Source organism: Homalodisca vitripennis, chromosome 4 (genome assembly GCF_021130785.1).
Source record: "Homalodisca vitripennis isolate AUS2020 chromosome 4, UT_GWSS_2.1, whole genome shotgun sequence".
In the NCBI taxonomy this organism is placed as follows: Eukaryota; Metazoa; Arthropoda; class Insecta; order Hemiptera; family Cicadellidae; genus Homalodisca; species Homalodisca vitripennis.
In genome coordinates, this window is record NC_060210.1 from 52770098 (window position 1) to 52842186 (window position 72089).

General features: G+C 34.5%; 4 protein-coding genes across 4 annotated transcripts; 3 read left to right on the plus strand and 1 right to left on the minus strand.

The window, feature by feature from the left end:
* The first annotated feature begins 8012 nt into the window (after positions 1-8012).
* LOC124359320 (protein takeout-like) lies at positions 8013-38207 on the plus strand. Its single transcript, XM_046811974.1, has 6 exons — positions 8013-8162; positions 12025-12120; positions 16671-16818; positions 28789-28922; positions 36437-36589; positions 37545-38207. Exons 1-6 carry the CDS (start codon positions 8063-8065, stop codon positions 37697-37699), a joined length of 786 nt encoding a protein of 261 aa, XP_046667930.1. The 5' UTR covers positions 8013-8062; the 3' UTR covers positions 37700-38207.
* A 466-nt stretch (positions 38208-38673) lies between these two features.
* Positions 38674-51229, minus strand: LOC124359322. Its single transcript, XM_046811976.1, has 3 exons — positions 50959-51229; positions 41387-41559; positions 38674-39766 (listed from the first exon to the last, which is right to left on the minus strand). The coding sequence occupies exons 1-3, from the start codon at positions 51058-51060 to the stop codon at positions 39304-39306; spliced, it is 738 nt and encodes a 245-aa protein (XP_046667932.1). The 5' UTR covers positions 51061-51229; the 3' UTR covers positions 38674-39303.
* Positions 51230-53626: 2397 nt separating this feature from the next.
* LOC124361020 lies at positions 53627-54217 on the plus strand. Its single transcript, XM_046815056.1, has one exon. The coding sequence runs from the start codon at positions 53627-53629 to the stop codon at positions 54215-54217; it is 591 nt and encodes a 196-aa protein (XP_046671012.1).
* Positions 54218-54423: 206 nt separating this feature from the next.
* On the plus strand, positions 54424-59142 carry LOC124361021. Its single transcript, XM_046815057.1, has 2 exons — positions 54424-54924; positions 59041-59142. Exons 1-2 carry the CDS (start codon positions 54424-54426, stop codon positions 59140-59142), a joined length of 603 nt encoding a protein of 200 aa, XP_046671013.1.
* The last annotated feature ends 12947 nt before the right edge of the window (positions 59143-72089 follow it).

Sequence of the window (72089 nt, forward strand, 5' to 3'; positions counted from 1 at the left end):
ATGACAGAAAAACTTCGAATATTGCGTCCATTTTTCACTGATGAGGGATACAATTTAGATTAAACACATAAATATTGATATAATTCTTGTAATTAGCCAAGGAAATGGAATGATACATCGAACAGGACTTGGAAAGTAAGAGTATATACTGTACTTAACCAGGTTTACAGATGTTCTTCTTTAGAGAAACGAATACCAATGGTAGAATATAAGCATCGAAAATAGGCTAAATTTCGTTTTAGGGAATCAAACTGATCTTATATAATCATTAGTAAATCGTAACAGTTTGAAAAGTCTATATCTTTGTATTTTGGTCCACGTAGGTCTGGCCTCACGTATATCGGCTTATATTAAAACCTAGGCAACCAGACGGGGTAAGTATAAGATGGATCTGCATTTCACCTTTTTAAATGTTATATTATTGTCAAGACTCAAAATAATTCTACATAACAACTGGTGGCAAATTATTTGCTTATGATATTCTTTCGATCGCAGTTTTCTCTTGACCACTAACATTGAGGACTATGTACCATATATACGTAATATATGTATACTTTTATTTTAAAAACATCATCGGACTCCATCGTATTGTATCAGGAGTACTCTCTCTAAGAAAACTATGATTTCAACTCTGCTGTTCCTCACATTAGTCTAAAATAGTTCAAGTGTTACTGAAATTATTGGATCTAATTAATCAAATACATGGCATGTTGCTGAGAAATTTCGGGCAAAGCCTCTGGTAATTGCTAGTCTTTATATAAATGATGACGGCAAATAAACTCGCATTTAACCAATTGCCTATAAGAGGATTCAATTATTTTCATGTTTATAGTGTACTCTCTTGTCATAAAATAAATTTATCATCGACTATCTAAATTTCGCAGTAGAACACTTAAACTATTATATAAAAAGTTTTCCGTTGATCCTATTTGAAATCACTGCTTTAGAGTGATAGAAAGAAACATTTGACTGAAATTTTGTCGACGTTGCCAAAAAAAGCTTTATTTGGCTAATTTAGTGAGAGTTTATTATATGAAACAGTCGAAAACAAGCTCAAAGAGTGCAGAGAAAAGCACTTCTTCCAATGTTCGAAACTTAACCCAAGAATTTTAGGGATGACTTCGAAAATGTTATGAATCATTACCGGATGACCTCCATTTAGAGGCTAAGTATATCACCTTTCCAAGCAATGAGATAAGAGTGTCAAGTTGTGGGGGATTCTTTCGTCCCGATGTTTAGATATGTACATTAGATATGCTACAGAACAATTCGATTTTGAAGCTTTGGTTCCACATGTCCTCGTTTTTGGAGGTAAATTACAGACCGTATTTAAGCACTTATAATAATACATGGACATGGAATATTCTATCTACTATTCTTCCTATAAATGATCTCAGGAGTGGTAGAGAACAGTTCACTTTTTTGTTCTAGATCCAAATTACCTCTATTTTAAAGGCCATCTAATGTCCAGGAGCATAAGATATTTTGAAGTACAAAGGTGGTATTTGTATCCAAGATGTAACCTATTTATAGATATTAAGGAACGTTTAGCAGTTTCAGGTTGGGTCAGAGTAGACTAACCACCGTTAGGAGCCTATGTATATTCCATCATTGAATAGTGAGATAAGATAGGCTACAGAGATTTTGGTTTCTCCCGAAGTTCGTCACTCATACCAACTATACTAATGATAATTTCATTATATGGTGTTTACGAGATAAACCTTGGTTGCATTGTATTCCATTCTGTAGTAGCAGGATAAGAGATTTATTAAACGAGTATAATGGATAAACACGCCAGCATTTCCACTGGATAATAGCAAGAGAATATCAATATAAATTTTCCTTGTTACTTCTCAGTTGGAAATAAATATCCTTTTTGCAATCAAGCATTCTATGGTGGGGGGAGGGGTGGTTACAATAATGTCAGACTAAGTCTTGGTTACATATTTTCACCTGTCATGACTCTGTTCTGCCACAGCCATTTTGAGGCGATCATCAAGATTCGCGTTCATAACCGTGATATGGCAGTGGTGTGGAGGCATGGGCAAGGCAAGAAACGTTGGGTATCATGGTTGTCTCCTTACTATATAGTAATAGTTGTCAGTAGGAGCATGTGAAGTTGCAATGAATGAATTACTACAACTCAATATTCCGCGAAAATAAATTTTGTGCGTATGGTGTTTCACATTTTAATATCTTCCATATGACTGAATAGAAACTGAAACTTATAGGCAAATAATGCAAAACCTTCTCAGGTTCGTGAAAAAAATATATAGTATGAAACTCCCTCTTCTACTGTAGCTAAAAACAACGGACAGCTAAATCTCTGTCCAATATGAATAAGTTTAAAACGAAGAATAATTTGTCCATGTTGAAATTCAGAATAACAGCTCTAATGACTAATCGGAAACAACATGGAATGGGTAGCGCGCGGGGCGGGCGCAGATACCATCTTCACATTATTTTAGTGCTGGAACGTCAGGAGGCGGTGTGCCTGTGGCCTAAAACATTAATAAAGTAGCAAATACTTTAGGAGGATTCTTCACAATTTACAAATGCTGAAGTATTTAAGACTAGATATGTCAATTATATTACGTTGAGAAGTCTCAGCCATTTGGGACTTCACCAAACGGGCATTGTACGTTTAATTTTTGGTTTTAAAATGTGAGACCTTGGTTTTAACAACAGCTTCGAAAGGGGAGGTCTTTGATTGTCTGTCTGATAATATATTAAGTTTTATTTTCTATGGGTTTTGTATTTCCTGAAGCTTCGAGATGGGATGAAGTGCAGGACTGGGGTTTTCTATGATATTTCTCAGCTTAGTTCGATAATATGTTGGATATCAACTACTTAACTTCTGGGGCAGCGCGAGATAGACAAGAAAACTAATGGTGTTTATGCCATTTCGCTAAAGGACGTTTTGAATTATAAAGGTCTTAACTGTTCGGGAATGGTTTGTGTAATGACCGTAATCAGGAAAACTGGATGATTAGTGTTTGAAGACAATCCCTTAGTCAGTTCTGGAGCTTTAATACTGTTAATACAGATATGATGATTCTACAAGTAAACGTGAATTACCACTATGATGCTGGTAAGTATATATTTACTAACACATTTTAAATTAATTTAAAAACTACATAAATAAACATTTGGTAATTTTCTAACTTTGGTATACATTTATAAATTTGTTACTGTGGGTTTCAAACGTTTTATAGGCATTTCAACTATACAATCTCAGTAATATGTTGGAATGAAATTTAATGGATTGAAAGAACGAAATTTAAAAGTACTATTGTAAAAGTACTTTAACCTTGTATACGAGGTAAATTACAAATCTCGTAGAATTATATTTATGAATACACTAGCTGACGTACGAATAATTTTTTTCAATAGTTGAATTTTGAAATTAATTGTATAATCTGATTGGACGTGGAGGTCGTTTTATGTGTCAGTTTAAGTTTACTTATACAGGTATTTAAACTATTTGAGGAAGTTACAAATTTGATGAAGGAGTGATGATGTTTACTATTCAGTACCTGAATGACTGTGGTTTAAGGACAAAATCCGTCGATATATTGTATCATTGACAGATACTTGCTCCCTCTAGCATTTTGGTTTGTCACAAACATGGCTGTCATCTTACCATGTCTGCTTCTTTTATCCAAAATAATTCCATTGTTTACTTAGCTGTCAATGCCATGATGCAATGTCAACTTTCTAGCGGAGGGTCTTTATCCTACCTCAAAATATGTATTTTATTTCATGAGTTCTGATGTGGAAGTCTTCCTCGTGTCTGAATTAAGGTTAGCATGTATATGAAGACAAAATGTTTGGTTTCCTTTTTAGTTCATTCTAATGTGAAAGGTCAAGGAATATACAGTTTTTGAGATATGTAGGCAAAGAATCAGTTTGCCAATTATTTATTCTGATTGGGAATTCTACACTATTCATCTGGTGATTGTTTAGGAGGACACACAGCCAGCTTTTCTCATAACTCGATGATATACTTATTATTTCTTCTTCACTCGGTACTGTAGTTTAACTCGACAATGATTAATTCAATAAAGTATATATAATTTGTATAATATACACTTCTCTAATACTTACATTAAAAGGGTTATTTCTAATGTTGTAGAACTTAACCGCATAAAACACATTGAAAGTGTACAGAACAGTTTCATGAGGTTGCACTCGTCTTCGACTCCCTCCACTCCATCAGAGGCAGCAACACGCTGACCTGGTGATACATTTAAGCTCGTCAATGGCCTTCTCGACTGTCCTGGTCTACTGTATGGCATTGACTTCTGCTCTGCGCGGGGAACCAGTACAGAACTGTATTCCTACCGACCAACTACACTTACAACGATCGTCTTCCTAGACTGTTAAGACGCGGAATCGACGCAACTGTAAATTTCGATTCTTATAATGAATCAGTTATCTATTTGAAGAGGGAAATTGGTAGTCTTTAGGAAAGTGAGAAAACGCACGTTAAGGGGCGCACCGACAGAGGGGGAGACGAACGGACCTGTCCCCCCAAGAGCAATTTATTTAAAAATAATTTATCGCCTGATTGTCTATTTTCGACTAAAAATAACATTCATGTTTGAACTATTAGTTCAATAATATGTTGGATATCAACTAGGCTACTTAACTTCTGGGGCAGCGCGAGATAGACAAGAAAACTAATGGTGTTTATGTCATTTCGAAGAACGTTTTGAATTATAAAGGTCTTAACTGTTCGGGAATGGTTTGTGTAATGACCGTAATCATGAAAACAGGATGGTTAGTGTTTGAAGACAACCCCTTAGTCAGTTTTGGAGCTTTAATACTGTTAATACAGATATGATGATTCTACAAGTAAAAGTGAATTACCACTATGATGTTGGTAGATATATTGACTAACACATTTTAAACAACCGTCACCTAACAACTTCAAAAGTCAGGTTAGTTTTATCTACTTCTTATGGCTCTACCGTTACCCGGTATTTCAATAATTACGTACAAAATGTACTCGTACTCAGTACATACGTTACAGAGTACTCTTAAATGGTATACTAGTTACGTGTGCCAGTCACTGTTACTGCTAAACGAGTTCGAGTAATTTGTACCAGGAACGGCGTTAAAGTGTCTGTATCGTAAACATACCTGAAACAATAACCTGTTCAGGGTACTTCCGGTTTTAGGCAACTTGTACTCTCGGGATAGACGACTATCCAGTACGAAATATCTGTTACAGTAGTCCCGACGTGGTCAGTTGTCACAGTAGTGACTGAGGTTCCGAGTAGTTGCGTACTGTATTAGTTTGTTGTCATTCGTTGCCACTACGAGGCAACATCGCTCTAAGCAGTCTGGCTATTTACGCGTTGAAAACGAGACGTTGCCGATTACAGTAAATGAACTAAACCTGCTCAATTTAATCTGTGTTAAAAACTAAACGTTTTAAATAGTGGTTTACAAAATTACACGCACAAGATATTGACTAAGAGCTTTATAACGAGACCAATGCTGAATTTTGTGGGCCATCCAAGTCTGGTCAAGAATCAGAGTTAAAATGGTAATTTATTGACAGCTTTATTTCCACACTATTCTACAATTACATACTCAAATACGGTACACTTGTATCTATCTTGTATAAAAATGTTGTATTAATCGGATCACAATTTTTCAAGTACCTAATGATTTCTTGGTTCTTCTCAAAGTTGCAATTTGGCTGAAAAGTACCAAAACAGGTATTTTTCGTCGTTATCGATATAAAACCAGGAAGTTATTGCAAGTTATATAGAAATTCTAAATATAGAAATACAGAAATAAACAGCTGAATGTAAATATAACTTCCGTTATTGTAGCTCTCTGTTAGTTTATCAAATTTTGAACTCGGAATTTATAATTTTGATCCGAGATTTGACATAAAGATTTAGCTTTGGTCTTGATTTGTGAGTTAAACTTATCTATTTTGTTCAATATTTTGTTAATGTTATGATTGAATTTTGTTTTAGTAAGATACATTTCTGGATTCTGGATACTGGATTTGTTGAAGATTTTAATTATCCCAGTATAATCTTCCTGGTAATTGGTGGTTGAGTGCTTTTACTGTGATCTTTATACACTTTCAAAGTAAACATTTAGGGTCTAATATTTCAAAAAGCTTCCAGATCCCCTCCCCTACTCCGGAGGGTTTTCCATACTCCCGATTCTCCGATGTTCCAGACGCCTCACAGAAAGATAAATTTATTACACAATGATAATACAATTTACAATTATGTTTGTCGTGTTATCTGTTATTGGTTCATATTTATGCTTTTTTGCTGCTGTTAATGTTTGTTACTATTACTACTTGTCATTGTTAAGGTTTGTAATATGTTATACTGCTACTTATGATTTTGTTGTGTAGTTAGTATTCACAATGTAGTTATTTTCGTCTTGCTGATATTTCTTGAAAGGTTAATACTTACGTGTTATACAACGCTTTATTTATATTTGTATAAGTTATTTTGTTACTAGTCGGTTGATGTTATTGTTATGAATTATTTATCTGTTCAAATGAGGTTTTATAATGTTTGTAATCATGTGACTACTTGTTGTGTAACATCAAGTTTTTGTGTAATTTGGTGTAATAAAGGCAAACATTATGTTATATACTATTACGAAAGAAATATAAATATTAATATCATGGAATATTATAAACGATAGGAAACATGTTTGCAATTGTAATTTCAGTTACTGACTCATGCACTTTGTTTCCAGTCAAACTAGTTAATTTTAATCTGAGTATAATCTACAGTATCAGAGTAAATTGTGATCCAGATACAAACCACTAAATTTAGCCAGAGGATTGGAATCTAACAAAAAGGGATGGATCTGTTCTTAAAAGTTTGTTAGAATAGATGGTGATTCAGTTTTTGGGAGTGCAATAAGTAGTTCTTCTTCTTAAATATAATAAATTATGAAGGCCGCTAGTTTATTGTAAAATATAAAATAATAAATTATTAATTTATAATCAAATAATTTGTAGATATGACTTTCTACAAATTAAAGTAGGATATAGAGATTTTATTTCAGTATTTAAAAACTTTTATCAAAATTAAAGTAAATAAAGAATTGTGTTATCATAGCCTCTGGTGCTACACGACTTGAGGCTTGTGTGCATTTGAAAACTTGTCTAATTATGTTTTAAGTGCTAAACAGAGGGAAAGTTTAATTGAATAGTTCCCATTATTTTAACTGAGACCTGCAAATAACGATCATTTTAAGTACTTGAAAGATAATATTTAAATAATTTTTAAAATACTTAAGCCAATAACGATAACTAAAAAATTCTTAAACCTCTCTGAGAAGTGTAATTTTCAATCAGCAGGTGATAAAACAAAACTGCCAATAATAAACGTTCGGCAACATTGGTAAGTTGAAGGAGGCGGGACTTTATCGTGATTGCATTTTTCATGCGTCGAATCTTAATTAATGTTTGGTTTAGTAACTGTGTTCCGCTACGGCCTAAATTTTCTTATCTAGACGTTTCATGAGTTGGAAGTGACTCCAATGTCTCTCCAATGTAGACTGAACTACAACTACATGGAATTTCATTGGCTTCCGCCTTACACACTTCCAGGACTCTTGTCCTTCACTTGTCTCAAACAGTTCAGTTTTTGAGCTGGCTTCAATACAGTTTTGATGTTGTGGCTTCTTAATATCAAACCTATTTTATATGTCTTTCATGAATGTTAGGCAGTTAGGCTAGTTTTTGACATTCTTCGATGTTGGCTGTGACACCTGCTGCTAAGCCTAAAAATCTAGAAAAAAACTATTTTTTTAAACAACAGTGATTCTTTATGATTACAGATTCGTGGCCTGACAGTATTACCATCGTGTAGCCAGATTGGTGAAGCCATATTGTGCACCATCGCTTTCCTTAATGACAGTAAGTGACGTGTTAAGATTCCAGCAGCCGATTGATGGACGAGCCAAACGTCCATCAGCGGCTGAGTTGAAGGACGTCAAGAGCCGCTCGCTTATAATGCTGTCGAGTCTAGCGGCGCGCGCCTGTAGTCAAGCGTTAGTCTGCGCAATGTCCCTGGTGCCTGCACTCTTCATCCTCTTCGCCCTAGCTTCAACGGCGTCCGGGCAGTCTGCCAAAGTCAAGATCAAGATACCCAATCTTCCTCTACGTAAGTATTCGTTAAGATTTACCCTCCAGAGATTCCTTGAAAAAATAAGGAATGTGACTCTCTTTAGAAGATATATACTTCTCGGAGTAAGTTCGTCAATTCTATAATAATCTCTTGATAAACCTTAGTATTATACTGCAAATCCTATTTTATTTTGGACTGCATTGGTTTTGGAAGTTTCGCTACACTATATATCTCAAACATTGCACATATTTGATAATTAAGTTTAATATCTTTTTGTTTAAACTTTAATGTTTCTTTCAGATTTTCCAACTTTTAAAGAACCAGTTACAATTAGGACCTAGTTTCAAAAGTTAAAAACAACTACGGTCTGTATAAAAACCAGCGTAAATTGTATTTTATTTTCAATAATTGATACTGACTTCAATATGAAGAGGAATTATTTTATAATCTGATTTTAAAATTTAAAACATGTATGGACACTAAAATTAAACGTCCTTGTCTACCCTCACTAATACTGACTTTGACATTGACTATTGATATATTGAGATTATCAGTATACCAGAATCTTGTATCCATTTAGAATACCTTTAGGGGGAAATAGTTTTATAAATGTTAAGATTTTTAATAACATAACCATTGGCTTGTATTTATGGAAAATCCAGTTGCATAGGTAGGGCTTTCAAAAAGGGAAAGGTGTTATGGGACTTTGTACATATGGATAATAGAAGACTCTCATGTATTAGTTAGGTTTTCGATTACTTGTAAGATACATCCATATGTATTCTTAGATTGGGGGGGGCGGGGTGTTGTAATGCTATAACAGGATCTCTTGAGAGCTATATTTTATGTCTCCCTTAGTTGTGTCGCTGGAAAAAATAAGTAAAAATGTTTTAATTTCAGTCATTGTTATATTTTAACTTTATTTAGAAGTGGAATTTCTGATTTATCCTTTCAAAGATGCCAAAATCTTATTTTAATAAATATTACAGATTTATAATTTTTTTAAAAACTTAACAATTATTGTATTTAACTTGTTTTAATTAATAATCAAACACATAGTAAACAGTTTAAAAATACCCTAATTCAGACAGTTCACTGACTGAAAAAACCACATTTCGGTCTAGTAGCTGCATGCAAGGTAATCAAGGTGTCACGGACCGAATGTTAATCGCATCCAATAAACAAAACCGGACCTAAAGTTGTACCTTGCGGCGCGGCGCCTGCGCCTGTCCTGTGTCCGACCATGACCCGTTGCTACTCGTCTTGCTCCACAAAGCGCTGGTGTCTCACTCATCATCGGAAATGGTACTGAACAAAGTTTTCAATGGCAGCACATTTTACGCAAGTTATCGTAGATTGCTTATACCTACAGCAATTGCAACGTTGTGTACGTTGCAAAAATACCTATTTCGTAGATTATGGGCATTTTGACAGATTTAAATATATATTTTGCAAAAATCAGAAGACTGAGGCTAATTTGAGAATCCAACCGAAACGAAGCAAATTTGGATTTTTCGCGTGATTGTGTACCAGACACTGATTGAAATTATCAGATAATAAATTAAAATCCTTCAAATCTTGTGTGATTACTCTAGATAAAGTATGTTCACAAAGCCTTTACAATTTATTAGCCGTTCCACAACCGGAAAGACTGATCTCCGGCTTGCCCTTATCACCATATTAATAATTTACACGACCAACATTATTTAACTCTCGATAGATGATTTGAAAAGTAAACAGAGTTTTGGAAATTTGACATCGTTATGTTTCAGAAGTATAAAGCACTACGTTTTAAGGAGTGAAATAGTTTAGACGGATTTTAGATGAAATTTGTGTAAATATATTCTGGTAAATTACACCCGTGTATTGGCTTAATCTTGCAGGTCATACAGTATCTGGGTCCGACATAAGTCAAATATGTATGCTTAGTATAACAAATATAACATTCCTGTAATTGTAAACCTCCTCTGGTACACATGTACACTATAATAGTCACTTTGTCTGACAGGGGCTGGCAGATGTCAAATATGTATGCTTGGTTTGTCTAACTACGCCCTACTCAAGCAGATGGCATCATTGTACAAAGACTAAGATGAGCTGAAACTACTAGTTTATACTCGGTCTATAGTTATAGTTTACAGATAATGGATTATGGAAGGAGAAATACTCTCCAATTAAGGAATATTATTTTGCTTACTTACTGAAACTCCGTGATTAGTACATATCCTATTTTCCCGTGGGATCGCATTTACTTTCGAGGTGAAGTCAAGCCGGAACACTGATATAGCACCAATAAAAATGGTTTTGTATCTTTGTTTTTTGTCAAAGTGAATAATTTGGCCAAGCAATAGTAACATTGAAGTAATATATGTACATACCTGTCGAGACAGAATATATCTATTCATTCACAACTTGATTATAAAGAAACCAACTTAAAACGTTTGCTAATAATTGAATTCTGGGTGTGTTTATTGATTTATTAGAAAGGAAAGGTTATCATGATACAGAATATTTATTTAATATTTCAATTACTGAAACCAAACACTTAAAACAAGTAATTAGAATATTTGATCAAATCAGCAGCTTTTCAAATACATACACATCACAGCAGATAGTCTGCATACATCGCTAAGAAAGCAATAACGAGAACTGGAATTCGGGGCTTGTGTAAAAGTTAATGGGCCTCAAAATAACACTTTAAATCCTGGATATTCCTGTTTATTAGCTGCAAAGAAAGAAGAGTTAATTTTGAGGGAACATGTTCACTCAGTCATTCGTAAATCAATTATTTTATCATGTTTATTAAGCGAGTGTAATGGATAAAAACGTCAGCGTCTCCACTGGATAGTACTAAGAGTGTATCGACATAACTTTTCCTTGTTACTTATCGAGAGGATTGGTAGCTATAAATACGTTGTGTTGCTGTCAAACATTTTAAAGGGGTGGGGTGGAGTGGGGGTTACAGCAAAGCTAGATCTTGTAATCTTGCTTACATTTAACCTGACCAGCCACAGCCACTTTGAGACGATCGCCATAGAGAAGATTCGCGTTGGTGACGTTTGACCGTGATATGGCAGTGGTGCGGAGGCATGGTCAAGTCAGGGAAACGATATACGATATACTCGAATGGTTCTTTTTGTTTACTTCCTGCGTGTTATATACGAGGAACACTCGAAGTTACAATGAATAAATTATTACATCCAAGTATTCAGCGAGAATAAATACTGTGCAAATGGGGTTAATTTTAATATTCACCATATGAATGAGTAGAAGAAACTGTAATTCGTAGGAAATTACCGCACAACCTCCTCAGGGTCGTCTTGAAGTCTTAAATAATGTATGAAACTCCCAATTTACGCTATCTAAAATCAACGTACAATTACGTCCTTCCATTGTAAATAATTAAAACCATGAATATTTTGTTTATGTTTACAACTCAAAATAGCAGTTCTAATGAATAATCGGAACGAACATGGCGTGGTCAGGGCGCAGGTTGCCATCCTCACATTGTCTCACTTCTGTAACATGACAGGGGTGACATCCGGCATGCTATCTAAATCCTTGATAAACAAGCAAATACTTTATGAACATTCTTCACAATTTAAAAGTATTTACGACTAGATAGGCTAATTATATTACGTTGAGAAGCAACCATTTGGCACTGAAAAACGTTTCAGATCGTTTCGTACTTTATCAATGCTTAATATAAAGTAGTAACATTTCTAACGTACATTATGCGTTTTTATTTTGGTTTTAAGATCTTATGCTTTTAATAATAGCTTAAAAGGGTTTTCGATTGTCTGTTTGATACAATACACATAGCAGATGGAACTTGAACATTTGGACAGTTTTAAGAGTAATCCATAAGTAAACTTAATTAGATCTTTCGGTGTTACAGCCTCCTACATCGGGCAGGGCTGCAAGTACAATGATCCAAACCTTAACGAGTGTGTCGTGAGGAAAGGTGCGCCTGCCGTTAAGAAACTCACTAATGGTAAGTCTTATAAATCCAAATATATTAGTAAAAAATATAGCTAATTTATTATTCCCATTACGTATTTCTGTTTATTGTCTAACCTTAAGGCACCGTTTAGGCATTTCTAGAAGCAGCTATAATTTAAGCAAGAGACAATCGAATGCTAGAGCTCAGTATTAATTTAAAGCTATTATCCGGAGAAAGATCTTGAAAGGTCATTAAATGCAGAAGCATTGATCACTGAAAACAGCCCTAACTCTTGGATTAACATTTAGTATTAGTCTTAATGTACTCTATTGCATGAATTTAAAGAACACGATGAGTAACAATTTCCACATTTCGGCGAGATTTCATTTACGCAACATCTCCAGCCAATGCAGAGGCTAATTTTGATTGGAATTGGTTTATCCACAACGAATGTTGATACCCAAAACCAGTACTTTGTATAGATTGTAACACCTCAGTACAAGCTCTAGGTCTACTTCAGCCTTTTCCGGATGTGTACAGAATCCACTATTTGTTATAAATGGGTATAATAGGCTATGTTTAGTTTTCCAGGCAAATCTTAGAACCATACAGAATACTGTTAGATTTAACCTGAATGAAAGCACAATGCACAAATAAACCCGTGCGATTTACAATGAATAGACACAAGAAATCATCTAAAACAAGAATATTCCATCGTGTATTTCGGGTTAATTGTTGGTGAAAGAAGATTTTTGTTACAAATAACAACATATTTGGAAGATGACTGAATCCTGAATCCGGATAGGTTCTGAAAGGAAATTAGGATATTTTGATTTCTGTAATGGTTGTGTGTTACAGAATAGAACACTACATTACTTAATCTGGCATCTGTTCTCTTTTAAAACTCAAAACCTCAAAAATAAAAAAATATTTGATTTTATTTAAGTCCAACTTTTTTCTGTTGTGAACTTGGACTTTGGCTAAATCATCGCCATGTGTTTTTTTATTTTTTCATTCATTTTGTAATGTGTAAAATTATTTATTAGTTTTTAATCCTTGAAGGAAAGGACAGATTCCAGTTCTTGAAATTTAGTATTTGTTTGTAACATAAAACGAAATCAAATATTCAAAATCTCGTAACACCAGTATTAGTATTTCTGCTATATACACCTCCCTGATTGAAATATACTTTTGTTAAGATATTCTCAAGGTGATATAATTATATGGTACGGAAAAGAATGGTTACATTTTCAACAATCTAGTATACATCTGGGGAAAAAGTATAGGTTAGTTTAGTTAAGTTTAGTACATAGAATAGACAAAACAACTTTCCCCGACAAAATTTGAACAGATCTATAATACAGTGACTACTTACATTTTAAAATCAACTTTGATTAGACAAATTTTTTATTAATACTTATTTTTGTTATGTTAGTTACAAAATATACGAGTATTTATTGTAATTGATAGTAATTGATTAGTTCTTGTACGTGACGGTCCATGTCAATAGATTAAAATTTAATTTACGACTGCTATTCTTTCTTATATTCCTCATTGTAAAAGTTTTAAAACAGTATAGTTTATCTTCTACATAATAAACGAAAATGCAAAAACATGTCGAATAAAAACATGCTCAGTAATAATTTACTGTAAGACCAATTACGAATGACTTTCTCTATCAGAGTCAAGGGTTCTATTAATATGCAAGGAAAGATTATATGATATAAATGGCAAAGTAATGTGTTCATATAAAATGCAGAATTACCACAAGACCTTCTACCTCAGGGTCGGCGCTGCACATGCAACTTAGCCTTCAACGATTCAGCAATAAATAACATCGCATGTGCACGGAGGATATCATGGATAAAATGGTTACATAAATTGTTTCATATAGTAGGCTTTCATAGTATTTTGCGAGTTAACATTTTAAGTTTTCGTTAAAGGTTAACGTGGAACTTATACTTTGTGTAGTGTTTCATTTTAAAGTTAGTTTCAAAATACCAACTAAACACCAAATAAAGCATTTCATTTTTTGATCGATAACATTTTACTGACGTTTGTTTGAAAATGTTGTTGAGAGGCGATACAATTTGTTAAAAAGTATAACGTATAAATTGTTCAGCTTTTCTTCAAAAACAATAATATTAACGTGAGTACGCTCTTTGTTTATATTTACACATTTGTATGGCTTCACTTTCATTAATGAACATTCTTATATTTTAAACTACCAATGTAATTGAACGCAATTTTACTTTTCTTTATATTAACTTTCCAAACGTAACCACATTTAAAATTTTCCATTTACTTCTCAAAATAGGTCTCTGAATAGATTAAGAGTTACTTAAGGTATAAAAATTAGATTAGTCCTCATCGAAGCACAAACTGAGAATTTATAAGCAGCATCGAATATTTTCTTGTCTTCCTCGTTCAACGGGTTTCATATGATTCTTGCAATACGTCCCACGTTTGTATCTCCATAAACATGGGGTGTTATGTACATAAATCCTCACTCTGTTATCGGGTGTCTGTTGTGATTGCCTCTGGTTTACGGAATCGAAGTAGCGTACTCAGATAACAATGTATCAGATAAAACTGGTGGTGACAGCGCTAGAGCTTACTTTTATTTTGGGCTAAGTTCATAATTTTTTCTTTTTTTCCTAGCCATTAAAATCAAGGAGACCAAAATGAACAGTTACTATATTCATCCTGAATTTATATCCTCGATGTACCATATGATTCTGAGAATTTACAGTTATACAGCCTCTATTATATATATTCTTTTTTTAGATTAATTCAATCCTGGGGAAGGTCATAAGTTAATTCACTTTATTGTCTGTTGCACCTGCTTTGAAATACCAGTAGCTGGTGCTTGTTGTTCTTGTCCATTCTTTTCCGTCTTTATGTTTGGTGAAGCAACCATTAATTGAAATCACCCAATTGGTTTATTTGTCTTTCATCAGCTCGATTATGGTCTTTGAAGGATTTTAGAGTGCCCGACGTCCCCTTTCTGGCTTCTCCATCCCTGTATTGGCGTTTAAAATATTGCAGCGTTTATTAAAATGATTATTTTGATCCTTACGGTAGCTTACGGTTCCAAATGGGCTGACAAGTAAAATGCCCTTATCCTTATATAATGTTAATGATAGATTTAATTATATTTTTGGCCCTATTCAATGTACAATCAGTGCATATTTTTTAATAAAGAATTTATGAATATGATATGAATGGTTGAAAACATTGATTTGAAGTAACCCTACTTGAAAAAGAATGAGTGGGCTTATGTCACCTTACAGTTCAACAAATAGTTTTGAAGTCAGAGAGTTCAAATATCCTCAACAACTTCTGGAAGGACTTTAATTCCTGTTTGGAATTGCAAGTCGTGTTTATGTTCAATTCATTAAATTTAAACCACATTCCTTGCAACAAGATTATATACTAATTACACTGGAAATATGATATTAGATGTATAGTTATGTGGCCATGTATTGGAGATAGCTTCACATGGAATACAAAGTTTTACACAACACGAAATGGTTACACTGAGGGCACGATAGTGTGTAAAACATGATATCAGCGACTTCATTTGATGCTGCCAAATGAATAACAGTCCAATTGTGATGAGGACTTTAAAATCCAATATTTGCAAATTAGACAACAATCCGTGTGTCGTTAATACTCTGGGGTCTCACTAACTCAGAAATTGCCTGAGTATTGTGAAGATTGATGTTTCAGGCTGTCTTTTTTTTGCTACGATGCCAAAGCTAAAATTTGTTTTATCGTCATGCTCAAGAAGTTGCATGTAATAAGGTCATCTCAGGCACAGTTTTAACAAGGTTTGGGTCTAATTTCTCGTGGTTACTTGAATAGACCATAAAAATGGTTTTCTTAAGCAGCGACACAAAGTTCTTCAAGAGGAATGCTGCGGAAGCTGTACAAGTTAAGGTAGTTCATACATGTATCCTGCATTAGGGAGTTTGTTTCAGTTAATGGTGATTGCAAAGTAGTGAAATCTCTGATTAGAAATGTCAGCACTAACACTTTTTCAAGATGGCACTGAGAAATCTGTAGGTATGCTCAATGATGGATCCTACCTAGGAAATGGTGAGCTAAAAACAAATGGCCTAATTTGTTTTTGATACTATAGCAGTTCCTCTCAATTATTGGCTGGAAGTTTTTAAAGATAATAATTATATTTAGCATAATTTATATGTAGACACGCATACTGCCCTCAGCTGCCGATCGCTTTCTTTGTTTGTAGGAAGATAATTAAGGTCATCTATGAGAGGCTCTACTTTATGTCAGTAAAACACATAAATTAAAATTGATTTCCAACTTGCCTTCAAGAATTTCATTCAAAACTGTGTGTTTCGGGGTTTTAGAAGAGATGTAGAACCTAATTTGAATCATCTGTAAACATTTTATGTTAAACTTCAATAATTATAAATAGAGCACTAGAAGTGAGGTAATTTAAATGAAACAAATTGTAGGATTCAAATACCATATATAGAAGTAAAGATTTGGGTGACTCAAGTTAACGGAAACATTAATTTATCTTAATTCATCAGCCGTAAAGCTTTAAATTTCACAAGTGATTTTTGCAGGGGACCCCAAGTACCGCATCCCTCGCTTAGACCCCCTGGTGATAGAGACCTTGAGGGTGAACCAAGGGACTCGTCAGGTTGGACTATCGCTCGAGTGTCGCAACTGTTCCATGTATGGGCTACAGAACATCAACTTTGTCAGAGCAAAGTGAGTACCATCCGTCGTTTGGCAAGGGTCGTATTTACTTCAACTCATCAATTAGTATACAGAAACTTACAAATTTTAATGAAACTCTGGAGAATATGAGGCATACATTAGCCACATTCTGCTTGAAAATATGCTGTAAGTGAGCAATATTACATTTAATTTTTAACATCTACTTTTTATAATAACTACTAACTTCCAATGTTTTTGGTAGTTGTAAAATAAGAAAAAAAAAATTTATACTGTTATATATATATATATATATATATATATATATATATATATATACTTTAAATACATGTATTTTTGACTTTGTTTATTATGTACTAACATGTATCTTAATTAAGTAGAATGTACGAGAAATTTGTATATGACATGAAATATATTTTGGAATATTATTTATTTATACAGCCAATTTTGAATTAGGACATAATAAATGTAATGAGTAAGTTTAATTTGAAATATTTAAATTAAGATAAAGACAAATCAAAAATTTGTATATCCAGACTAATGAATAGAAGTAGCCTTCTTTCATAATTCTATGAAATAATATAGTAAAAATATTTGTCTCTAATTTTCTCATAAATTGGTGACACCTACTATAACCCAAAAGTTTGAAAGAGGATGCACGTGGTTTGAAATTTTATTGTCCAGACCAGAAAGGTCTTTGAATAAGCAAATGGATTGAGACTTAGAACTCAAATACTGCTAGTATGTCTAGTGGGCCTGTGTATGGTAGGATATCTACTATGGGGTCATAAAGACAGTCTGTGGTGAACAAGACCTAAGTTTTGTGGATACTGGATACAGGTCAAAATTAAATTACTACAACAATCCAACATTTCAGAGAAAGAAAAGAGAAGACAATTATTTGTAATATTAGATAAATTGATACTTAAGGGACATGAAGCTCAGGGGCAGTTACTCAGAGAAGTGATTGGGACGATGTAACTATTTTGATTATCCAGCAAAGTAAAGCTGAGAAACACAAATGAAACTAACCAGTCAGTAAGATGGGGAAGGGGGAGTACCATATACCACTGAGTGGTCTGGGCAACTGTACCATGTTAAAAATATATGATGACAATATGTGTTTCACCTTGAATGTTTACACAAGGCACAAACTCAGTGTAAGTGACCATAAATACTGTTCAACTTCCAACCAATTTGGCATGGTTTTGTCCATCCATCACCATACTTGCTGAAGTAAAATCTAGTCCAACCAACTGAAATCTAAGCTTTTAGCTAACACCACACTGAAAAACTGCTTACACAATTATATTCTAGAAATATTTTTACCACATTGTAGCAAGCAATCTTCAGTCTACAGATGATGTTAAATCCTAATTAGTCCAACCCGTTTGCCATGATTCAGATCAACCATCATCATAGACTATGTGCAGTCCAACCTAGTCAAACATCAAACCGAAGGTCCATCCAGTTCACTGTGATCCAGACCAGCCATAATCATACACTATGTACAGCCAAACCTAGTCAAACATCAAACCGAAGGTCCATCCAGTTCACTGTGATCCAGACCAGCCATAATCATACACTATGTACAGCCAAACCTAGTCAAACATCAAACCGAAGGTCCATCCAGTTCACTGTGATCCAGACCAGCCATAAACATACACTATGTGCAGCAAAACCTAGTCAAACATCAAACCGAAGGTTCATCCACTTCACTGTGGTCCAGACCAGCCATAAACATAAACTATGTGCAGCAAAACATCAAACCGAAGGTCCATCCATTTCACTGTAGTCCATGCCAGTCAATCATACACTAACTGCAGTCAAAACAAGTCTTATATCAAAGCAATTTGTGTAAACTATCGCACAATGTTGGAAAGTATGTAACTCTTATGTGGGATCCCTATAGTTGTTAAACTTAACTAAAAGAAATGAATAAGCCATTTCCAATTAATAGCATCAACCAAGCACATTTTAAATTTAAACCTAATAATTCATTCTTAGAGCATTTACTTTACAATTATATTCATCAAAGAATTTTATCAATTATTTGTTTGACTAATAGCTCTAATAGTATTCGTATAGGGAAAATAAACTTTATAAACGTTTAATTTGACTCTGTATATCATGAGATGCTCTCGTATAACTTATTAGTAAGATATTCAAGATTTTAATATAAGTTAAAAAGACATAAATTTATTGTAATGTTGAAACTATGTACTGTACACTAGCCTACTGTAACCCAAACAATCATAAATACCCTTGTTTACTCATCACATATGTTTACAAATGGTCAGTTGAATAAAATAATTACTGAGAGTACAGTGGCTAAACAGAAAATCTACAAATAGACTGATTAGGCAGTCTCTGACCAGTTTTTGTGCTTTAGCTATAAGGTGGCCATGGCCAACCTCTCACAAATGCAGTATGCTGTAATTTTCCTTCTTTCCACAGATAATATGCGTTTCAAACTACCAAACTCTCCTCTGAAAATAGAACTTCAAGTATAATCTATAAAATAATTTATTTTTGAGATTGGATGTATTTTCAACTATGTAAACTAATGAGCAATTATAAAGCTAAAACATAGGTGGATTGTAAACTTGTCATTTCTATAGAGTCGTACATTAGCCCTCGATCTGGCCATCTAGAATTCTTGTGCTGACAGTTTTATTTTGGCTGGTTTTCAAAGGTTTCCTTAACCCTGCAACTGGCTTTAAGCGATTATCGACGCATTAACTACATTTTCAAAATGGCACTAAGCTATTTTCGACGCATTAACTATGTCGTAATATGATCTCTCACAGCAAGTCTATTTTTACTTTGTTTGAAGTAAAACATACGTAAATCTAAATATAAAGATTCTTTCATATTATACCATACAACGCTCTATAGTTAGGTTAAATCTTTCATTATAAAATTCTAAACTTGGATGTTCACATTTCCGATTGCCATTTGCTTGCGTAATTTCCGAACACGCTAAAATTACCGTATGTTTGTAAAAATTCCCTATCGTGAGTTTACGTTCTACACGATCGTAAGTGTCGTCATTAAAAACAGTGTATTCTTGGCTTTCAGAAACATCTTTTCAATAGCCAGTAGGAAAATTAACGTTTATAAAATAAGCGTTTGAAAAGCTCGTGTTTTGTAAAATCCCAAAATGCCTAATGCGTCGAAAATAGCTTCATTAAATTTTGTTATTTTTGTTACTTTATCGTTGTCTGGAAATAGTGAAAATCATATCAAAACAAAGAAGAAGAATTGCTCTAAGCAACAGTATAATAGACAACGAAGACTATGAACTAGTATTTTATTTTTGTTCTGTTGCGCAATCACCGACTCAGCCAGTAGAGAAGAACAACGCATCGCATGGTTGCCATGTTGATTTCTTTGTTGTTATTACGCCATTGCCGGTATTAGTGTATTGCTTGCTATTTATTAGGATATTTTAGACATTTCGTTATTTAGTGTGTATAAATATAAAAGTTTGTTTATTGTTTTTTTTTTTTTTTAATTAGTGAAGTGAAAAATGTAGAGGTTAGGTTAAGTTTTAGGGAATAGGTTGGATTTTTGTGAAACTGAAAATAAGCCTATGTTCACGTAGGTTCAGTGTTTTATAATTTTGTAGACAATTTAATTTTAATTAAAATTAAATTTTGATTTAAATTTATGCAAAGGTATTTATTATAAAAGTGAAAAAAGTTTTTTTTTTTACTTTTTCTGAAGGTATTAGAGTTTTATTTCTATGACCATCGCTTGTTTTATTTTTTTTAACAAAAAAATAATAAAAATAAAAACACATTGTTGTACATTTTTGTAAACTTCAATAAACGTACTATCTTTATAAATAATATTTGGATGAAAAGAAAATTGTTAGCTAAAAAAGTTAGGCATTTATTTCACAATTTTGACTTTTGTAAAAATTAAAAAAAAAGTTTGTTGCCATATAAAAATATCTTATACAATGTAAACTTCTATAAATGTCATATTTTTCTCTTCTAAATATATTTATCTCTTAGGAAAAAATATTTGTTCATCCAATAGATTCAAAAATGTCAAAATGGTATACATAATAGTGCTATACAAACTTTTTTCAGATTCTGTAGTTTTTATAGATATATTGTTCAAAATTACCAATAAACTTCTTTTACCTAAATATTTTTTTTGAAATTTGTAATTGAGGTATATAAGCAAACTTTTGTATATTTTAGAATTATTCTAAAAACTTTCATATTACCTGAGAGGGTGCTATACATTTTGAGAAAAATTTATTCTTTACTAATATTTTTACGTTAATCTGTAAAAAAATAAAAATACATTAAATGATTCAACCTTTAATATTTTTTTGGGAAACTGCATTTATTTCTAAAGACATTGATGTTTTTAAAATGTTTTTATCTTAAAAAATAGATGAGCAGTGATTAAAATACAAAACCCTTACAAAATCACTAAAAAGTGCCTGCCATTTTGGGAAAAATGATGGCCAGTTCCAGGGTTAAACTGCATTGAGTATTGAGATATACTGTTTTTAGCTAAAAGCATACACTATGTTTTGTGTGTTTTTTACAGCATGAAATGAACAAATTGACTGTGTTATAGAAGAAACTAATATTTTCTAACAGAAAGAAAAAATAACAGCATATATTTATTGTTACAGCATTTGGTTGTAAACTTGCAGCTAATGTGTTCCCTGACGTCAATCGTATTACAGAGTTTTTGATTTTATATATATATTTATATATAAACAAATAGGAGTTTCAAAATAAGGAAGTTTTATATGAAATTTGTACAAATGGGTAATGGAAAAATCCCAGAAAACCCCATAATATAAAATATAAATTAAATGGTTAGTAAAAGTTTTGATTGCTATATTGTAGATGAATTTTTTTTAAACATTTTGGTTATATTTTAACACGTTGACTGCCACCAAGGAATATATTTTTGCTGTATCTGTAGGCCAAGGACTAATTTTATGAACTTCCTCTGTGCGCCATGAGGACCACCGGTGGCTCTCAACAGGTGTACTGAACTACGCCGTGAGGACCACCGGTGGCTCTCAGGTTATACATTTTTTAAACTTTTTTCACAGTATCTGTAAACACATTCCAGCAATTATATTTATACTAACTGATAGCTTATTAAATGAAGATAAAAAAGGTCATATGGTTATTGGATACTGTTTTTACAACTCAAAATAAATAGGCTGAAAAATTGGGTTTGTTTATTGTGGTTTACACTATAATAGGAATAGACTAAGTAAAACCCAGTTGTACAAGAACTTGTTTTATAACATGAGTAAAAGTTAAAAATTATAAAACCTCTATAGCCTTGAAAAATTAGATTATAATTAAAATAATTGAATGTAATAAGTACATCATGTTTGTATTCAGAACTTTAGATTACACACTAATATTACATGAATGGGCTTTTATGGGTTGCATTGAAACAGTTCAAACAAATAAATACATTGCACATGACACATTTTGTGGTTACTCTCTTGCACTGTTTCTGGGCATGTTCACGACCATAAGACTTTGAGAGAGTTTTGTAGCAGTTGCCGCATCTCCGACGTACTGAGCGTTTAGGACCCTGGATTTCGATAAGCTTATGTTTGGGAGTTCTTGCAGCTTGAGGTTCATCTTCCTCTCCCTCTTTGGTTTCAATAAGAGAATCTGCGATTTCCTGTCTGAACTGGGTGATTTGCATTTTCTTTTCATTCACAATGTTGTACAGAAAAAGTGAGTTCACCACTGCTGTGTTTAGAAGTAGTTCAAACAGTACTTTCTTATACCATTTTACGCAGCGTCGCAGAGGTCTAGAATATGAAGCCATTTGATCAAACAAATCTATGAAAGATTTGGCCTTGTTGTAGTCAACCACACATCTTGGTTTTATTTTGATTCCTCGCCTTTGAGGAATCTCATTACATTCATCAGTATGCTGTGTCGTTATCATCATTACTTCTCTCTTATCTTTCCATTTTATCATGACGACATTGCTATTGCTTTGTTTCCCCACAACATAACCCTTGTTTAGCTTTGCATTTGCAATGCATGCTGGGATTCCTCTTCTGTTTTTATGAAGTGTTCCAACTAAATGAGTGGAACGCTCTTTCAAGGTATGGGCTAGAGCTATGCTGCTGTACCAATTGTCAACATACAGTGTTCGACCAGCATCAAGTAACGGGGAAATCAACTGCATCACAATGGCCTGAGCAAGACCAACTCTCCTTCCTTCGGATTTACCTGTGTACACCTTAACATTCCAGGTGTAACCCTTTTCAGTGCATAGCTTAAAGATCTTAATGCCATAGCGGCTGGCCTTGTTAGGGATGTATTGTCTAAATCCCACCCTGCCACGAAAGGGAATCAAACTCTCGTCAATACAGAGTTGCTGCTAGGGAGTCAGAGCAGATTTAAATTTTTCATTCAGGGAGTCAAGTATATTTTGTATAGTTTGTTTGTTTCATCTGCATTTGTATTATCGCTGAAATGAAGCATTCTAAGTAACAGTTCAAATTTGTTTCTAGGCATTACTTTGCACATTTCATTTTTGTATATGTTTTTTGTGCTCCAATACAAATTTAAACTTGGCATTTGAACTAACCCCATCCATATTATGAGACCAAAAAATTGCTTAATTTCCTTTTCGTCTGTTGGAAGCCAGGATTTGAGCTGAGACTTATCAGAAGGTACACCAGATTCAATTGTCTGCTGTGCATATAGGTTTGTTTACAGTGCAATTTCTGTAAAAAAAGAGTTGTCAACAAAGACTTGGTTGTAGACTTCAAATGGGGAAGCACCCTCAATTTTGTCCCTTATTTCTTGTGAGATAAGAGGTAATGCATTGAACTCGAATGATGATAAGTTGTTTTGGTTAGTATTTCCCCAGGTCAAGGCTAAGTAATTTGGTTCAATGTTTTGGTTTACCTGTTGGATTCCATTGTCAGGCTGTGGGTGTGGGTTGGGCTGCTGCTGAATAAGTTGGTTGTGGACGAGCTGCCTTTGGTCCAAGGTATTCATATCGTTATCACTGTCTTCACTACTATCCTCTGAAGGAAGATATTCAGGGTCCATATCTGAATCATGACCTCCAAACAATTCACTTGATTCACTACCATTGTCGTCAAATTCACTATTATCCTCCTCTTCAACACCCACTGGCTCTGTACCTGTACTCGCAGGTTCCTCTAATATTCTGTTCACAAAATCCCCTAAATCCTCGTCATCATGTCTCAATCGACCCGCACTCATTTTTGTAACAGCACTAAAACTCAAGATTATGATCTAGACAAAACGAATAGAACACGAATTAGCTGGAAACTAGATATAGAGACTTGGCTGTGCCATGAGAGCCACCGGTGGTCCACACAATAAAACAAAACAACAGGGTGACGAGAATTGGCGGGAAATTACATATCCAAACTAAAACAGCTGATTAAATTAAAAAAAAACCACTCAGATGGAAGCAGAAAAAGATTTGCCCAGGCCAAGAGGTGGTCCTCAGCTACAACTTTTAATACAATTGGCCTAGGACCGAATCTTGTTGATTATAATAGTCAGGAGACCGTATTTGATCACATGGGATGTATAACCAATGATAGTTCAGTTATGACGTTCCTGGCCCAAATGCCATTGGCCTCAGATGTAAAACCAGTGAGAGCCACCGGTGGCTCTCATGGCGTCACGTATAGAACATAGTGAGAGCCACCGGTGGTCCTCATGGCAGTCAACGTGTTAAGGGCCCTCTATAAGACTTCTCCCAGGGAGGATATGATTGAAGTCCCTCCTGGCTATAGAGACTTACACAGTTGCATTGTTACTTTAATATAATTCTTTATTTGTTTTCGTAATTTTGTAGTGTTCAAAATAGTATAAGATATATTTATAAATCCATACTAATACATAAAACTATTTGTTTGAATTTTACTAACTTGGTGGTGTAAAGGAAGTACATATTGCTTACATTAAAACGCAGTAGAGTTACCATGCTGGTTTGAACGGGATAAAATTGCTAGTATTGACTTCCCGGACTACGCTAATAAGAAATTTAAAATGAACAACTGGAGCTATTGTTTGGTGTTTTAGGGCTCATCCATGAGTGCTTTTGAATTACTATGATGGTACAAATTAGAATATCTTACCATACTGCTATAGTTAGGCCTAGTGAATCCCAAGGTTATTGTTATCAAGGTCCATAATAATTACATGCCATCACTTCAATCTTAACCTTCAACGAATACATAGCATAATGCTGGTTGTTCCTAATTTCTCGTTATAAATTCCAGGATATTTTTCCTTACGTTCATATTAGCATAAATTATAAGACAGCCAATGAACCAACTAATCCATTATTTCCCTGTTTGTCTATTCACAGTTTTCATATAACTATTAATACTTCAAAATACAATACAGGAACACTAATATTAAACAAAAAGATTGATTTCTGAAATAGTAAATGGTCCAAGACTCGAAAGCTAGCATGGATGGTTAAAGTACTTTTATGTGGTCATAACTCTATCCTCAACATTATGCTAGATTTCTGTCTCACAAAACGGAAAGATGCCCTTGATTAAGCTTTAGCAACACAAATTGTTCTATATTCTTCTTCCCCAGTCTCAACTTCCATAAAAATAATTGTAGACTTTGCTGGAAAACATCTTGTTCTCACTTCCTCAGCATCAAAGTGACACTTAAAACCTTTTTTTTTAATGTGAACAGTGAGTCTCGTACTTATTCATCTTGATCAGTTATTATGAATTGTAGAGTAAACCACAAAGTTTGAATCCAAGACCAGTGGGAAATCATAAAATGCATTTCATACATCAACACAGACCACTGCAGTATCAATTATGGATTTAATAATCTTTGGTATTATTTTTACGTCCTGCAGTTTCTTGTTTCTCTTATTTCTGACAAAAGCTTTTGGCTTTGAGGCTTGAAGATAGCAAATACCTTATTATTTCACCAGGTATACCTACATTTCATCCATCAAAGCTCTGGGTGATGTCAATTAACAGCCATTATAATGTTACGCACTGCTGCTGTGCCACTAAACACAGATAATGTGTGCCAGATGAATTATTGATCCAACGTCATGCTACATTGCTTTGATAGAGAAAAGTACTCTAAATGACATTAGCAGGCCCGTGTGCATGGGGGGGTTTTGGGGGTTCAAACCCCCCCCTTGAAGATTGGGATATATCATATTGTTTCCATATATCAGTTTAATTGTGCTCTATTACGCCGTTAGTTTACGTGCATGCGCGCGCAAATATTTCCAATCGTTTCATTGCACGCGCTTTCCGCCTGATTTGTGTTATATACCGTTTAAAAATTTAAATAAAAAAAATTCTATACTTTTTATTTCATAAAATAAGTATAGAACCCCCCCCCTAAATAAAATTCTGCGCACGGCCCTGGACATTAGTATAAATCTTTAGCATTTGCTAGTGACTATTCATTCACAATAAATCTTCATAACTGATTGGGAGGAATACAAAACTCATAAACTGGACACCTGACACATCCTGGAACGTTAAAAAAATATTGTGTTCATCATCATGTTGAACCAGAGTTTTCATTATATATATCTTATTGAGTTTGTCTACCCTTTGAATAACCCAATTCATAATGAATGATAAACCAATTATTTGTCTCCAGTGCTAAAATTCTAGCATTGTAATATGTTTATTTTTTATGTAAAAGACACACAATGATGTAAAAAGCTACTTAAGATCCTGAACAGTTACTCTATAATAATAAAGTAAAAGGAAACAGTTGCAGCAATTCCAACTACTAGCAAATAACAGTTACTGTATAGCCATTATTTTACAGGCAAATTGTCATCTGATAGAAACTAATGGCCAAATAGGAACTATGATTTATTTACAAAACATAGATATCTAACTTTTAATAAGATGTGTAGATATAAAATAAAAACAGACATCACTTCATATCACAATTTAGTTTGAGGATTTATTTGGGCGACTGAAAATGAAAAAATACTGAGATTTAATTATATTATCAACAGAAATACATTTAAACAACAGAATAGTACATATAATAATTCCAGTGAAATGAAAACCAGTGATTGCACAGTCCGAGTTGTACTTCAGGATCAAAGTTAGAGATGAACAGTTTTAAATTCTATATGTGTCCAAGGTATATTGTTTAATCACAATACTGTTGACGTTGTACTGTATAAACTCTCCTCATTAACTTTCCTACAGTGACACACAGAATAAGGCTTTCAATGAATTATTTCTTTTTTAAAGGTGATAGTACACAAATACTGTTCATTTTGGGTGATGATTACAGTCTAATGTATGCATTGTTAGATATATTTTTCTATAAACAGAATCTCTCTGTATAACATACTATTCAGATGTACGCTGGAATTGAACACTTATCATTAACATAGATCCATATGCTTAGAAAAACATCAATTCTCCAATCACATATTCATGAAGAGAAAGATTGCTTAGCAGTAACAGTGCAGTGAGCCAACAACACATACAAAGCACAACAGGCTTATAATGTCTGATGACTCCATTGATCTTTAAACCCTAGATAGCTCTCTCTTGATCCTTTAACTGTTTTATCTTGTGGAACATTAGAAGGATATTTTACAGACATGAAACATACCGTCTTGATAAAAAGGTTAAAGGGAAGCTACCATAATTTGAACTAATTATAATTTACCCGTTTCAAAACTTACAAATCCTCATAGTCTGCTACAGTCATATCAAACATTGCAAAATAATATATATATATATATATATATATATATATATATATATATATATATATATATATATATAAGGTTTTAGGAGCTAGAAAACTACTAAACAATATGAATTGAATTGTGATGACAACTAATATAATCAGTTTGAAGGTTTACATACTCGTAGGAATATTTTTGAATCATATTATCCTGACTGTTTTGCATCCATAAAAAAATATAGTAAAATCTATTCCTGTGCCATATTACTCTCCTTAACCTCAATCATTGCACAATCCATTTGATTGCATTCTCATGTGTAGATAAGTAATATAGTGACTACTAATCCAACAAACATTGCAATATGAGTACGCCTTGTGAAATGTAGAAATATATATTATAATCTCAAATTTAAACTGTATTTTGGAAATTTTTGTTTGGTCTATGACAACAATTGAGAGTGCCAATGGTCGAGCGGTCTAAGATGTTGAACTTTAGGTCTGATTTAGATATAGCACAGGTATAAACTCTATCTGTAACCAGTGCACTTTTTATCAGTACCATCAACCTTGTACTGTATTGACTCTCCCCCTAATTCTGTTTGATAAGATTCTCGCAAAGGCCAGTGGCCCATGAGGATGGACAGAATAAGGCTTAAGAAAGGGATCAGCATCTCCTTTTATTACAAAAAATCATTAAAACTACTTTCACAGTACATCCCTTTTGAGTAAAAGTTTCTGTATTTTTAGGTAGGCTGTATAAATATTAAAACAATAACTCTATTAATTTTAACTTATAACGCAGAAGTAAAGTGTAAAGTGATGTTAGATTGTAATGATTCAATAATGGTAATAGACAAAATTAGAATTGTTAATAATGCTGGTTTATTGTTACAAATAGACACTTAACCAGAGGGAGGTGAAATGAAGTGACATGATGTCTGTGATACTTTAATAATAATTCAAAGGAAATATTCCAAATTTGAAAACACATTCAGCAATCTCACAACATTCTGTGTAAATAACATTAGATATACAGCGCCAATGTACATTTCCTACATTTAATGGTATAAACCATTGTAAACAATCCTGTATAATAAAGTCTGCCATTATTTATGTCTCTGCAAGATATATAAAATGAAGATTGGCTGCTGGCAATGCTTTTATGATCCTCAGCTTGAGCATACTGACATATTTGTGATGAAGGAAAAATTAGCCAATTACAGGATACAAGGTAAAAAAATATAGGTACTAGTAAAGTATGTATTTGTGTTTTCAGTGTGCAGCTCGACAAGAGCCACTGTGAGTGGTACTTCACTCTGGATAAGCTGGAGATTAGGGGCAAGTACAACGTGAGCGGACAGGTGCTGATTCTACCCATCACAGGCCAGGGGGACGCAAACATCACTGCCAGTCAGTATTCATTCACCTTGTCACTGTAACGTTGCAATACTGTATATTCCAGTTTGACGGAAGCGTTTCATAAAAAGCTATTAATCGTAATGCACTATTCTGAGTTAGTTGTGTTGAGGAATGAATTGACTCTAGAATTGTCTGTCTCTTGAGTACTTACAGTATATATTTCATAAATAAGTTTAATAGTAACAAACCATTTTATAAAATTAATAGCTTTACATGCTATGATTATGATAGTTTTAGCTAAATATTCTTGCACTAAATTAATTCAAGGAATACCTCCTACTATTAAAGCTGCCGTTTATAACAAATTTATTTTACAGAGATGAATTTATACACAATATATAAAAACGTACTAAATCAAATAGTTCTTACAGCTCAGTTGGAAGAGGTATGTACATTTTGTACATTATCAGGAGATTTACATGTACTCAATATCTCAAAAACCGTTCCAAGCTACACAAATATTTATTTATTATTAAATGTTTAGTAAATTTTATATGTGTTCCAGAACAACATATTTTGCTTTTCTCTCCAAGTTCACAAATTAAATATAATACTTACAGTTTAAATGGCCTCCATATTGAAACGAAATGAGGTATCAACCTGCCAACGAAGTTAGCAAAAATATTTAAAAGGTAAAATTTGTACCAACTTTGAACTTGTTTCAGCAGTTTTTGGTGCTAAAAAGTTCTTTTGGGATTTACAATATCTCAAAAACCGTTCAAGATACCAAAAAATCTGTTAATTACCCAATATTTAATAAACGTTATAAGCATTTCAGAACACATTTTGTTTTTCTCTAGGTTCATAAATAACGTAATTGTAAATTAAAAAAAGTTTAAACACTTACCATATTGAAACCACAAGGACAGTTATCGTTTGCATAGGCCATGTTATATAGCACATATATATATATATATATATATACAGGGTGAGTCAGAAATATGGTAAAATATTTTCAGACGTGATTGTAGAGCTAAAAATAAGAAAAAAATGTTATATAAAGGTAGGTCCGGAAACGCTCCATTAGTGAGTAATAGCTGGCGAAAGATTTTGCTTTCTTTTCAGTGCACCAGGTGAAATTAAGTGATTCTGAAATGTTTTGTTCTTACTTTTTAACTCAAATAAGGTGAATTTTTAAGGAAAATCATCTGAAAAATCAAATAAAACCACTCTAGAGGTTGCAGTGTGAACAGTTTTTGAGAAAAAGTATGAAATTTGCAAGAAATTAATAAAAAAATACGGTTTTAAATGTTTGATGTACAATAACATTGTTAAATGACCAATAAACAAATTGTTTTTCCTAATACAGATTGTAGAGAATTTAATTCTGAAAACAACCATAATAATCAAAGTTAACTAAATGTGTAAAAAAGTTATGAAATTGATTCCTCATGTATTACACTGCATAGCAAACTTTTGCTGTTTTATAATAACGAATGAGTATCTGATTGGTAACAGCTGGTAATAATTAATCATTTAAACAACAGCTGTTTAAACATTTTTAAATAATAAATAATCAGCTGGGCATTTATTATTAGATAACATATGTCACCTCATTGTTGAACAAAACAACAAACTGTAAAGATACTGTGTGTTTCTGTTAAGTATTTTAACCAGTTATCTTCATCCATTTTATTAGCGATTTTGTGTTGTGCGTTTCATTTATTAAAAATGGAAGGTAATATTCATGTGTATTCAAACTCTGAATTAGCAGACATGCATTTAATGTATGGTTTGGGACGCTGCAATAGTAATGCAGCAAGACGTCTGTATCAAGAGAACTTTCCTAACCGTAGGTGTCCAAGCGCAAAATTTTTTGCCACTACAGTAGAACCCTCGTTAATTCGACACTCGATAGTTCGACAGTCCGTAATCATTCGACACCAGCCGTGACCAACATAACGTGACAGCAGGGACAAGTGGTGTCCTTGACGGGCCCGCCATTGTTGCCGTGAACGCGCGCGCCACTGCCCTTTGTATAGCGCATCCTCCTCCCCCTCCCCCTCTGACTCACCCGCTATTCTTAGTCGTCAACTCAGTTCGCTCGTGACGCTGCGGGAGTTAAGACGCGTTTTTGTTCCTTTCGTGATACGTTACTGTTTTAACGATCGTTAGACATACGTAGTTGGTGTTACTGAACTGCTTTGTAATTTGTTTGTTTTTTAAAATGTCAGATAAAAAACGTAAAAGGTGCTTTGTTACGATGGAAATGAAATTAGATGCTCTAAAAAGGATTGACAAAGGTGAAAGTGTACAGAAAGTGGCGAGTGATTTGAACGTTGGTCGGTCAACAGTGATTGGATGGAGGAAGTCTAGAAATGAAATTGAGTCTTGGTGTGTGAAAAGAGTGTGTTCAGAATCGTTAGACAAGAGGAGGAGTATGAAGAGGTCTGAGTATGAACAAGTAAGTGAAGCTCTTTTCCAGTGGTTTAGGATTCAGAGGGAGAAAGGGACACCGATCTCAGGACCGATTTTACAGGAAAAGGCCTTGAAATTTTATCAAAACTTTAAAGAAGAGGGAGAGCCTGAATTCAACAGCAAGCTCTGGATGGCTGGACAGATGGAAAGAGAGGTATGGTATTAAACAATTGAGCATTTGTGGAGAAAAACTGTCAGCAAATCTCGATAGTTCACATGATTTTAAAATGAAATTTCAAGCTTTGATTGAAGAATTAGGCCTTAGTGGAGAGCAAATCTATAACTGATTGAAAAGAAACTGGTCTGAATTTTAGAATGCTCCCAACAAAAAGTTTGGCTCTCAAACAAGAGAAAGCTGCAGCAGGATATAAAAAAAGTAAGGACAGAGTTACTGTGTTTGGCTTGCAGTAACGCAACAGAACTCATAAATTAAAATTGGCTCTGATAGGAAAGGCCAGGAAACCTAGAGCCTTCAAAAATATTAAAATGAATGGTGACCATTTTGACCTCCCCGTTTTTTACAGACACCAATCAAATGCTTGGATGTCAGAGAGCATTTTTAACGAATGGTTTCACAAACAGTTTTGTGCCCGAAATTAAGAAGCATCTAAAGTCCCAGAACCTTCCAAATGAAAGCACTCTTGATCCTCGACAACGCAACAACGCACCCGGCTGTAGATGTCATTCAAGACGGAGAAATTAAAAGCTATGTTCTTGCCCCCTAACGTAACCTCCCTTTGCCAGCCTATGGACCAAGGAGTTTTTGGTAACGCTTAAGAAGTTGTATAGGAAGAAACTCCTTTCATGTCTCCATTCAAGCCCTAGATGAAGGAGTCGAATTAGTGGATAAGTTAAAAAAAATTGATATGCTGGATGTTGTTGGCTGGATTTCCCAGGCATGGGATGAAACTCAATCCCCTAACGCTCGTGCGTTCTTGGAGGAAGCTCTTGGACCACCAGGGAAATGAGTTCAACGAAGAAATTAAAGATGACGAGCTAGCCACTTTAATGGAAAAAAATCCCAGGTTGTGAAGAAGCTTCACCTACAGATGTTTTCGAGTGGATGGAACAAGATGAAGAAAGCGGACCAATTTCAGAGGAAGAAATAGTTGATGCTTTAAAATCAAGAGAGGATAGTGATGAAGAGTCAGAAGACGACGAAGATACCACTCAAAAATCAAAACTGACACACAGCGAAGGTGTAAAATTCTTCGAGGGAGCGATCCAGTATTTACAGGAACAAGGGACGACTGGAATGGACATTTTGTTTCTTCGACGATTACGTGACGAGGCGGCTCGGCGAAGAAACCAAAGTGAAAAACAATTAAAAATCACAAAAACTATTTTGCGTTGTAAAAAGTAAAACATGATGTAACCATGTTACAAGTTATAGTTGTCCCATATTAATTTATTTTTGTATATACATTTTGTTTTTTTTATCTAGCCTATATTATGAATTGAGTTTGTTTATTTTTTACATTTATTCATTTAATCATTAACTATTTTAAGAGGAAGAAGTACAGCACTGTAAAACAATGTAAGTTGATACATTTTGTTTCATCAGTTTAATATTTGTTTAGTTGTACATTGTTAATTAAATTACAGTCCATCTTAACATAAACTCGCCTTTTTAATATTCCTTGTGTTAAAAATCTATATACTCCCTATAGTTCGACATCTTGATAGTTCGACACCCCGTTAGTCCACAAAGTGTCGAACTATCGAGGTTCTACTGTAATTCATCAACGCCTATCTGAAACAGGTTCATTGAAGTCTTCGGAGCATAGCAATGCAGGCATTGCCCGATCATGTAGGACTGTTGAATTAGAAGGTTTGGTTCTTAATGAAATTTCAGATTATCCTGAAAAGAGCACTAGAGAATTGCCACTACAGTTCAATGTCAGCCAATCTAGTATTCAGAGAATACTACACGAGTACCAGTTACACCCATACCATTTCCAGCATGTCCAAACTCTTTTGCCACAAGACTTCGCTCCCCGTGTTTCTTTTTGTCGATGGCTTCTGGGAAAATGTGCTGATCCAAACTTTTTAAATACAATTTTGTTTACCGATGAGGCTCACTTTACAAGAACAGCTATCATTAACTTCCATAACAACCACACTTGGGCAGACAGAAATCCTCATGCTATCAAACCTAATCGCCCACAACATCAGTTTTCAGTAAATGTTTGGGCTGGAATCTTAGCAGATCATTTAGTCGTATTCGTGCTTCCTCCCAGGCTTAATGGCGTGGTGTACTTGAACTTTTTAAGAGACGAGCTACCTAACCTACTTGATGATGTACCTCTGCATTTGCGCCAAAACATGTGGTTTATGCATGACGGGGCACCTGCGCACTACTCTCTGGCTGTTCGTGGACACCTAAATGAGAGTTTCACAAATCAATGGATAGGCCGAGGTGGACCAGTTTCATGGCCAGCAAGATCAGCGGACTTAAATCCTTTGGACTTTTACCTTTGGGGACATTTAAAAACATTAGTTTACTCTTCCCCAATAGATACCATTGAAGAACTCCGATTAAAAATTTCTAATGGAATAGAAACCATTAAGCAGACACCTGGAGTTTTTGAACGGGTCCGAAACTCGATGAGAAGACGCCTGAACGCGTGCATTTTGAACAACGGAGGTCACTTTGAGCATCATCTTTAATCTTCCGGTGAGACTTAAAGCGATTGTAGATATGTTTATTGTATTTAAAAATAAAATGTTAACTAAAAATATGTTTGTTTTTCATCAGCTGTTACCAATCAGATACTCATTCGTTATTATAAAACAGCAAAAGTTTGCTGTGTAGTGTAATACGTGAGGAGTCAATTTCATAACTTTTTTACACATTTAGTTAACTTTGATTATTATAATTGTTTTCAGAATTAAATTCTCTACAATCTTAATTAGGAAAAACAATTTGTTTATTGGTCATTTAACAATGTTATTGTACATCAAACATTTAAAACCGTATTTTTTTTATTAATTTCTTGCAAATTTCATACTTTTTCTCAAAAACTGTTCACACTACAACCTCTAGAGTGGTTTTATTTGATTTTTCAGATGATTTTCCTTATAAATTCACCTTATTTGAGTTAAAAAGTAAGAACAAAACATTTCAGAATCACTTAATTTCACCTGGTGCACTGAAAACAAAGCAAAATCTTTCGCCAGCTATTACTCACTAATGGAGCGTTTCCGGACCTACCTTTATATAACATTTTTTTCTTATTTTTAGCTCTACAATCACGTCTTAAAATATTTTACCATATTTCTGACTCACCCTGTATATTTAAGTTATATATGCTTCTATAACAAATATATTTAAAAAAAGTAAGTAACTCAATTACCCTCTTATAATTTTTATTTCTGACATGTGTTTCAGCAATCATGCCAAATAGTACTATGACCATAGCATGAATACCAAAACACGTGTCAGAAATAAAGATTATGAAAGAGTACTGGGCTACTTATTTTTAAATATATATATATTCCATTTTAAAACTATATGTATAACATTTATGATGGCAGTAAATTTCCAAATTTACAGTTGCTATTGTGTTTCATTATAAATACATTTAAACATGTCATATCTGGTGAATTGATATACAAAATCTTTTTTGTAACAAGGAGTACCACATGGTCAAGCTCACATTGGCCGGTGCCATTAGAAAGAGAGGGGGGAGGGTTTCCTTTACAACACTTGGACCGTTTTAAGAAATAATTACCTTGGTAAAACTGTGACATCAGTGTTGATGTCCTAATGAGTATTACAGCATGTTGGGATGGTTAATTTTCCAGTAAGATAAGATTTGAGCTTTAATATTAAAAAATATTTGTATATATAACATTTATAATTGTTTTATTTAACTTAAGCAACTACAAAAACGTCAAGTATCAAATGCATTAGTTTAGTTTAAAAATATATTGAAAATTTGTGTGTAATAAATTTATAAAATTTCATTTGAAACAGTTCCAGTGCAGTGTTCAAGGTTTTCATAATCACACAGTGCCCTCAAAAAGTAAACATTTAACATACATTTGGGTGTATTTACATTCTTCATATCACCCATATCTGGCTTACCCGGTTTTTGCATTAGGCAGAGACAATAGTAAAACACTCAATTAGAAAGTAAATAGAAACAAAATAGGATTTCGAACATTTGCCCTCATATTTGTTACAAAATAACACTATGCTTCATGGATTGAAATCTTCTCCTTCCTCAGTGTAGATATATTTATAAATATAACATGTACTTAACATCTAAAATGTGTAGAAATGGTCTGTCAATCAAAGAAATCTGTATCATACTGGACTGCTACATCAATAGTTTGAAGACTGAAGAAAATTAATCCAAGGGATGTTACTGCACAGAAGTTAATAGCAAAAACAACACGTTACAATAAAGATGGCAAATGCTCGGAATTCTATTAACATTTCAAACCATCCATCGTAATAACAAACTTTAAACAAAGAAGAAGCAAAATATTTTTATAATACTGGCAGTTTAGATTATAGCTATGCTGAACAAATCTTTTTTATGATATTCATCTTTAGGTCTTTTATAGAATGATAAAGTTTCCTTCTGGGACAGGACAACCATTTTCAATGCACAAGTCAAAATCAAATTAATTCATTTCTGTTACATAAATTTTAGAAGCTTTTACATATTCAATTATATAATATAAATATAGTATCAAATAAATAATTATGAGATAAAAATTGCATTATAGCTTGTGTTTGAAAATGAGAATTGGAGTTATTGTTAAAGATAGCTTGTGGATGACATATAGACTAAACTCCCATAGCCAGCCCTAAAAGAAAGTTCATAAATGACACCAAAAAGCAAGCTTGGATATGATGAAAATATTAGGTCAAATAGACTATGTGTTATCAATCCATTAGATATTGTATTATAGTGATATTTATATGTATTATAAAGTTCACTTTAAAACAAATTGGTATAAAATTATACCAATTGAACAATCACAATGGTATGAAGTTATTGTAGTGTTTCTTTTTTTTATCAAAACTGAATTAATAGTTCACATAAAAATAACACGTCTGTTATGTTGTCCAGCTGGAGTGAAGTTCTCGTACAAGTATGACTGGATACTGGAGCGCCGTGCCAACGGGCTGGATTATGTCAAGGTCACAACTCACTCCTTGCCCTTCACCGTGGACCGCCTATACATACATTTGGACAACCTGTTCAACGGCGACAGACTCCTAGGTATGTCCAAGTGGTATATACTATAAATAATGTAAAAATTCACTGTTTTTTAAAAATACTTTTTATTGATGAATGAGATTGCAATCATTGTGTGTATTACCACAAAAAAACCCAAAATTTACACCACTATTATGTGATTAAGAAGTGTTATTACATATTTTAACTCATTGAAGCAGTCCTTATTGAGGTGTCTGGAGTATGAATTAAATTGGCAGCAAAACAGAATTCATAAAATAGAGCATAAATTTCTTTACGACTGTCTTTACAGTAAAATCTTCATTGAATAAACTCAACATCATATTTCCAATAAAATTATTAATTTAAATTTTGTAATTTTTTAAATATGATTTTTGAAAACTATTTTTGTAATTTTATAGTTACTTTCTAACTGATTTAACATACTTTACCGACAAAGTATTTTTTTACATAAATAATATTTTTTGTGGGTATATCTAAAATAATCAGCTTAAAATTAAACAAAACAAAAAAATATTATGAGCAATGTTTTTAATGATTATGCTGAACATTTAATCAAACTTGTTGTTTCCTAGGAAATTCAGATTATTTTTATTCACTATACAAAAAATTACTTTATAATTAAAACATACTGTACAATTAAAAAATAATCCAAATAACCTTCATATTGACATTCAAGTTATTCATCCTCACCCAAACCGTTATTCGGCAAATGTTTTTTGAGCAAAGTAAATAATTACGTCTTCCACACTTCCATTATTACAGCTTTCAAAATAAAATGTATTTTTATTTAAACGGGAGTAGTACTTACAAGCTTAATTTTTAACTATTTTAAAATTAGCTAAACATTTTTCTTGTTACAAATATATTATTTAAAGCTGATAATTTCTTGAAATAAAGAATGAAAACATAATAGAAAATAGATTATTTTGTGTAAATAATCCAAATATGTATATTATAATTAATTTTAACATTACAGGAGACAACATGAATATATTTCTGAATGAGAACTGGCAGGAAATCATGAAGGACCTGGGGCCAGCATTTAGTGATTCTCTGGGAGAGGTATTCAAACAGACTCTGACTTCCATGGCAGACCTCGTACCCTTCCAGACTCTCTTCCCCAAGGATTGATCTCAGTACATGTGATCATCATGGCTAAGCTGTCCTGTGATCCTAGCAATGTTTGCTTTCAGTGAACTTTGAATTTAAAAGTGTTGAAGCTAAAGGTGCTAGCCCCATGGTATATTAATGGCAATTACAAATGACTCATGAAACTGAATTTAAAATTCTACATCATCAATATGGGCCACTTTAATGTTTGTTTTAATGAAATTATGCAATTTAATTACATAATTAATTACAGATTTCTATTTATTCACTTTTAATATCATATTAAAGGTAGAATATTATATAACTAAACTGAACTGGTTTTTTTTTAACATCAAGACTGAATGTTGGTTCAAAAATATAAATGATGAATATCTGGGAGGTTACAACACTGCACTGCTGATGTCACAACCCTGCTACTGCTGTCCACTCTGTAACCTTGGCTGCTGTAATCTTGTCAAGGAAAACAAGCCATTCATATTTCTTGTACAGTGTAAATAGGACTAGAATTAAACACGTTTTATAAAACAAATTTTTCTATTGAATTTATTTTTATGAATCCAGACCTTTTTACTACTATTGAATTACAAAGTTCAGTTTGATATTCTAGGATCAGTGAAAGCATCATTGAATTTTTCTTTGCGTCCTTAAGATAATTTTCCCAAGGTTAATAATTTTCCAGTGACATTTGTTTTCAGGCCTGATCTAAATTCAATCAAATTATATTGGAACGTAATAAATTATAATCCAGAACATCGACTTAAATGTTGTTGGCAAAGTAATTTGTAATTAGTCTTACATATATCTCCAGAGTAACATTTTAACATGTTTGTTCCTAAATTATTAATTGGTTCATTATAATAAACTAAATATAATTATCAGTAATTGATGAATAATAAAATATATTATAAGCCACACAGCATTCAAAATTAAAAGTACAAGTTGTATGATACAGATTGAGTGTAAATAAAAGAAAGTAGGAAAAAAGAAGACATTAGTTTACATAAAAATAACATTTATTCCAAGGTAATTGAACTGCTTGCTTGTAGTAAGTAAATAACACTTACCTCAAGACCAATTAATAAAATAACTTTACATAATTTGCTAATATTTTCTATTGTATGTACAAGTTTACAGTTGTATAATGTGGCACAAAATATACTCTGTATACGTAAACAAACAAAATACTTAATTTATTTTACTTTAGTAAAGATCCTTATCTGAAATAAATAATTAAAATATGTTGAACATATCAAACAAATCATTCATAGTAAAGAAGAATAGATATACAATTATATCTACAAATTCTCTTCTTTAACAACATTACATGCTTTTTCCTAAACGTTTTCAACTTTATTTTATTGCAAACAAAAGTTACCATACTTTAGTTTAGCTACACTTATTTAATATGTAGTTACAATTATGGCTGGGTATCTTGTAATTTAAGTGTTCAATTATATTAAATGTTCTATACATTTATATACAGGAAACAAGTGTTATCTAGTTTGAACTGTTTTATTTGACCTATATCTTCAAATACTCTAAGTAATAACAACTTTAAAAATATGTTAGTAATTGGCAGTTGCAGCTCATCATGTGAGAATTTACTAATGTGAGAGTGACTCAGTTCACCGATCTGGAGATGGTGGTGAAGTGTTGTTCATTAACATTTTATATTTACTGAATATATTCTCATCCAAACCAACAGCCATTGCTTCCAGTCGCATTTTTTTAGAATTATTTTTCAATAGTTGTGTACGCTTAATTTTTTCATGATTTTTTTTCTTGTCAGACTTTTTCTTTAATTTTTTCCTGGGTGGTTCTTCTTCAGGTTCACTCAACGGTTCTTCACTTTCTTCTGATGATTTTCCTTCTCCAGTAGAATTTGTCACACCATCTTCTACACTTTCTTCATCTTCGACAACTTCATCTTGCACAACTTCGTCTTCTTCTGAATTCAGTTTTTCTTTTTCTTTAGTTGCTTTCACAAGCTCTTTTTCAGATTCACTTTGAGATACATCTTGCTTCTGGTCATCACTGACCTCAACTTCCATATCTTCAGTGTGATCATTGCCATGACCATTCATTGTCCTAAAAATATAACAACTTTATTTGTAAAATTCCTTTTATACTTAATTAATGCATTACAAAGGAAAATTATGTATAGTTTCCATTTGTAATAGTAGCTGTAATATTCTGTAGAAATAGTTTTTACATCTACAGGGGAACTTCGTATATGCAACACCTTGATGTTTTATGAATATAATCAAGAATTAGACAGCAAGTCTCTGAAGAACTGTTGAATAATTAAAACTCACCTCCTAAAATAGAGAAGCAACCAAACGTTTTCTTTGTTCTATATTGAAATAAGTAAAATATAAATTGTCCCCCACGTAACAGCACATACTTATAAGTTATATTAAATGCAATACAAAATTAGAAGAACTGATCTATTGTCAGATAACTTGATACAGAGAGTGAAAGTCACGATTTTTAGAGTTTGACACTGGTTTAATATTAATTTATATATCTGATGATTAATTTTAAGTGTGCCAAGCTAAGAAAAGAATGATCTATGGATAAAATTATCATTTCATATTTTTAACCCATTTCATACCCTCCCATACCAAAACTAACACGGTTGATGATACATTTCCCAGGAAATTCACAATTGATTTCAAGAAAAACCAGGTTGTGTGCTTATACAATGCAAATCGACACCCGGCTCCTTGACTAATACCAAAATTACACTCAACAAATTTATTATAAAAAGATGACAAACATAAAAAAGAAAACACAGATTGAATTATACTTAATTCATCTGCTCTGGTGTTTTCTCACGTATACTTTTGTATTAATTCTTGTTCAAAATAGGTGAGAGATAACTATAATATCTTAAATTATTTTACTTTATTACACTTTATGTTAACACTCAAATTAATTCTGTTTACCTTTCTTAGAAAATATTGTTTTGCACATGTCTTGTGCAAACACTCAAAAACAAATTAATACGATCACAGTTCTCAAACTGTTAATGATGTCCAGGAAAATAGCCAAAATATATATATATAGTGAAACTTCCAAGTTAAACTCGAAAGATAAACAACTCCTCTTCCTTATCATCAACGTTTTTAGCATCTTTAATTAAACAGGTCTCAACATATTCTAGTCAGTAAGTGTACCGTACTCTCAAATCAGCCAATTGTCTAATGTCATAGATACCAACTAATCACTGATTTTGGAAGGAGTGGAATAACATACTGAGATGTATGTCACAGTAAGTAATATTCAGAAAACATGAAGTGATGTGTGTGCATTGCATAATAATCACCACACAGATACATTATTTTATGCATTTTCCAATAGTGAGGGAGAAACAAAGTTGTTCGTGGCTAACTTGGACATTATCTCAAGATAGATCTAAATGTAAGGTGCATACATTAATCCTAAGTGTTATACAACTTAGTTTGCACATTAATGATCTAAACCCACTTTAATACCTGACTTTTAAGGTTGTTGAAATAAATCGGTATCTAAGTATAACAACGTCTACATTCTTAGTAAAAAGATTTCCACAAAGAGAAAAGCAAAATTACTTACTTCAGAATTACCTTTTACGATTAAATAAGGTTTTAATAAGAGATTTGTACACCATCTTTAGTGCCAATTATGCTTTTAGTTTATATTTGATGTAGATAAGTAATTACTCACCCTTTCCTGGCATTTGATTTCACACAGTGAGTTTTCTGGAACTGTGTCAAGGACTGCGAGAGATTTTGCCAATCAACATCAGGTAGCCAATTTTTGCTTTGAATAAAAGAAAAGGCTTTCCTCAGAAAAGCCACAAACTTTGGCTGTACTCGATCAAAAGGTTCTTCCAACATCTAAAAACATTTTTCATTTGAACATTGATTTGAGAAATAGTAATGGAGAATATTACCTAATAATAAAATACATATTAAAATTATAAGAAAAAATGTTGATTTTTACAATTTATACGATACGTTACTTGCATAACAGCAGTAAATAAATGCTCTTTTCAAAACATGTTTCAGTTAAATATTTCTTCATGTAATGACATAACGAGTTTCAAGCAAGGAGGGCTAAAAAAGCACAATAGAGTAGCTTGTAACTGCTTAAAACATTGATTTGGTGGAAAAGGAGGCAATGAAAGTTGAGTACATCTAAACAATTAATTATGAATTTGGGTTTAAAAAGATAAATATATCTGAATCACTCGAAAAAAGGGAATAGTAAAAAAGTAGTAATCATTAGCCTAATTTTTACATTTCCACAAATGCATTCTAAACATCAATGGATATTTAACTTTTATTTCTATTAATATTATTTACGTTTCAAATGTTAGTTGTAGGAAATTTTCAACTGAATAGAATAGAATATTCTTTATTGCACATATTCTTGGAGAACAGGGCAAAAACTCATGTTTATGTTACAATTGGTGTAATGAGTTAGTGTTTGTCAAAAAATTGTGTGTTCTACATTGAACAAATTCTTGGATGGTTGTAAATTGGTCGCTCCAGTAGCCAGTTTCTCAAGGAGGCTTTGAAGTTCTTTTTCTGGCAGTCCTTCTTAGGGATTCAGGTAGAATGTTGAAGAACATTGCTCCTCGATAAGAAGGTTTCCTCTCAAATAAGCTGAGATGATGTTGATTTAGGAGAAAGTTGCTCCTGTGTCTAGTGTTATAGGAGTGTCCGTCTCCAGTCCTTGCTTGCCCTGATTTGATTGTATAGAGGATTGTCTCTTGGATGTAGAGTCCTACTACAGTCAGAATTCTCAGTTCTTTGAAGGCTGTTCGGCATGTGTCAAGTGGTCCTAGTCCTTTTAGAGCTCTAATTGTCCTTTTTTGTAGAAGCAGCACCCTTTGGAGATTTGAGATTGTCGTGCCTCCCCAGGCTATCAGGCCGTATCTCAAGTGAGATTCAAACGAGTAGTATGCTGTCATAGCTACATCAGTGTTGCTGATTTGTGCAATTCTCCTTATTGCGTAAAGACTGCTATTTAGTTTTTGACAGAGCTGGTTGATGTGTAGTTTCCCAAGATAAATTTCGGTTCAAGGTGAGTCCTAAATATTTTCCGAATTCTATTGTAGTTACTTCTGGGAGACCATGATAGTTTATTTTGAGTAGCTGTAAAAATTAGTTGTTGGGTTTTTGATTCATTTAAAACCAAATCATTTAGGTTGCAATATTGTTTAGAGCCATATTGAAAGCTACAAAGGAGTCAATGTCTAGTTGATCTTTGTTTTTGTTTTGCTACAATAAGGGCTGTATCATCGGCGTACATTACCATTTCACAATAGTTTTGAAGGTATTTCTGGAAAGTCGCTAGTCAGAAGGATATACAATACGGGTCCAAGAAACAGAGCCTTGCGGCACTCCCTCTGCTTACTGGTAGTGGTTCAGATTTTTACTTTTTTGACCGTGTTGTGTGTAGTGTAAGTAATTTACACAATATGTGTCCTATTGCTGAGGTAGCTCTTGAACCAGTCTATTTCTTTGTCAATGATTCCCAGAGTTTGCAGTTTTTTTGTAATGAGCTTGTGGTCTAGACAATCGAAGGCCTTGGTAAAGTCCAAAAGTATACTTGTGGCTAGATATCCTGCTTCCAATTTATCAATGATGGTTTCAATTAGTTGGACCAGTGCTGTTGCTGTAGATCTGTCTTTTACAAAACCATGTTGTCTCGGAGTAAGAAGGTGGTGCTGTTTGAGATGGTCCAGTAGTCTAGTTAGCACTACTCGCTCCAGGATTTTGGAAAAAGTGGAGATAAGTGAGATTGGCCGATAACTGGTGGCTTCATCAGTTGCTCCAGTCTTATATTTTGGATAAATTTTTGCGAGTTTCAACCCGCTGAGAACAGTCCCTTGTAAAAGTGATTTGTTTATAATAGTTGTTAGTGGAGTGATAATTTCATGTTTGTATTGTTTGACCAATTTAGAAGATATTTCATCGTCTCCTGTTGATGTTTTTGGATTTTAAGGTGTCTATGATGTTTCCGACTTCTATTTCATTTGTCTCCTGGAAAATTAGTCTTGGTATTTGGGCTTTGTAATTTGGTTCTATTGTGTGTGTTGTTCGTTGTTCATTTCCTTTGGTATCAAGTGTTCTGTCAGCAATTGTAGCAAAGAAGCTATTTAAGTAATTGGCAATGTCTATTGAGAGTCTGATTGCATAGTCCTATATGTTTAAGCGTTCAAGTTGAGTTTTTTCTAATCTCTCTTTTCTTTCATTATTAAATCACTTTCCACATGGCTTTTGATTTGTTGTCAGATCTTTCAATGTAGGAGGAGTTAAGCTGTTTTCTTAGTGTTTTTAGTTTTAAGTCGTAGGATTTTCTCCTTTGGGCTGTTTCTTTTTTATCGTCAGGATGGCACGTAATGTGTTCTCAATTTAGTGCCTCTAAGTATGTGTTTTTTAGCGCCTGGCTTTCATCATCCCATACATTCTTGGTGGGATTTCTTTTATGTTTTACTATTTTGAGAGGGCAGGCTATGTTCATTGCAGATTGGGAGGATCCCATGAAACGCTTTATAAGCAGCATCCACATTGTCTGTGAGCATAACTTGTGACCAGTCCTGTGCTTGTAGATTCTACCTCAGTTCTTCTACGGTTCTTGTGTTAAATTGTCTTCTGTATGATTGTGTCTGCGTGGGGCTTGTCATGTTTGTAGAGATAAAGCATAACTGGGCAGTGTGATCTGAGAGGCCTGTTTTTTAGCACTCTGGTTGATATTTCAGTTTCGTTAATGTTTGTGCATATGAAATCTATAGAAGTCTTGCTGTGACTGGTTAATTCTTGTAGGGGTAGGTGAAGTCTGCTCAGTCCATAGCCGTGAATCATATTGTCCAAGTTTCTTCTGTCGTTGCTTGTCACCAGGTTGTCTACATTGACATCCCCTATTACGAGTACCGGGTTTTTTAAAAGATGTTATTTTGTCCAATTCAGATAATAAAAATATCTAATGCTTCTTCCAAGTTGCTACTAGGTGGCCTGTATATAACCTAAAAGGTGCAAGAATCCTTGTTTCATCTCAATTTTCAGAAGGATGGTTTCACATATAAGTTCTGATGTGGTTCCTGATAAGGATATTACTGTAATTTTATTTTTAAGGTTTAAGTTTGCAAAGACAGCCACTCCACCTTTTCTGTGTTGTTGTCTAATTAAAGCTGCCTATAAGTCTGTAGCCAAGGATTCTAGTGCTCTCCAGCTTTTCGTTGTTTAAGCCATGCTCAGTAAGTATTAGTAAGTCTGGTTTGTTGTTGTGGAGAAAATGAGCAAGTCTGTCGGTTTTGTTCTGAAGGCCGTCAATATTTTGGTGTGCAGTCATAAGTTTCTGGTGCTTATTTCTAGGTTTGGAAAAATTTATATTTTGGGGGATTTTGATTTATTTTTGGTTCTTGTGCTGTTGCTAATTTCGGCTCAGCTATGTCCTTGTGAACTTGATTTTGGTTTTGTCTAAAAAAGTGTCAAGTTGGTGGGTCGCATCCTGTGAAGAGGTTTGAGTCTGAGGTCCTGGTTGTGTAGGAGACTGGTAAGGCATATATGAGGTGGCAGTTTCACATAATGCAGGGGGTTTGCCGTATTTTTTTTACATTGATAAATGTTAATACTGTCCTTGTACTCATCAATGTGTTGAAGAACTCCTCGATACTTTCTCCTTCTTTTCTGATTTTTGCTAAAGCTGGTGTTTTGGGGGTGGAGCAGCAGAGCTTTTCTTTTATGTTAGGTTGGAAATGTTCTTCCACCGGTGCCTTGGGAAAACTTCCTCTGCTCCTGATAGTGGTACAAGTTCTATGTGAAGTATAGTGGTTGATTTGGGGTTGTCTAGTATTGGGAGATTATTCATAACTTGGTTAGAGTCGAGGAGGGTTTTGGTTGGGATGAGGAGAGATGTTGCAGTTTCTGCATTTCCAGTTTGATATCTCTTTTCTTTGTGAGTTTTGTCACTTGTCTTTCTGTAAGATTCACACAACCACCATGGTACCAGAGGTTGCAGGTGCCTGTGCATAAAATACTGGAGTATTTTACCCCAATACCCACACTCGCCACAGGGGTAGTTTCTAGCCTTTGCTCTGGTGTTTTGGCAATATCTGGTTGTGTCCTTTTACAGTGGGGCTGTGTGAACGGATAAAACAGCGAAGTAATGATTTCCGCTCCTTCAATTTAGTGGTGGCAATATGCAGCACAGATGTTTTGGTGTTATTGCAGTTCTGAGTTGCAGTAGGATTGTCAACAGGTAAGAATAAATAACAAGTATTTATCTGAGAATTTTGTCAATGTAGTAATAAATATAAAAATCAATATTTATTGCTATTGTAGTGTTGTCAGGGTTCAGTTAAAATCTTGAAGTAGTCAATATATGGTTATTATTTTAAGAATTGTCAGGTGTTCTAAAAATAAAAGGGCTGTCAGGAAAGCATCCGATTTTTATATTACTCAAAAACTAGCATACTGTTTGCAATGAAATTTCAGTTTCCTTCAAAGTAGTGTTCATTGTACACGATTCACTTGTTCAAATGATCCTCATACTCATTTTTGGTATTTCCAAATCTTCTTCCAACTTGCACAATGTTAAGTAATCGCTTACTGCAAATGTTAAATTTTTTGGAGGTTCTCGATGATTAGTGCTGACCAGAACACAGATCTCTATTGACAGAATCATGATCATTTTTAAAACAGTTAAGCCAAAAATTCATGAAATTTGGGAGACGTGGCTTCCCCTGAAAGGTTTGCTGAATTATTTGATTTATCTCCATTCACGTTTTCCCAAGTTTAAAACAAAACTTGATACAACATTTTCTAATAATCATATTCCGTCATTTTTTAAGAAAAAAATTCTACGAAGGCTTGGTAAACACACGCATTGAACACCAACTGACAGCTGACTTGTTAAAGGTATGAATGAGAGCTATTCTCAGTGCAAGCAGGATGGTAGAGATAATGCATGCTGAATCTGTTAATAGTAGATGCTGTAAATAAGGAGTAATTGTTCAATATCAAATACTTTCTGAACAGCCCTTGTGCAATCATATAAAAAACTAGTTATGGAAAAAATGCTTGATTTAAAATTACATCAGTAAGGTTATTTTAGAGAATATAATTAAAAATATCTTTTCTGACACAGTCAAATGGAAGGTTGGAAGATTCTGGCGGGTCGGTGTGTTTTGTTCAATACGTTGGCTACAACAGATGCCCTGATGTGTACTGGATGGTTAAGTATACTGAATATTAATCAGTATACACTAGCAGTGAGTGTTAACTACATGTATTATAGTTAGACAGTTACTGTACAGTATTTTAAACCTTTCACTGCTGGTTTATTCTGTGTGATACTTAGTACCGGTACTCTTAACAGCCCAGTACGCACAAAGGCGTCTGCCACAGTCAATGTGTTAATCGTATTGAAATATCTAACTGAGAATGCATTGATAGTTTTGAAGGTTCACTTGTACAACATTGATGGTATAGTGATTCTAATGGTTGGAATGCCGACAAACTCATGATACTTAAATTAATTTAAGCAACTCCATCATCTTGAAGTTTTATAGATTACAATCATTATAAGCATATGAAGCGATTTCCAAACACATAGACTATGGTTGCAAATAGTTATCATACAATTCTCATAACTCTCAGTATGGCTGCTGTTATTACTGTAAAACAAATATTGCAAGACCTTGCATTTTCTAAACACTTTTTTTATTTTGCGCTATAAAACTAATAACAAATATAACAGTTCCTTGTTTTGTAACATTTGGTCTAAATTATTACATTGTTGAACTAAAAATTTGTCACAATGTCAAACGAACGCCACCTTGAAAATTTTCATTTGTTAAGACTGATTTATAATAATAACTTATACAAGTGTAAGCAAATACATGTTTACCAAGATTAGTTTCACTCTGTGAGAAATTATGGCACTTATGGTGCACACCCATATTGTTGTAAATTACCTAAGATTTCAAAAATATTTTCCACTTTGCTTTATGATGACAGAGATATAACCATGACAATTCCATACTTAGATGGTCACAATCTTTAAACATTAAAAGATGTATAAAAAAATGTGTTCACTATAAAATTTGTTTGAAAATGCTTAATTTCTCAAAACATGCATACAAATTTTGATCTTAAATATGAATGACCACCATCTTGAAACTTTTTATTGGTTAAGAAATCAATACAAAAAATTTCAAAAATCAAGACAATTTATAGTATTTTATGATATATAACTAACATAGAAATTATAGGCATTAAAATCTTAATCAAATTAACTCACATCACCTGACATTAATGTCCAGGATGACCAAGATGACTAAAGACGGTTAATACACCATACCAGGGTGTCATATATCGGTACCAGTAGGATGATGTGGGTTTAAAAAAAATACTAGCCTTTTGAAAAATTTTTCATGATCTGTAGGTATTAAACTCTATTAAATACAGTATATACATGCCCATTACAATATATGTACAGAAAAGTTATCAAACCACCAATGAGGTTTTTTCTGTAACTATTTAGGTAACTATCAAACAAAAACAAAATAAGTGCCATCGGTTTATAATATCTACAGAATGTACAATTGTGATGTAAACATGAAGCGAGCATTTTTTTTTTTTTTTTTTTTCTTTTTTTTTTTTTTTTTTTTTTTTTGTTCTCTTACAAGAAGCTTATAAATTGGACTTAGTCCTGTAAGAACCTTTGCGCTGCTTCCGGAGTGACAGGATATTCAGGATGGGTAAGGTTAGGGAGTAGGGGCCACCTCCTATCGAGATCCATGAGGAAGAATTAGGGCACTACATCTCAAAGTCATCCCGGAAGAAGGGGAGGCCAGCTCTGAACCAGCCTCTCCAGTCAAAGTAGGCAGGGGGTGGCACACCCTTGTTGAGGTTAACAAGAACCTCTCAGGTAAGGGAACAAACCCCACCAACTCCAACAGTCATCTTCCACAGTAGACTAAACCTATCGAATTGCCCATGAACCCCAGAATCTCAAAATTTGCGGTTAGTGATGTGCCGCTACTGGACATCCATAAGATTGCCCAGATTGAAGTGGCACATCGGCTTTTGCTGTGCCCAGTGGTGGGTTCAACTGGTAGGTATAAACCAGCCAGAAGTGATCCCTGTTGGGTAGAAGTGAATATATGAACATACATTTAAAATTCTAAATGGTGTTTTAGTGAATGGAGGAGGAGAGGTTACCAGATGTGGTTGCAAATCAAGAATCAAGAATATTGCACTGTGTGGTAGGACGTGCGCTGAATACGATGCCAAAGTCATTGAGAGGGTGAGTAAATACTTATATGGCATATAACTTTTGCTATAGCAATTGTAATATGATTAACCCTTTCAGGGCCAGGACCAAATATGAGATGTTGCAAAATTTTTTCACATATCATATCCCCTTGTGACTAGTCAAAAGTGCCAGGCTAAAATTGGTGATTTTGCAGTCTCTTAGATTAAAATTTATAACGTTTCATAAAAATTAGAGAATGACCTAAAAGTTGCACCAAATTACTCGTATAGATATATACTATCAACAAAAAAATATATAGATGTAGTTTTAAGTAATTTAAAATAAAAAAAAAAAATAATGTTTTAATGGATTACATAAAAATTTTTTTATTTTTTTTATTTTTGTTGTAAATAACTAAAAAAGGAAAAATAATTTTATTGTGGGAAGCTATGTTATTATATTGTACATTTAGAAAGGAACAACCATACAAAATTTTGTGTTATTTCTCTCATAAATAAATGTTTTATGACACATTTTGTATAAATACGCATAATTGTACTTCGCAACATTTTATAAATAATACAGCAACTGACTCTTACACTGCAAGAAACTTAAAATAAATATTCACATTATGGATCTACCGGTAAACAGATGATTGTAGGATCCATAAACAGTTTCAATATAGTTAAAAGCAACATTTACCAAGAAATATTAATTTACACAATTTTATTTGAAATTTATTAACACTTTTTCTATTTACAAATATGCTACTTACAATTTCACTCCCGTGAGATCGCAAATTGTCAGTCATTGTAACTACTACACACAATAGCTAAGCAGGTAATCACTAACACTACTAATATTTACAACCACAAAATAAAATAATGAAGAAGAATCCAGCATACAATAGTACGATTACACTAAAGCATAAAGAATTAACAACAATAGATCGAGTCAGCTGATAATGTCACGTGACAATTACGAAATAAAAATGCATAGACCTCCAAAATAAAAATGATATTGATATTAATTATCTACAAATATACCAGGGAATAAAAAAACATAAAACTTTAATCATTTGACGTCGTATTTATTTTAGAACACGACGAATATCAAGGCGGCAATATATTGCCGCCTGGCACTTTTCAGACACGATCTATGGCGGCAATATATTGCCGCCTGGCACGGAAAGGGTTAAACAAATGGAATAGTATGGGACAACTGCAGGTATTAGTCACAAACAAATGTTTAAAAGAAAATCAGCCTGTCTTTTTCATAAAAAAAATCTTATCCTCAAAGTAACTGTGAAGCTCAAGAAACACAACTATGAATTTTGGGAACTCTGTCAAAGATTAAAGCTGTTTTTTAAATAAACTATATGATTTTTGCAAATACTTGATTTTTAGTTTTTAAAAATTACCTATTTTGTGTTTCCATAATAAAAATAAGGTAAAATATGTCAAAGTTATTATAAATTTTAGTATTAATTTGTTTTCAGGAATAAGAAAACCAATATTCTCAACAATGCTATGTAATATTTCTAGATAATTTTAAGTGATTGTAATGAAAAATGGCACTTTTCAGACACGATCTATGGCGGCAATATATTGCCGCCTGGCCCGGAAAGGGTTAAACAAATGGAATAGTATGGGACAACTGCAGGTATTAGTCACAAACAAATGTTTAAAAGAAAATCAGCCTGTCTTTTTCATAAAAAAATCTTATCCTCAAAGTAACTGTGAAGCTCAAGAAACACAACTATGAATTTTGGGAACTCTGTCAAAGATTAAAGCTGTTTTTTAAATAAACTATTTGATTTTTGCAAATACTTGATTTTTAGTTTTTAAAAATTACCTATTTTGTGTTTCCATAATAAAAATAAGGTAAAATATGTCAAAGTTATTATAAATTTTAGTATTAATTTGTTTTCAGGAATAAGAAAACCAATATTCTCAACAATGCTATGTAATATTTCTAGATAATTTTAAGTGATTGTAATGAAAAAGCTACATCTAATTACTACATACCTTTATGAAGTCTTTGTACAATCGTTTTGACACTTTTCTCATTAAATCCAAATGGTCATCAGCTGAGTCTTGGAGTATGCGATTTGTTTTCCAAAATATCATTAGAAATTCTAGTGCCTTGCTCCTTCTAAACGGGTGTACATTATGGTCAAACACATAGTGGGGTAGTTTAGGTAGAAGAGTCAAGACTAGTGGTACATTGAGAGCAAACAAACCTTCAAACAAACCCACTGTCAGCAGACAATCCCTAAAACATAAAATCAGGTTTATTTATGTAGCCATGCTATCTAATAATCCATGCATTCAATACAAATTAGATTAAAAACTCCAATAATTGACAATGGATAGCTAAAATGAGCATTTGTTTTATTGAAGAGATCCTTAATTCTTATAAACTTTTTGGGATGACTACTTTTCCAATGAGAGATATGAGACAAAGGCCCCTATAGAAGGCACCATGCAGCGCTACCTATTTATTTAAATACAGTTTATAATGATTCAAAGTAAAAAAAGAGTTCTCTGCCAATTTTATTTCATACACAATGTTATCATAGTGTCGGCTTTAGCCAAGTTTGAATAAAGAGTGAGATAAACACATAGCTTTCACACTGAAACTAAAATATGGATGAATAATTTTTAGAACTAATAATGATACTTTTGAAATCATAGTTTATACTGAATTCAAATAATAATAATAGAAAATTATTGTGTTATTCAAGTTGTAGCATCAGCAACATTTTAATAGTAACACAATATAGCTATGGTGGGAAGGGTTGATTCTATGCGAATATTCAGTTCAGCTCCATTTCACCTTCCGCTTAGTGCATTATCTGATATTTGACACTGTCTGTAAATATCTGTCTCAAGAGATCCAAATAAAATCGGTGGTGAAGAAATTCAAAACAAACTCTTTGTATCATTTGAGCATCAGAGATGCCTCTTTATCCTAAGTTTTTACTTTATTTTTTAGTCTGGCTGTCTCTGATGTTGAAAAAGTCAAAGTCAAAATCTCTTTATTTACATAGTCTTCAAGACTAGTAGTGGCATGATGTAATACATAGTAATACAGTGAAACAAGTAATAGAACTAAAGTAAAAATTCCACACTTAATCTTTTGTCTTTATAAACATGGTTGTCTCCAATTGTAAAATTCGTTCAAGGAATAAAGTTCTTGCAGCCAGGATTTTAAATGTCTTCTAAAATGAAGGTGGTTGGTTGTCTTTATTTCCTCTGGCAGTAAGTTCCATATTTTTGCTCCAGCGTAACTCGATTTCTTCTCAGTGGATGTTAGTCTGTGTACTGGGAGGCAGAAGTTTCTCATATTTCTGTTGTTCTGTTGTTGATATTGTACTCCGCTGCGTGCAGTTTCAGGTGTATTAATGTAGACATACGTAGCAGTTTCCAGAATATAAAGGTTGATGACTTTAAGAATCTTCAGTTCACGGAAAGCTCCTCTACAGGTTTGTCTAGGTGGTAATGTCCCCAGTATTCTGATGGCTCTTTTTTGTAGAGTTAAGACACGTTGAATGTTTAACATAGTGGTTCCACCCCAAACAACAATACCATACCGCAGGTGGGTTTCAAAGAGAGCGTGAAATGCAGTCTTGGCTGTAGTTAAATTGCTTATGGACATCATTCTACGCATCACAAATAATCCTGAACTTAGTTTACTGCAAAGGAAATTAGTATGGGGAGTCCAGGATAAACTGTAATCTATTATAATGCCAAAATATTTGGTTGAGGTAACTTCTTCAAGATCAGGGAGTCGCCCTACGGTCTTTCTGTCTCTCCCAAATATTAGTTGTTGACTTTTACTTTCGTGCGGAAGTGGCGGGGTCTTCATACCCCAACACATGTGCCAAGCCAGAGCGTCCACGAAGCACACGCACAGCCACCTTCTCTCTTCTAAAGTGCTGTATTTTTCGTGCGCGTGCACCTGGGAACTGCCTGATCCAAACCTTGTCTTCTTTGATAATTCCGATCAGGCTGAGCTGATCTGGCGGGCTTTCTGTAAATTATCCCACAACATTCAATTTTTTCTTTTGTTACTACTCTCACCTGTCGGGTAATCTTCCCAACAATCTATCTTAAACTATCCTAAATCTAGATTTCCTTCTGTATCCAAGCCAAGGTGGAACAGCATATGCCGAGGACTGCGTGATCAAGGGAGAGCTTGGTCGTAAATATGCGAACTCTGGTTACCTGGCGACCTCCAGTTTAAACCTAGCCTTCCCCAAGTAGAGCGGGACAATGCTTGGGGTGACCTTTAGATCTCCGCTACTCGTGGGAACACAAATGAGTACACAATTTAAAAACCTACAAACAAAAACCAGAGAGCTCTTGTAGCACTCAAAAAGTAATTGAAAATTCACAAAACATAGAGGGATTGATGATGGGCTCTGACCCTAGCAAACCCAAAAAACAGGCGGACTTCCTAGTAGAAGTCCTAATACCTCCGACTTGGTCAGAGTCGAAACTGATGAAGAAGATGCAATACTGGAGGATGATCACCAGAAGGAAGAGGGAGCAAAAGTCGAGAGACAGCTCCCAGTACTGCCTAAACTATGTGGAGCTGCCAGGAAACGGCCTTAAAACCAATTCCAGAAGAAAAAAAACAAACAATTGAACAAACAAAAGGAGGGAAAGAAACCAAATAGACCTCACTCTGATGGATCCACTCCGGAAGCCCATCGGAGGAAGAAAACAAAGAACGAAGGAAGACAGGGGGAACACAAGGAGCAATCTGGACAACCCCAGAAACCTTCTTACAAACAAGCGGTTAGCAGGTATAAGGGTGGGGGTTCTACACTCCAATTTTCCTGAGACCCTACTCACAACGGAACAGATGGAGGAGATCCAGAGCTTCATCCTGGAAGCTATCGTGGAGGAACAGGAGGGTCCCTACTCTCCAAGATTCTACGGTATTAACAGGAGACAAGGGGTTCTGATCTTCACCTGTGAAAACACCGAAACAGCTGAATGGCTTAAAGGAAAGCAAGACTCCCTCAAGCCTTGGGAAGGGGCCAGTCTGAAGATTGTACCAGAGGAAGAAATCCCTCGTGCGAGAATTGCGACTGTCTATCTTCCTGATAGTATACACGAAACCACCGACAAGATAATGAAGTTCCTAAAAGGACAAAATAAAGAGCTATCTGTCGGAGAATGGAATGTTCTGCGTAGGAGCGACGAGGGGAAGTCTGTACTACTCACCCTGGCAGTCGACTGCGCCACAGCAAAGGGTTCTGATCTTCACCTGTGAAAACACCGAAACAGCTGAATGGCTTAAAGGAAAGCAAGACTCCCTCAAGCCTTGGGAAGGGGCCAGTCTGAAGATTGTACCAGAGGAAGAAATCCCTCGTGCGAGAATTGCGACTGTCTATCTTCCTGATAGTATACACGAAACCACCGACAAGATAATGAAGTTCCTAAAAGGACAAAATAAAGAGCTATCTGTCGGAGAATGGAATGTTCTGCGTAGGAGCGACGAGGGGAAGTCTGTACTACTACTCACCCTGGCAGTCGACTGCGCCACAGCAAGGGGTTCTGATCTTCACCTGTGAAAACACCGAAACAGCTGAATGGCTTAAAGGAAAGCAAGACTCCCTCAAGCCTTGGGAAGGGACCAGTCTGAAGATTGTACCAGAGGAAGAAATCCCTCGTGCGAGAATTGCGACTGTCTATCTTCCTGATAGTATACACGAAACCACCGACAAGATAATGAAGTTCCTAAAAGGACAAAATAAAGAGCTATCTGTCGGAGAATGGAATATTCTGCGTAGGAGCGACGAGGGGAAGTCTGTACTACTCACCCTGGCAGTCGACTGCGCCACAGCAAACAAACTTGAGAAGGAGGGTCCATGGATCGGCTACAAGTTTGGAAAAGTTCAGCTTAGACTGAAAAATAAACACCAAGGAAACACAGAAAAACCCACAAGGGAAGAGGAGACTTCAGAGAAATCTGAGACGGTTACCAGGGAAAAAAGCACCGCTGAAGAGATGGAAGTGGAGGAGGCCACGAAGGTGTCAGAGCAATCTGTACATACCTTACCTGAAAGGTCTACTCCATAAGCCAGTGCAGCGGTCGAAGACGAAAAACCAACATGTTCTCTCTTCTTGAAGAGGGGACCTTCTCTCAAAGGACCATCCGTCTCAGCTTGAGGAAGAAAAGGGGACAAAGTCTCCAAACAATCCAAAAGAAAAGGAAAGGGGATGGACCACCAGGGGGAGGTGGGAAAAAGGCGTAAGTATGCGCCTAATACAGATAAACCTACACCATGCAAAGGGCGCAACTGACATCTTGCGAAGAAGGTTTATCTCAACAGGCCTGGATATCGCCCTAATCCAGGAACCTTGGATCAATAGAGGTTGCATCAGAGGACTGACGACTCAGGTAGGTAATCTCATATATGATCGAACAATTGAAAACCCAAGAACTTGTATTCTAACTTCAAAACTAATAACAGCCTTTCCTATTACAGATCTAATAACAAGAGATCTGGTGGCGGCTACAGTGAAAGTGGCTTCACTGCAAGGGGTCAGAAAGGTTACTATAGCCTCAGCCTACTTCCCCAACCCGTCAACAAGCTGCCCACCGAAAGAAATAGAAAGACTATTGCAGAGCTGCAGAGACAGAGGTTCGGCCCTCATTCTCAGTTGCGACTGCAATGCTCACCATACATATTGGGGAAGCACAAATATAAACCAAGGAGGGGAGGAACTTCTACAGTTTATGTTCAGCAATGACCTAGTGTTAGAAAATAGAGGGTCAAGCCCAACCTTTATAACTAGAAATAGGAAAGAAGTCCTAGACATAATCCTATCTACAGGACTCAAAAACATAAACATTGTAAGGTGGCACGTCTCTAAGGAGGCCTCACTATCGGACCACTGCCCAATTAGGTTCGACATAGAGGAGATAGGGGAAAGATACATGACCCACAGGGTTCCTAAATCTACCAACTGGAGAGGATACCGAGAGTCCCTAGTAGAAGAGTTGGAAGAAATAGGACCCTTCCAGAAAAATGAATTTGAATTAGAAAGGTCTGCACAAATAGTAGAGCAAGCTATAATAAAGGCCTACGAGAAAAACTGCCCTCCAAGGCAAAACTGGTTGAAGAAGGATGTGCCGTGGTGGACTGGGAGGTTGGAGACATTAAGAAACAAAACTAGGAAATTATTAAAATGGGCAAAAAGGACAGATGATTGGCTCCCTTATCTACAGCCCCAAAATGAATATAAAAAAGAACTTAGAACGAATAAAAGAAGAACCTGGAGAAATTTTTGTAAAAACATTAACAGTCTTCCCGATGCATCCAGGCTTCAAAAAACTCTCCAAACGGAGCATACTAATCCTATGGGGACCCTAGTAAAGGACAATGGAGACCTAACAATGAACAGGAAGGAGACCTTAAAACTACTTCTGGAGACACACTTCCCGGGGGGTCACCTAACTTGAAATGAGGATACATATTCTCTAATCAGGGGGGGATCCAGTCGGGAGGGGGCAAAAGCCAGACAGCAGTCTAACAGACTATTCACACATGAAAGAATTAAATGGGCTATAAGATCGTTTAAGCCATTTAAATCTCCTGGGGCGGATGCAGTTTTTCCAGCCCTTCTTCAAGAGGGGCTGGATATACTATTAAATACTCTTAGCATTCTGTTTAGAAGCAGTTTTGCCTTAGGATACATACCAAAGAACTGGAGGATAGCACTAGTGGTGTTTTTGCGGAAGAACGACAGGGATCCAACAAAACCCAGTTCGTACAGACCCATAAGCCTTAACCTCCTTCATGGTGAAAACTATGGAAAAAATAATAAACAGACACATAAGGGACGTAATATTACTGGATCACCCACTTAGTCCCACACAACACGCCTACATAGAAGGAAAATCAACCACCACTGCTCTCCACAGCTTAGTGAGAGAGGTGGAGAATACCTTCGAAAAAAAGGAAGCCCTAGTCAGCGTCTTTATGGACATTGAAGGAGCTTTCGCCCGAGTAGCATATCAATCCATGGAGACTGCGATGCTACGTTTTGGAGTTTCCCCAGATGTAGTCAAATGGATAGTAGCCCTCCTAAAAAGCAGACAGGTGAAAGCTAAGTACGGAGACGAATCTGCCGCGATCACGGCCCAAAGAGGCTGCCCCCAGGGGGGAGTCTTGTCTCCTCTCCTGTGGGCGATGGTAGTGGATGATCTCCTAAGCAAAGCAGAGAAGAGAAGAATAAGGCTACTATGTTATGCGGACGACCTAGTGCTTATGATTAAAGGAAAAAACAAAGGCATGCTGGAACGCCTAATACAAACAGAACTCAACTTCATAAGTAAATGGTGTCATGGGGAAGGTCTGCGGATCAACCAATCAAAAACAAATATGATTACCTTTACCAGGAAAAGAAAATTCCAGCTAGCACAACCTGTCCTGGAGGGAATCAGCATTAACCAAACAAAGGAAGTGAAGTGCCTGGGTTTAATCCTGGATGAAAAGCTCACTTGGAACTCCCATATTAGAAATAGGATATCCAAAGCAATAATGACCCTTGGGGCCTGTAAGAGACTTTTTGGATTTAAATGGGGACTTAAACCCAAAATGATATATTGCATTTACGTAACCATAATAAAACCAATGGTCACATATGCTGCCTTAGTGCGGTGGCCGAAGGTAGAACAAACAACAGCTGCAAAAAGGCTACAGCGTCTTCAAAGGTTAGCTTGCTTAAGCATCACGGGAGCGATGAGCTCCTGCCCAACACTAGCAATGGAAGCGGTCCTGGGTTACACTCCTCTTGGCCAGGAGGTGATGAGAACAGCTGCGATGAGCGCAATGAAGCTTCTAGGAACAAAGGTAATAAATGCTACCTCCTTAGAAGGCCACATAAAAATATTGGAAAAATTTCCTGAGGCTGAAATGCTAACAGAGTAACAAGTAACAGAGTAACACTCGGTTGGGTACCGGGTCATGAAGGTATTCATTGGAATGAAAAAGCGGACATCCTCGCCAAAAAGGGAGCAGAATCCACATTGGTGGGGCCTGAGCCAGGTTGTGGGATAGCCTTCTCTAACATTAAAGCTCTGGTCAAAGATTGGGAAAAGAGGACAAGACACAAGAATTGGAGTAGAGCCTCAGGTTTAAGACTATCCAAATGGTTTATCTCTCTTTACGCTAAAGGGTGGACAGCTCTCCTAGACCAGAACAAGGAGGATATAAGACTGATATTAGGAATGTTGACAGGACATGGCCCTCTGAGGAAGAACCTTATGAAGGTAGGCCTTAGTCAGAGCAGCGAATGTAGACTCTGTGGAGAAGAGGAGGAGTCAGCGGAGCACATTTGGTTGGATTGTCCTGCCATCGTAGAGACTCGGAAAAGATACTTGGGAGCATATCTCCTCAGCCCCAAGGACATTAGAGAACAGGAGCCCTTAAATCTGATTGGTTTTTGCAAAAGCCTCGGTCTTTGAGGGCACAAATTAAAGTAAGGAAGGCGCAAAGGTCCTTTTTAGGACTAAGTGCGGGGACAAACTGTCCTCTTCCCTCAGGAAGGAAAAAAAAAAAAAAATAAATAATGGGGTGTCCAGGATAAACTGTCATCTATTATAATGCCAAAATATTTGGTTGAGGTAACTTCTTCAAGATCAGGGAGTCGCCCTACGGTCTTTCTGTCTCTCCCAAATATTAGTTGTTGACTTTTACTTTCGTTAGCAACCAAGTCATTGCCATGACAATACTGTGTTGCCATGCTTAGTGCTATAAAGCTGTCTATCTCTAATTGTTCTGGGTCAGTCTGACTTAGCAGAAGTACAGTGTCGTCAGCATACATCGTCAATTTACTAAAATCCTGCATGAAATGAGGTAGGTCATTCATGAAGAGAATAAAGAGAACAGAAGATTGATTGATTGATTCAGAGAAGATTGATCCCTGCGGCACTCCTCTAGTGATTGGGTTTGGTTTGGAGCGTGTTATATCAACTTTCCCATTTTTATTATGTTTAATCTCAACCAGTTGACTTCTATTAGATAGATAGCTAGAAAACCATTTATTAGCATTATTTTGTATTCCAAGGGTTTTTAATTTCTCTAGAAGGTGGTTGTGATCAAGACAGTCAAAGGCTTTGCTGTAATCGAGAAGTACAGTAGTGGCAGTCTTGCCTTCCTCAAGATGATCCAGAAGGAACTCCATTAAGCTGATCAAAGCAGTTGTTGTAGATTTATCCTTTAGAAATCCATGTTGGTCTGTGGCTATAAGTTTATGTTGATTAAGGTGATTGAAAAGTCTTTTTAGTACTAGTTTTTCAATAATTTTGGAGAATGTTGTTAGTAAGGATATTGGTCGATAATTTGCTGGTTCAGTTGTAGGGCCATTTTTGTATTTAGGATAAACTAGAAACTGTGCAAAGAGTTTGTTTTGAGCTTCTTGTCACCAATTTTTTGGGTCTCTTCAGATAGACGTGCATTCCAGATTCCAGGAGACAACTTTGGGACAGTGTCAGATTCAGACGCTGCACTAAGCAGAAAGTGAAATGGATCTGAGCTGAACATTAAACAGATTATCACAATTCACAAATAGATGCATACTCTTATTGGGTATTTAAAGTAATTTTTAGTCATTAGTTGTTGTAATAGTTGCGTCAAGTAGGTGAGACTTTTCTGACTCAATGTGATAACAAAGTAACAATATGTAACCTTAAATTTCATTAGGACTAGGGATGGGTCAATATCATAAACATTTCAGTCCGATACCGATACTAAATTTGTTATCTTTATGCTGAATTTGATACTTCTGCATTGTTTGTAACCAAGAATATAGATCAATAAAAAATTGAGTCGTCATCATTTCAACCTTTTTAGTGCCCTAGCAACGCTATTTGAGACAATAGACTTGTGCATGAAAAAAGTGCTGCCATTGCTTATTGAGACGCTCCAATATCAGTTAGATTTTATCTGGTATGGTTTTTTATTGGCTTTTTTATGTAATGATATGAGCCTAAGGTATCAGAATACAGTAATGTTCTATTTTGGTTTTGGTAATTTTTGTCTTTTTTTTTAATTGTTGATGGTGTTTGATAAACCAGTGTTGTGATTGTCTGACAGATTCATGGCAATGTTTTACAGAGTGCTAGAACTCATGTTTTGTTTTGTTTCTATTGTGTTAAAAAGTTGTGTTGGTGTGAAATAACTCTGTACCTTTGTTCCATTTCTTAATTTTCACCCTAAAATATTTACATTGGTAGATTATTGAATAGTTTTGATAATGTGATGAAACTAAACAGTGTTAAACCCTTTTTTCGTGGTCTTTAATTGGTTGCAAACATTGTAGTTATTGAAGTTTATAGCTGCTGTGTTTTATTTATATGAACTGGAATACAATAATAATTATAAGAAATGAATAGAAATAACTATGTAGAGGATGAAGATACACAACTGGAGTTTTAGATAAGAGTAGCCATTTTTCACTCTAGGTGGTGGTTCAAAAATCAATTTTCATAAATATTATTTAGTACTATTTTTGTTATTTTATTATTAGTCAATGAAAAGAATCTAACTAAATTCATATTAGTCTATACCCTGTATAGTGTTGAAAACTTCAATAACTATTTAAAAATTATTTTGAAAATGGTTATCCTATACTAAAACATTTGTGTATATCTATTTTTATAATTATATAATTTACTACAACTATTTATCCAAAAAAGTAGAAAGTATGAGGACAAATTTAAAAATGAAGCTTCTATAGGTGCCCAAACACTAATGTTTTCAGCTAAAATTGTCGGCAATTTACGCACATACATGGCAAATTGCTCCACCACTGAAAGAGTTAAACAAGTGTCTTGAATTAGGATTAGTTTTGAAAGTTTAATTAATTTTTCAATTGCGAAAAACATGTAGACAATACAGCAGAATAAATCAAATTAAACAAAGGGAAAAATTCTATTATTGGCGGCTGGCTGGCTTCTATGCAACAATTGCTTTGTTACCAAATCTGTAGGGACGCTAGCATGTTCACTAGTATGCTACTAATGACAATAAACTACAATCAATGTCAGTGGTATATTCAAATTTTGACTATTCAAAAACTAGGAACCACTAGGATTGCTTTCATAAAAAAAGCTCCAACCAATAATTAACTTAGAACTACATGTTTTATAAAATAGATTCACCCCCCCCCCCCCCCACCCCCCCCCCCCCCCACCCCCCCCCCCCCCCACCCCCCCCCCCCCCCACCCCCCCCCCCCCCCACCCCCCCCCCCCCCCACAAGATTTCAGAAAAAAATACCTCATTCCTATGTTAGGCAAGCATACATTTTTCATTGTCATGTCTTATATGTCATCTTCTCGTAGGATAAAGCATCTAGATGATGTGCATGGCGTTTTGTGATTACAGAAAATTGTTTTAAAAATATTTAATTATGCTGCCTATTACAATCTCTGCAAGCCATTATTTGTAAGACAAGAAATTTTAACTTTTGCATGATGTGTACATTTGTTAATTGCTTGTAACGGGTAGTACTAATAATTTTTAACTAACGATAATGTTCATTCTCATTTTACAAAGCATGAACCCGGCCCACCTTTTTAAACCTAGATGTAGGCCACCAAAAGCTTATCAACCATTTCCAATTATAGGTCTGAGACTGAGAATGTTTAACTTTTTGCTAGTAGACAGTGGCGTAATACATACCCCCGCAACCCCCGCAATGCGGGGGGGCGCGGCGTGTCAAGGGGCGCCACACGAAGGAATGAAAAAAATAAAAAAAATTAATACCGATTTTACCAAATTTCCTTAAGGTTGAATATCACTATTTTCATTGTAAATTCCTTATAATTTTTTTTGTATAAATGAGCTAGCGAGGAATATCGTAGGCCTATTATCATTTCTTGTTTTAGTTAAACGCCTTCAAAACTAAAGCAGGCAAACTATTTGCTGAACCGCCACGGGAAGTGTATTTTAAGGCGCTTTAGGACCGTGTGTGAGCGTGGGGGTGTGCGTGCGTGTACTGCCTTGTTTCATGTTGCGACTTGAATACTCCCCTCCCTCCCTCCACACTACCAAGTACCAATTATTGTTAGGTAGTTCCTTCACAGTATACTGTGGTTCCTTGTCACTCAGTCATATATTCATTACTCGTTACGTTTACTGCATTTTCGAAAGTTGTGATTTATTCAGTAAGCCTACAACTGTGGTGGCGGTGAAAAAGTGTTTGCAAACTACACCTCTTACAGGAAACTTATATTATGGGACGATGTACTAGAAAACTAAATCAATAATTAAACAAAAATGTCTAAAAAACCTAGTGGTGCAGAATACCGAAAGCGGAAGAAGGAGGAGGAAGAAAAAGCAAAAAAAACACCAAAAAATTGATCTATTTTTTAAATCTGACATATCTCTTAGTAAAAACAATGACAGTGTAAGGAAACAAATAACTTCCGGTTTAATTTGTGAGTGTAGTGAAATAAGTTCTGACCTACCTACCATCGAGACAGAAAATGGAACATCTACTCAGACCCCACCTGAATTCACAAATAACGAACCAACGTGAGTCTAGAACGTTAAGATAAATAATGATAGCTGTAGCTGTACCGTAGACATTGATAAAAACCTGTGTTTTGCATATTGATACTAATGAAATCAGTCAACAACGTGGTGTTTTTAAAACTGACATTGGGCTCTACACTAATGACGGAGTATCCCTCTTAAAAGAAGAAGATAAAACTTTCATTTTGAATTCTGAACCATGTAGGCCCACAGGGCCCTTTTCCTAAAGACTCGACAAACAATAGATCTTTTAGCAGTGATTTTTATTACAAAATTGCCAAAACGGGCCAAAAACTAGAACGGTTTTGGCTTTGTTATTCACCTTTATTAAATGGCGTATACTGTGAACCTTGTTGGTTGTTCGCTGACAGAACTGACCCTAAATTTAAAGATGCTTGGTGTAAAGGTCTAATAAATGATTGGCAAGGTTTTAAGCAAAAAAAATTAAAGAACATGAAACATCTCGTATACACTTAAATTCATGTTTAGCATATAGTACCGTAAAAAATAGCCAAGATGCAAAATCACTTATTCAAAAGTATGAACCTGAGTATTGTGAGATTCTCAAAAGACTTTTAGATGTAGTAATAACTATGGCTACTTGTAACTTAGCGTTCAGAGGGCATCGGAAATGAAAATATTGAAACAGTGGACACTACTTCTGGAAACTTTTTGAATATTATAGATTTGTTGTCACGATACGATCCTCTTCTAAAAAGTCACTTAGAAAACGATCAAAGCAAAGTTAAGTATTTGTCTCCCAAAATCCAAAATGAAATGATCATGTTTGCGTCACAGCATGTTCTGGATGAAGTTGTAAGTGAAAATCCAAGCAGCTCCTTTCTTCTCTCTGGTATTAGACACCACTCAAGACGTCTCAAAAACTGATCAACTATCGATAGTAATACGACATGTGGCAGTCCAAAACTTACGAAAAACTTGAAATTAAAGAATCATTCTTAGGGTTCATAGCTCTTACAGGCCAAAATTCGGAAAAAAATTACTAACGAGGTTTGTAATTTTTTTGGAAGAAGAAAACAACATTAAAATTGAAAAGTGTAGAGGCCAGGGTTTATGACGGGGCAGCCGTAATGAGTGGAAAACTATTTCTGGAATCCAATCTAGAATAAAGCAAAAGTCGCCAAATGCAGAGTACGTGCATTGTGCCTCGCATAATTTAAATTTGGTACTCAATGACTCAGTTACTGACATAACAGAAATGATTTTATTTTACGATTTTGGTCAATCAAATTTACGTGTTTTTCGGCGAAAGCCTGCCAAGATGGCAAGCTTTGAGAGAGAAATCTATGGAGCAAAGGGTCTATCAGTGGCGTAATACATACCCCCGCAACCCCCGCAATGCGGGGGGGCGCGGCGTGTCAAGGGGCGCCACACGAAGGAATGAAAAAAATAAAAAAAATTATACCGATTTTACCAAATTATCTTAAGGTTGAATATCACTATTTTCATTGTAATTCCTTATAATTTTTTTTGTATAAATGAGCTAGCGAGGAATATCGTAGGCCTATTATCATTTCTTGTTTTAGTTAAAACGCCTTCAAAACTAAAGCAGGCAAACTATTTGCTGAAACCGCCACGGAAGTGTATTTTTAAAGGCGCTTTAGGACCGTGTGTGAGCGTGGGGTGTGTGCGTGCGTGTACTGCCTTGTTTCATGTTGCGACTTGAATACTCCCCTCCCTCCCTCCACACTACCAAGTACCAATTATTGTTAGGTAGTTCCTTCACAGTATACTGTGGTTCCTTGTCACTCAGTCATATATTCATTACTCGTTACGTTTACTGCATTTTCGAAAGTTTGTGATTTATTCAGTAGCCTACAACTGTGGTGGCGGTGAAAAGTGTTTGCAAACTACACCTCTTACAGGAAACTTATATTATGGGACGATGTACTAGAAAACTAAATCAATAATTAAACAAAAATGTCTAAAAAAACCTAGTGTGTGCAGAATACCGGAAAGCGGAAGAAGGAGGAGGAAGAAAAAGCAAAAAAACAACCAAAAAATTGATCTATTTTTTAAATCTGACATATCTCTTAGTAAAAACAATGACAGTGTAAGGAAACAAAATAACTTCCGGTTTTAATTTGTGAGTGTAGTGAAATAAGTTCTGACCTACCTACCAATCGAGACAGAAAAATGGAACATCTACTCAGACCCCACCTGAATTCACAAATAACGAACCAGACGTGAGTCAAGACGGTTAAGATAAATAATGATAGCTGTAGCTGTACCGTAGACATTGAATAAAAACTGTGTTTTGCATATTGATACTAAATGAATAAAATCAGTCAACAACGTGGTGTTTTTAAAACTGACATTGGGCTCTACACTAATGACGGGAGTATCCCTCTTAAAAGAAGAAGATAAAACTTTCATTTTGAAATTCTGAACCATGTAGGCCCACAGGGCCTTTTCCTAAAGACTCGACAAACAATAGATCTTTTAGCAGTGAATTTTATTACAAAATTGCCAAAACGGGCCAAAAACTAGAACGGTTTTGGCTTTGTTATTCACCTTTATTAAATGGCGTATACTGTGAACCTTGTTGGTTGTTCGCTGACAGAACTGACCCTAAATTTAAAGATGCTTGGTGTAAAGGTCTAATAAATGATTGGCAAGGTTTAAGCAAAAAAATTAAAGAACATGAAACATCTCGTATACACTTAAATTCATGTTTAGCATATAGTACCGTAAAAAATAGCCAAGATGCAAAATCACTTATTCAAAAGTATGAACCTGAGTATTGTGAGATTCTCAAAAGACTTTTAGATGTAGTAATAACTATGGCTACTTGTAACTTAGCGTTCAGAGGGCATCGGAATGAAAATATTGAAACAGTGGACACTACTTCTGGAAACTTTTTGAATATTATAGATTTGTTTGTCACGATACGATCCTCTTCTAAAAAGTCACTTAGAAAACGATCAAAGCAAAGTTAAGTATTTGTCTCCCAAAATTCCAAAATGAAATGATCATGTTTGCGTCACAAGCATGTTCTGGATGAAGTTGTAAGTGAAATCCAAGCAGCTCCTTTTCTTCTCTCTGGTATTAGACACCACTCAAGGACGTCTCAAAAACTGATCAACTATCGATAGTAATACGACATGTGGCAGTCCAAAACTACGAAAAACTTGAAATTAAAGAATCATTCTTAGGGTTCATAGCTCAGAGCTCTTACAGGCCCAAAATTCGGAAAAAATTACTAACGAGGTTTGTAATTTTTTGGAAGAAGAAAACAACATTAAAATTGAAAAGTGTAAGAGGCCCAGGGTTTTATGACGGGGCAGCCGTAATGAGTGGAAACTATTCTGGAATCCAATCTAGAATAAAGCAAAAGTCGCCAAATGCAGAGATACGTGCATTGTGTGCCTCGCATAATTTAAATTTGGTACTACTAATGACTCAGTTACTGACATAACAGAAATGATTTTATTTTAACGATTTGGTCAATCAAATTTTACGTGTTTTTTCGGCGAAAGCCTGCCAAGATGGCAAGCTTTGAGAGAGAAATCTATGGAGCAAAGGGGGTCTATACTTAGCAAGACACTCAAAAGATTGTGTCCGACCCGTTGGTCATCTAGGTACGATTGTTTACTGGCCATAAAGTGTAACTTTGTTTCTGTCTTAAGCTGTTTGACGAATATTATTCTGACTTCTAAAAAGAATAAAGAGGTTTTAGAGGCAACTGGACTCAAAAAACAAATGACGTGGTATTTCAATTTGTATTGATGCTTACTTTCCAAAGTAAGGTTTTTAGAGAGAATTAATATTACATCTAAAAACACTACAAAAAGAGGATGTATCAATTGACGAAGCTACAGCCCTTCTTGGAAAGAGTATGACTGAACTAAAGAGAGCAAGAAATGAGTTTGAAGGTGTTTGTTAAAGAAGCTGAAACGCTAGCCAGGGGATGGAAATATTGAGTCTTCTCTGCCGACTAAACGATGTAAAAAAGTAAAAAAACTTTTTTGACGAACTGACCAACGATGTTGAATTTTCTAATCCATTGCAAGAATTCCAAAGTAAAAAGTATTTTACAGGAGCTTGGATATAGTTATTGCTCAAATCTCCAGACGTTTTGAGAGCATGGTCAGGATTAACGATCAGTTCATCTTTTTAACTCCAAAGTACCTCACAGAGAAAAGTGATGATGAACTAATTTTTTCAGCCAGGAAGTTTTGTGAGAAGTATGAGGAAGATGTTTCACACGGGGTTGGAGACACAAATAGTGTGTTTCAGAAACATTGTTTCGGATGAAATAAAAACAAGAGGATTGAAAAAAGTTAAGGATTTAGCCTCATATTTAATGATAGAAAACGTGACTTTGTCAAGCAGCCTTCCTGATGTCTGCACAGCGATGATGATGTTCTTGACTCTCCCAGTTACGTCAGCGTCAGCGGAAAGGTTCGTAATCACCAAAATATCATAAAAAACCCGTACTAACTAAAATTAATTTTTTGTGTTAAGAAGAGTTATTATACCCTTTAATTATATACTTGTATTATAACCTGAAAATGGCATATATGTTAACAACATAGTTTTTTAATCTTATATAAATTTTCAGGTCATTTTCTAAACTCAAGCTCATAAAGAATTATTTGAGAAACACTATGACCAATACCAGGCTGAGCGCTTTGGGAGTCTTGAGCATAGAACATGAACGGGCTCGTAGGATCAACTTGAAGATGTTAGCTGAAAAATATTTCAGTTTTAAGAAGAGGAGAGGGTTTTAAATAAATGGAAATAATTAACATGTCTACAATTTTTTCTATTTTTATTTTAATGTTTGAGATAGTTTCATTAATAAATAATTATGATGAATAATTCATTTTAAAGTTTTCTTTTCCTTTTTGATCTTTTTACAAAAATGTATAAAAATAAACATTGCACAGCACGGGACTATCAACTATTTACACAAATTTAAAGCCACTCTTAAAAAGTAAAAGGTTTGTTTTCTATTACAATTTACCGTAAGTAGAGTGAACATCATGAGAATAAAGGTAGACCAGGGGAAGTAGGCTATAATTATAAACGATGCGTGTAGGTCAGTAGGAGGAAGGGGGGGGGGGTGTTAGGAGCCGACAGGAGGGGCGCATTTCAGTACGCTGCGGGGGGGGCGCGACTCTGTCTAGTTACGCCACTGGGGTCTATACTTAGCAAGACACTCAAAAGATTGTGTCCGACCCGTTGGTCATCTAGGTACGATTGTTTACTGGCCATAAAGTGTAACTTTGTTTTCTGTCTTAAGCTGTTTGACGAATAATATTATTCTGACTTCTAAAAAGAATAAAGAGGTTTTAGAGGCAACTGGACTCAAAAAACAAATGACGTGTTTTCAATTTGTATTGATGCTTAACTTTCCAAAGTAAGGTTTTAGAGAGAATTAATATTACATCTAAAACACTACAAAAAGAGGATGTATCAATTGACGAAGCTACAGCCCTTCTTGGAAAGAGTATGACTGAACTAAAGAGAGCAAGAAATGAGTTTGAAGGTGTGTTGTTAAAGAAGCTGAAACGCTAGCCCAGGGGATGGAATATTGAGTCTTCTCTGCGACTAAACGATGTAAAAAAAGTAAAAAACTTTTTTGACGAAAACTGACCAACGATGTTGAATTTTCTAATCCATTGCAAGAATTCAAAGTAAAAGTATTTTACAGGAGCTTGGATATAGTTATTGCTCAAATCTCCAGACGTTTTGAGAGCATGGTCAGGATTAACGATCAGTTCATCTTTTTAACTCCAAAGTACCTCACAGAGAAAAGTGATGATGAACTAATTTTTTCAGCCAGGAAGTTTTGTGAGAAGTATGAGGAAGATGTTTCACACGGGTTGGAGACACAAATAGTGTGTTTCAGAAACATTGTTTCGGATGAAATAAAAACAAGAGGATTGAAAAAAGTTAAGGATTTAGCCTCATATTTAATGATAGAAAACGTGACTTTGTCAAGCAGCCTTCCTGATGTCTGCACAGCGATGATGGATGTTCTTGACTCTCCCAGTTACGTCAGCGTCAGCGGAAAGGTTCGTAATCACCAAAATATCATAAAAACCCGTACTAACTAAAATTAATTTTTGTGTTAAGAAGAGTTATTATAATACCCTTTAATTATATACTTGTATTATAACCTGAAAATGGCATATATGTTAACAACATAGTTTTTTAATCTTATAATAAATTTTCAGGTCATTTTCTAAAACTCAAGCTCATAAAGAATTATTTTGAGAAACACTATGACCAATACCAGGCTGAGCGCTTTGGGAGTCTTGAGCATAGAAACATGAACGGGCTCGTAGGATCAACTTGAAGATGTTAGCTGAAAAATATTTCAGTTTTAAGAAGAGGAGAGGGTTTAAATAAATGGAAATAATTAACATGTCTACAATTTTTTCTATTTTTATTTTAATGTTTGAGATAGTTTCATTAATAAATAATTATGAATGAATAATTCATTTTAAAGTTTTCTTTTCCTTTTTGATCTTTTTACAAAATGTATAAAAATAAACATTGCACAGCACGGGACTATCAACTATTTACACAAATTTAAAGCCACTCTTAAAAAGTAAAAGGTTTGTTTTCTATTACAATTTACCGTAAGTAGAGTGAACATCATGAGAATAAAGGTAGACCAGGGGAAGTAGGCTATAATTATAACGATGCGTGTAGGTCAGTAGGAGGAAGGGGGGGGGGGGGTTGTTAGGAGCCGACAGGAGGGGCGCATTTCAGTACGCTGCGGGGGGGCGCGGACTCTGTCTAGTTACGCCACTGCTAGTAGATGTGAGATCATTGCAAAGTTCCAATTTTTTTTTAATAATCTTATAAATAACCCTTACTATTCTTTGGATGAGTTTCATAAAGTTAAACTTAGAAACATGTCATTGATTTGATACTATGTCAAATATATGGTTTTTCTTTTTTCATTTTTCAGTTTTAGCTGTAGGTTAAAGATGATCAATTTCATTACGTACGAATAGACATTTATTTGTGTAATTGTGTGAATTAACCTAATGCTTGTTTTGCTTGGTGGCCAACTAAAACTTTGAATCTTACAGTAAAGTTCTATTTTGCTAAAAATATGTTGTACAATAATGCAACACCAAAAAATCCACCAAGAAAGAACCAACTCTTTAAATTGAAAGTAAGCTTTATCGTGAGATATAATATGTTTGTTTTTAAGCTTAAGAATGGCAGTTATACTGAGTTTTCACCGGTAAAAATAATTTAACACTCAAACAATATTCTTTTCACCAAACAACTTGGTGTTACATATTATTATATATCTTGCTATATAAGCTGTCCAAATAAAACACATAATTTTTGTACTCTAACGCGTGACATTGTTTCGTCTCTCCTCCTTTCCACAACCCAACAAAAAAAGTGTTCCTTCGTCTCACGTTGTTTGCCTTGTTTCATAAACCACATTGTTTTGTTTACGTTGTGATTCGTGCGTTCTGTTGTTGTATAGGTTAGGAAACTAGCAAAAATGATCGATGATTCGGAATTAAAAATGAATCTTAAAAGAAAACATAAGGGAGAATCATTGCCTGAAAATCTAAAATCAGGTTCGTTCTCAAAGATTTTACACAATCTGTGTCTGTTTTGTGGCAGAAGATGCAAAAAGGTGATCGTGAGGATGAGGTAAGATTTGGTTATGTGTGATTTTCAAAGGTAGAATACCTTGTTCCAAAGTTAAAAACAAACTTATTGCTTTTTATAAATTGTAGATAACCCAAACTACATTATTTTCTTTAAATCGTAATAAGGCCCTTTTTATAATAAAAAATATCAAAATTATATTGTAGCTCAGAGTTGCAATCCAATTCACTGGGGCTGTGTAGACTTTGTAATCTGTATTCATATTCTAAACTCCACTTTTTATGTAACTGATACTTAACCATTAAGTAGAATTCAAACCCTCATATTATTGGTATGAAATTTAGGGTATCAATTTACAATAACGTGACCATGGAAAGGTATGTTCATTTTTTTTTCCTGAAAACAATAGTGAAGAAAAATAAAGGAAATAAAAGAAAATAAAAGAAAAGAATATTCATTTTCAGTAAGGTACTACAATGTTTGGATAATAATAGTATGAACTTTATATGACCAAATTATTCGAACTTATTAAAAAAAGCCGAAATTCCTTTCTCCTTTTATAACATTGTCAGTAATTTGATCTGTTAAAATTAAACAGACTTCACACGTGTGTGATATGGAGTAGACAGGTTGAGCGAGCCTCGCAGCCCCTGCAGCTCTGCTGTTCCTTCTGCGAAATTTTAGGTTAAAGATCAAAATTTATTACATCCCAACAATCATACCCGTTTTGTAAGTGATATAAAACTGTGACAAAACCCATTGTACTCAAAATACGGCACAATCTCAAAGTGTCTAGGCGTGAAAACTCATGATACGTGTTAAATACATTTTTGAAAACTGTTTTAAGTACGTTTAACTGTAAACTGAACTTAAAGTGAAAGGTTCTTGAGAAGCGTTCACTTTCTATCTTAGAATGACCTGGAAAGAAAAACGTAACTACCTATACAATAAAACGTTACGATGAATTCAGATCATTGACACACCTTAAAACAGGGGACATTAAAAGAAGTTAAGAATAGTAGTTTTATTGTTAACACGAACATTTCACGAACCACAGTTTACATAAGAATAACATTATTTGTACAAGACAAATAGCTATGTGAGTTGGTGTCAAAACACAAATTTTGTATTACTTCTAATAAAAATATTAAAACCTACGTTTACAATATGTTTTAGACAAAAGCAATTCATTATTAAACGCTCAGATTCTCTCAGAAAATGTCAAGCCGTATTAAATCCTAATGTTTATTTGAACGTTTTATTTATTTGTCCAAACAACTATCCCCAATATTCTTAGTATATTTATTTAAAAATTAATTTATGTATTTAAATCACAAAAAGTAAATTTCTTTGTGTAATTATAATTGTGTAATATCTGAAGTACTCACAGAACCCCCTGTCGAATTCGGAGGTCATTGCACACCATACAGCCTTACCTATAATTTATCAAAAACTCTATTTATGTTTCTTTCACTAATAATATACACCCTTTCTTTAGTCAAATCGTGGATATACCTTGGCTAAGTGTAATATATTAAGCCTTGGGAAGAATGCTAATAGTTAATAGTAAATAGTAGTTAGTAGTAAATAGTTAATATAATTAATTAACCCAGATACCTTAGGAAGAATGATGACTCAACACAAAGTTTAACTTTGCGACAAGGTTCTTTGATGTTCCCCTTGTACCCCTCATTATCCTATAATCATATTATTCTCTCCCGACACTAACAAACAACAATAACAATAAAAATAATGCTACTTAAGTGCTTTCATTCAGCAGCACCAGTATAGTAGATAAACTAATTTGAAATATATTTTTTAAGATGTAAAACAGATCCCAAAGGTAATAATTTTTAACAAATATAATAATAAAATGAACCTCTTTGTTAACCCTATTATCTTTTATTACAATAAATATAATAATGATAAATCCTTAAAATATGTGCAATCTGTTAAGATTCAACAATTTTTACTAAGGA

Coding starts and splice junctions, on each gene's coding strand:
- LOC124359320 (XM_046811974.1), top strand. CDS start 8,063: ATGTCCCTGGTGCCTGCACTCTTCATCCTCTTCGCCCTAGCTTCAACG. Junction 8,163..12,024: donor GATACCCAATCTTCCTCTAC/GTAAGTATTCGT, acceptor TCGGTGTTACAG/CCTCCTACATCGGGCAGGGC. Junction 16,819..28,788: donor ATCAACTTTGTCAGAGCAAA/GTGAGTACCATC, acceptor TTGTGTTTTCAG/TGTGCAGCTCGACAAGAGCC.
- LOC124359322 (XM_046811976.1), bottom strand. CDS start 51,060: ATGATATTTTGGAAAACAAATCGCATACTCCAAGACTCAGCTGATGAC. Junction 41,560..50,958: donor TGTACAAAGACTTCATAAAG/GTATGTAGTAAT, acceptor AAATGTTTTTAG/ATGTTGGAAGAACCTTTTGA. Junction 39,767..41,386: donor AAATCAAATGCCAGGAAAGG/GTGAGTAATTAC, acceptor TTATATTTTTAG/GACAATGAATGGTCATGGCA.
- LOC124361020 (XM_046815056.1), top strand. CDS start 53,627: ATGGATCCACTCCGGAAGCCCATCGGAGGAAGAAAACAAAGAACGAAG.
- LOC124361021 (XM_046815057.1), top strand. CDS start 54,424: ATGTTCTGCGTAGGAGCGACGAGGGGAAGTCTGTACTACTACTCACCC. Junction 54,925..59,040: donor CTTCAGAGAAATCTGAGACG/GTTACCAGGGAA, acceptor TAATTTCTCTAG/AAGGTGGTTGTGATCAAGAC.